The sequence below is a fragment of the Papaver somniferum genome, chromosome 4 (genome assembly GCF_003573695.1).
Source record: "Papaver somniferum cultivar HN1 chromosome 4, ASM357369v1, whole genome shotgun sequence".
NCBI lineage: Eukaryota > Viridiplantae > Streptophyta > Magnoliopsida > Ranunculales > Papaveraceae > Papaver > Papaver somniferum.
The window spans coordinates 132,823,363-132,895,451 of record NC_039361.1 but is presented as its reverse complement, the minus strand read 5'-3'; the positions used below and the strand labels follow the sequence as shown (position 1 = coordinate 132,895,451).

General features: G+C 36.4%; 2 protein-coding genes, 1 long non-coding RNA gene and 1 pseudogene across 3 annotated transcripts; 2 read left to right on the top strand and 2 right to left on the bottom strand.

The window, feature by feature from the left end:
* Nucleotides 1-4,962: 4,962 nt before the first annotated feature.
* LOC113274274 lies at nucleotides 4,963-6,211 on the top strand. Its single transcript, XR_003322919.1, has 2 exons — nucleotides 4,963-5,113; nucleotides 5,938-6,211. It is a non-coding gene; the product is annotated as an uncharacterized LOC113274274 (long non-coding RNA).
* Nucleotides 6,212-9,594: 3,383 nt separating this feature from the next.
* LOC113273150 lies at nucleotides 9,595-19,617 on the bottom strand. Its single transcript, XM_026522913.1, has 4 exons — nucleotides 19,101-19,617; nucleotides 18,095-19,043; nucleotides 10,762-11,183; nucleotides 9,595-10,610 (listed from the first exon to the last, which is right to left on the bottom strand). The coding sequence occupies exons 1-4, from the start codon at nucleotides 19,615-19,617 to the stop codon at nucleotides 9,595-9,597; spliced, it is 2,904 nt and encodes a 967-aa protein (XP_026378698.1).
* A 14,587-nt stretch (nucleotides 19,618-34,204) lies between these two features.
* On the top strand, nucleotides 34,205-36,694 carry LOC113276606. The gene is made up of 6 exons (XM_026526227.1): nucleotides 34,205-34,522; nucleotides 34,798-34,843; nucleotides 35,107-35,236; nucleotides 35,404-35,483; nucleotides 35,905-36,008; nucleotides 36,187-36,694. Exons 1-6 carry the CDS (start codon nucleotides 34,361-34,363, stop codon nucleotides 36,238-36,240), a joined length of 576 nt encoding a protein of 191 aa, XP_026382012.1. The 5' UTR covers nucleotides 34,205-34,360; the 3' UTR covers nucleotides 36,241-36,694.
* Nucleotides 36,695-37,351: 657 nt separating this feature from the next.
* LOC113273149 lies at nucleotides 37,352-70,308 on the bottom strand (annotated as a pseudogene).
* Between the last annotated feature and the right edge of the window lie 1,781 nt (nucleotides 70,309-72,089).

Sequence of the window (72,089 nt, the reverse complement as noted above, 5' to 3'; positions counted from 1 at the left end):
CAAAATTCCAAAAACCAACAGTGAGCTTTACTCACCAGCAGTGGGCCTGTTTTTCAAAAACGTAGCTGGGCTTCGCAAAACCCAACAGTGGGCTTGGTCTCCTTATCCCATTAAAAACCAAATGTTTTTCTCCCATAAAAACCAAAGTTTTCCAAATGTTTCCCTAAAAACCAAAATTTTTCTTTTTCCCATCAAAACCAAATGTCTCCCGACAAAACCAAATTTTTCCCAAAAAGTCCAATCCCATTAAAAACCAAATTTTCTTGTATAAAATCTAGTAGATAGTTTCTTAGTTAAATCTTTTGTTTCTTTTGTATATATAGTGCTAATCCAATATGATCTCGGCTAAAAAAATGTTGGATTTTTGCCTTGAATAACGGAGTTCTAATCTTGCTTTCGCCGAAATCGGGTATTCTCTTTCCTTTTTCTCTACTCAGCATAATCCTCTCCATATGTTGTATTATAATTCTTTACATCTTTTGAAACATTGAGGACAATGTTTAGTTTAGGTTTGGGGGTATAGAGTAGATACCACGATCACATGCCATAATTGAAAACAAGAACTCCTTCCTTTTGAGTTCTTTTTGAAAAAAATGAAAAATTGAAAAAAAAAAAAAAAAAAAAAAAAAAAAAAAAAAAAAAAAAAAAAAAAAGCATAAAAATGGAGCTCATTTACCTTGAAATGTTGACTCTTGTGCATGTATGTAAACATAAGGATTCTTAGTCTAGATATTTAGGCACCCTGATTCTAGCACAATTCACATGTGATAAGAAACTTGCACGCGCACGATCTACCAATACATGTATAGCCTCGATCTTCAAGGTGTTTGATAGGAAGTTAGATTGCCAATCACTTTAGAATACTGAATGAGACTTGACTAGCTTGTTCTTTGGTTGGCTGGGATAGAAGTTGGAGGATACGTTAAGAAAAGCAACCATAGAATTTGACCGGATGCATTCGATAAGGGCCACCTCTTGCTAAGAGTCATGTAATTATGTTTTTCTTTTTGTTCATGTATCAAAAGTGTCACTATGTTGTAAAGATCAAAGTTATTTCTTACAAAAAAAAATAAAGTATATATATATATATATATCAAAAGAAAAATAATAAAAATAAAAAAATAAAAAAATCAAGTATTTATTCCATGTTTTGTCATGTTAAAGACAATAGTTCTCTCTTGTTCCAAAAATAAAAGAGAGTAATCAATGTAAATAAGAGTCATGTAAAGAGTCATCTTTTTCTTGTAAATAGTCTTGTAATAAGCAAGGAGGGTGCAGCCATCGATGTATAACGCGGGTAAACTGAAATATCACCAACTCATTGGGTGAACATTCACAATTCTCGTAAAGCCGTACAACTAGCTTGGCTTAGAATTCGGTTCTTAGCCTAAAAACTATCTCTTGGTGATTAGTAGTCATAACTTCAGGTCATTCTAGAAACATGTGTAGATACACTTTACACTCTTATCACGTGTCTTTAGTTGTTATCAGTGCTAGGATTGTGCCTTTGATAGCTAGATTGACATCTCCATTTTGCTTGAGCTTTCTACTGTCTTGCACATGTCACATTTCATGGAATCTGAGCTTATATTTTGGCCTAGAACTTTGTAGGTACGTTCTAAGCAAACCTTCACGAGACTTCACTCGTCCACTAGGGACACTTAGTGGTTTAAAAGACTTAGTGCATACGCTAAATGCATTCGAGAGACCAGCGACAGTGGTATAGTTAGGATTTCCTTAGTTTTGTTTTACTTGAGGACAAGTAAAATTCAGGTTTGGGGGTATTTGATGAGTGCTAAAAAGTGCATATTTATATATATTTTTCTTGGCATTTAACTCATCTTTTGTGCTCTAATTCTCCATTTTAACCCATATTCTGTATTTTCATTGTTTTCAAGAATAAATATTTTTATTAATTAATTTTGCATTTTTAGGTACCAAATAAAGTTTGGATGAATAGCGGAGCGGAAAAGAGCAGAAAAGTAGTGAAAAGCCGGGAAGAATTACGCAAGGAAGCCGCGAAGAATGTTGTGCACAAGATCAAAAGGCTAGAAATGGGCTTGAAGAGGAAGAATTGTTCTTAAAGAAGATATGAGCTTGGCATACCCAAGGCCCAAAACCCTCACCCAAATTCATTTCCTATATCCATACCCATTTCCCTTTCTAGCCGTCAGATTGGATCATCTCAGCATCCTACGGTCGCAGCATCGTCAGTACATCAAAGTCTGAAGATCCTGTCTAACACTACAACACCTAACTCCATCTTGCGTCGTTAGTTTCGTTGTTTTTTGCATCCAACGGTCGCTCGTAATCTGTCTCCATTTGTCCGTTAGATCCGTCTCAGAAGATCTCATCCCACGGCTCGTCTTTGCGAAACATCAAAAATCCTTATCCTCGCTCAACACCCTAGCACCTAGGTGTATTACACCCAAACAAACCCTAAGCTATCTTCCCATCGACCAACTCCATCTTCTTCCCCCTCTTCTTCACTGCAACAGCCTCTCCATCGCCTGCTCCACCACTGCCCCGCTCAACCACCACCTCAACCACCACCATCTCCTCTCAAATAAACCAAACACCATAACCCATCTCCACTACCATCATTACCACCTATCTAGCCACCTAATTTCCCATTTTTATACACGTTTTTCTTCCAAAACCCTAACGTGTGAAAATTGGTAAATTAGGTTGAGTTAGATGGACAATTGGACGTAGCTAGAGCATCAGGAGAAGAATTGGAGGCATGGGTCGACATCTACCAGTGTCATCAGTGATTAGGTAAATTTTAATAGAAATTTTTATAAGAACCCTAATTCCATAAATTGGGGATTTTTGGGGAAATTGATTGTACGTCTAATTAGAAGCATGGGTCACGTATTAGGGTTGTTATCAGTGTGTTAGGTGAGTGAATTTTGGATTTTTGGGCAAACCCTAATTTCACTGATTTGGGGGATTTTTGGGATTTTGCTTATATGTATAAATAGATGTTGTGGGATGTTTGTATTGCATGCCTGGATTAGTCAGAGCACCACCAAGAGGCCTGGAATAGCAAGGACCTCAATTGTTAATGTTGTTTCAATTTCAGTTCAAGTTCAGTTCAATGTTTTAAACAATTTCAATTCCATTGTCATTTAATTTCATTATGTTCTAACTCCATTTGTTAGGAGTTAGATGATACTCTTGAATTGTAATATAGGATAGTCCTTGTTCATGTCACTGTTCTTGTAGTGCTGAAACTAAGTAGGATTGATAATTGGCTAGTTGAGTGAATGCACCTGTGATCAGCTGTGCTTTAAGAAGACAGCTGATTCTAGGGGTGTAAGAGTGAGAGTAGCTAAGGATTCAGTCCATTTGAAGGATTGTGCTTAATTTAAGTAGGGAAGTTAGTAAACTTAGTGATCAAATGCACCTGTGATTGAGTGTGCTGTAAGAAGACACTCAATGCTAGGGGTGAACTAGAGAACTTAGGGGATTAACCTTCCACTAATGCGGATTGCTAGATAACTGGTTGAGCAAACAAGCCTGTGATCAGCTGTACTGTGAGAAGACAGTTGATGCTAGGGGTAAGTTAGTAAGATTAGTTAAATCATCCATAATATTCCCTGAGATGAAACAAGAACATGATTTGATTAGGATCTGCCTTAGTTTAGGATCAAGATGTGGATTCAAAATCCCTACCATGTTCCTGTTTACTTGCTTTACATGCTATTGTTTTTCAGTTCTCTCACTGCCCTTGGCTAACAGCCTTGGTTTGTTTGATTTTGTTTCACTGTTTCTTATTCACTACCACTGATTTTTCTTGTTAACTGTCACTTGCTTCATCACTTCAATTCACACCCAAGTCTCTGTGGTTCGACCCTGCCTTGCACACTCACTACAACAGACCCTGTGCACTTGCAGGTATCAGTTTGTGACTCTTTTAGAGAGCCACCAAGCATCCACTGGCTGGAATGCAACTTACCTCGTCAAGTCTGGCCATAATCATCTCTTGCGTCGAGCTACCGAGCCAGATGATATGAGGGGCCAGAATGTCGCAATCATCTCACAATTAGATGATATGAGCGACAAAGTGCTGGACCGGCAATGTTGCAACTCATTGCGCCTTACTACGTACCCTTCCCTACTCTAAAGGGATCAAGCACATACCGTAGTTCATCCTCGAAGGGACAAACAACTTATTCCAACTCGTTTGCAAGGATGTTTCCAAATTATAATGGTAATGGCCTGGTCCGTATAGGCCGTTCCGTCAATATGCACAATGATTATGCATCATCGGGTCCTCAGCATGGCATAGTGATGCCTAAGCATCAAATTCCCTCTTCGCAAGGCTACGCAACTACAAATGAACCTTAGGCATCATTTATACTCTTCCGGCTAAGCTATGAAGCTTACTTGGCACATAGTCTGCATATGCACCTTCAACCGACTACCCCTCCCTATATATGTCTTAATGGAATTTCAACAAGTATGTTTTAAGGACCAAAATGACATGCTTGCTTCACTGTTCATTCGCAATGATTGCGTACAATGATTGCACATAATGATTGCGCAACATTCGTTTTGCCAGCCCTCTCTGGCCTGATGCACAATGATTACACACCACTCGTTCTGCCGTATTGCACAATGATTATGCAATATTCTCTAGGCCAGCCCGCTCTAGCCTGATGCACAATGATTGTGTGATATTAGTTCTAAGCCAATAGTCTTCATAATGCGCAATGATTACGCTACAAGCTCAAGGCCACCTACCCAATTGGGCTAATGCATCATGATGATGCAACATTGTCCCTTGGCCAAATGCCAAACATAATGCGCTATTTTGGCGAGGTATTGGCCTTAAACCAATCTACCGCGTACCACGCAACAGAAACTTTAGATGAAGCTTCATCTCAGGCCATGGCGTATTTTTTAGCATGCGCCATGCTAAAAACACATGGTGTTACAAAGGCAACTTTAAGGGATCCTATTTACAGACTTTAGACACAACCAAAAATCGAAAAGAAATTAGGTTTTCCTTTTTTCTTTCTCTTCTCCGTTCTCCCTCAGCTTCTTTCTATTGAAACAAAGATTTAATGGATGAATTCAGCATGTAGTTGTACTGATTCATCAACAGGTTAGTTCTTTCTTTGTACTGATAATTTCATGAATCAATATAATCAAAAATCAAGTTTCTATAGATTAAATCTGAGGATTGAGTTTAAATTTGATTTCAAATTTACTGACCCTAATAGTTCTGTTATACGAAAAATTAATGGAGGTTTCATCATGTATTCGTACTGATACCATCAAGATGGAGGAATTTATCATGTATTCATGCTTTAGGGTTTGAATCTAACGGGTAAAAAAAATTGGGTTTTACAAATACAAAATTTTTGGGTTTAATATTGGATACATTTATGATACCATGGAAGTGTTTGAAGAAATGCTTATTCGACTTTCTTAATTACACTTTCATAATTATCAATTTGAAAGAAGTTGTAAATTTGATGTTCCAAAACATTTTTTTTAATTGTCTTTAAACTTTTAACCTAACAGGGGTATAATTCATTAAAAAGCAAGTTAACTATGTAGTACTTGCAACATTAAGGAATAATACTGTCAATTACCTACCGGTGCTTGGTTGAATGGTCGTGCATTTTGAATGAATAAATTTTTGTCCTTAGAGTTAGATACATGAAGTGGTATTGGTTCCAAGGAAACATGTATTCTTGCATTCGGTACCCATTTCGACTTTTCATGGTTACTGAAGTTAGGGCATAAAATGGTTTGTGTGCACGAGGTGACCGAATAATGAAATGTGGGTCCAGATTGTCCTGTGATTAGTGGCATTTTTAGCCTTTTTTTTACAGTTAAATTTGGTATTGTGTTGAACATGATTTTACACATATTGCGTTATTTATAACTTCAATTCTTAGTTGGTAATAAGATCATTCCCAGGTTCTGAGAATGGTAGAGGAGAAAAAGAGAGATTGTTATTGTTTAGTGCAAGTGCAAGTACAACGATCTTCTTAATTGGAATATCTTGATGCCTAATTGGAGTGTCGTGAACACACCAGTCAACTCCAGTCGAGTTTAAGGTAATGGTGGTTACTAATTTCTAATTCAAAACTTGCAAGATTTATATACTTATTTGTACAGATGAGGCATGTTTTTCTACAGACACATGAACACCATGCTTAATATGAAATGCCAATTCCTCCATTGATGTAAATACTTTCATTAGTAGTCTATAGCTAGAATTGTACAGAACAAAGAAAGAACACCATGCTTGTTGTTAAAGCTTCCATTAATTAGAACAGAACAAAGAAAGAAGACTAACCCTGCCAGTGAAAAAAAAGTTGGTGTTGGTTGAGGATTTTTCCCGAACATTGCATGAGCATTTCATCGGTGAGCCTGTGCATACCAAGTTGTCTTATAAAGCTCTCCAACTCCCTGCAAAATTCAAGTATAATGGAAACTCGTAACTCCTAGTCCTACTAGAACACACGAACACTCATCCATCTCCTCCCACCGTCAACAAAACCAACGGTAAATATTTACTTCTTCCACTGGTTTTAGGATTGAAAGTACTCTACCCAAATTTTGTAAGTAAGCTAACTTTCATCTGCTAACGGTTTAGTTTGGTTGCACAAAGTAGCTGTTACTTTGTCATTATTTATTTTGAGTTCTGTTGAACAGAGACAAATCAGTATATGATGTGAAAAGGGTTCATTGCTACTTGGTATTGGTAATGGTAGTGAAGAGATGTTGAGTATTTGAGACGATTGGGAGATGGGTTTTGTTTGAATTCATATAGCCAAGATAAAAACAGTTTGGCTCTATTTTGGTTTGAAAATGTTCAGCTGAAAATTAGTTATGGTTAGCTTCGTCATTTGTTGCCTCTTCCTCTCAATAATAACAAATTGTAAAAATTTAAGAAACGGCTAATGAATGCCCGTTTTTCATTTAACAAAACAGCCAACCGTTGTCCGTTCCATAATAACGGACAGTCACTACTCCATTTTTTAGTCTAGAACGGTTAATGGCTCTTCGTTTTTCACTTTTTGAGAACGGCTAATTATTGTCCGTCTTCGGAGTCTTCCCGCAGGATTCTCAGAGACCAGGGAAAGCTAGCGGGAAGAGGGGGTTTAGAGTTTAGACGACGTTTTTTTGCTCCAAAAAGAGCTTGGGCATCTCCATAAGACCCAGTCTTATAAGAAAAGACTCGAACCTAGCATCTTGTATGTCTTAGACACTTGTTCAATAGAAGTTGCATATTTACAACTTATATCATAATTGGTTTTTACTATTTTTCAAATGAATTCATTTTTGGATATTCGAGAACGAAGAACGAGAAATATTCAGTACGGAGTACGAACCATACATTCGATCCAACAACTATTGGAATTTCACCTTCTTTTTTTTTTATCAGAGAACAACGGAAATTAAACCCGTAACTTATATCGTGGGAGTTTAACCCCTGGCCGACTGGGCTAATTTCCTGGCCAACTTTCATGTGATGTTATCGTAATTAAATGGCTACATGTTTTAAGTTTTGCTTAGCATATATTCGTTCTTGATAGTAATATGGAAACGGGAAAAATCTCTCATTTTTATTTATTGTTGTTACGAAGTTTTTGAGAAAAAAATATTTAACCTTATAAAAGTGCTTGTAATCAGTTCGCACAGAACCCTTTCAAACTCAGGATCGGCTCTGGGGGTACCGAATTATATGGGCAGTACCAGTCTAACTGTTTTTTTTTATACTAAAAGAGATTCATTCATTAATGGGAAATGAGATTACAAGAATCATTCTTGACCAGAGTGATAACATCATCTGGAAAATTGTCTGAAAAAGAAAAATTTGCTGCTTGCAGTCCAGCTTTTTTGGCTAGTTCATGAGCTGCATTATTACCTAGTCTGTTTATAGACTTACAAAACCAAAGTTTACTACTTCTAAATTTATTTTTAACTTCTAGAATTAAATTTTGATTGAACCAGTGAACTTGTAGTTCATCTTCAGAGATAGATTTTACTACATTTTCACAGTCCATTTCGAAAACAACTTTAGCAAATTCCAAATCCTCAATCCATTCCACAGCTAATTCCAGTGCCTTGCATTCAAAATACTCCGGCCCATATTCCTCATCCACTCCCTCTTCACACCATATACCTTTCGCACCTAAACATGTACCTGCAAAATTTCTCAGAATTAGACCTACACTTCCTTGTTTTATTTGTGAAACATAAGAACCATCAATATTTATTTTCACAAAGTCCTTGTTTGGAGGTCTCCAATTCTTAATCTGCAAATTATAAGTAGAAGAGAATTGATGCTGAACATTTAGATGAGAACATTGGTTAAGTAACCAATTGATTTTAGCCAAAGTAACCTGCAAATGTGGTTTTTTATCTTGAAAATTAGCAGAGCACCTGTCTTTCCAGATGTACCAAAGAATACACATAAATCTGCATATCAAATTTTCATTACTCAAGCAAGGAGCAAAAACATTACTAACTTCAGAGTGAAACCAGCCCATAATCCATTTTTCACAGTTAGCATGAGAATGTCTAATAGCATCTATATTAATATTCATGGAAAACCAGATGGCTTTACTATAATTGCATTCCATAAAAATGTGATTTATGGTTTCCTCACTGTTTCTGCAGAAGCTACATTGAGTTTCTATACCCTGTTTATACCTAGCAATTCTAGTTTTCACAGGAACTATTTGCTTTAGACATTTCCAGATAAAAATTTGAACTCTATGTGGAACTTTGAATTTCCACAAATTTTTCCAGACTTCAGAAGGTATAGAGGTACCTGCAACAATTGTATTAACATTAGTAGTACAGATAGTGTTGTAGGCATTCTTAACAGTGAACTTACCTTTTCTATCTGGTATCCATATCATTTTATCAGTGCCAGAGTTAGGAATTCTCATACTGAGAATAATATTAGCACAGTCTTGAGAAAAAAAGAGTATTAACAGTGTTAATATCCCATGTTCTGGAACCAGGTTGGAATAAATCGCAGACATGAGTAAAGTTATTAAAGATAGTAGATCCAACTACAGGAACATGAGGGCTATTCAAACCACTAACCCAACAATCTATCCAAATATTGATTTTAGTACCACATCTCACTAACCACCTAGTGTGCTGCTGAACTACTTCAAGGCCTGAGTAAATGCTTCTCCAAAGCCAAGAAGTCTCATCTTTAAGTTTATCTACATGAAGAATACTACAATTTCTAGAGTGTTTAGACCTGAGAATTTGGTAACAAAGAGAAGAACCATCATTACAGGCATTCCAAGCAATTTTAGTCAGTAAAGCAGTATTAAGATGTTCTAGATTCCTAAATCCAAGGCCTCCCAGAGCCTTTGGAATCTGTAATCTATCCCAACAAATAAAGTAAATGCCTCTATGACTACCATCTTTACCCCACCAGAACTGTCTTTGAATGGTGTCTAGTTTAGCTATGGTGTTTTTAGGGACTCTAAAAACACTCATTTGATGAGTAGGTAAAGCATTTAGAACATGTTTGACCATAGTAGATATAGCAGCATAATTCATATTTTTGCCTTTCCAAGGAATAAGCCTAGCATTAAAACTCTAAATTAGAGGTTTAAAAGCTTTTGATTTATCTCTGCCTATCAGAAGAGTAACACCTAGATATTTGTCATTTTCCTGCATTTCAATCATACCAAGAGCACTAGTAAGATCATGTTTAGCAGCAGGACTCATATTTTTACTAAAATAGACACTAAACTTATTTAAGTTCAATAACTGACCTGAGATGTTACCAAACTGGTTGAGTGTATTAAGAATACCTGTGGCATTGTGTCTATCAGCTTTAGTAAAAATGAGAATGTCATCTGCAAAAAGAAGATGAGTAATTGCAGGGGCATTTCTAGCAGCTTTGACACCATAAATAACATGATTAGTGGTAGCATTGACAAGGAGTCTAGATAAATAGTCCATGACTATTATAAAGAGATAGGGGGATAAAGGATCCCCCTGTCTTAGACCTCTAGTAGGACTATGATCACTAGTGGGAGAACCATTGAAAATGATAGAGATTTCTGTTGTAGAAATACATTGTTCAATGTACTTACAGAATTTCTCAGGAAAACCAAGTTTTTTGAGCATTCCTAAAATAAAAGGCCATTCTAACCTATCAAAAGCTTTGGGTAAATCCAATTTCATAGCCATACTACCAGTGTGACCTTCTTTATGTTGCATTGTATGAATCATTTCATGAGCAATGATTATATTATCTTGTATAGCTCTACCTGGGACAAAAGCTGATTGAAAAGGTGAGATAATCTTTTTTAGATAAGGTTTTATTCTATTTGCAAGGATTTTATAGATAGTATTGCATAAGCCTATAGGTCTAAAATCAGCAGGATAATTGGCCTTATCAGTTTTAGGAATCAAATAAAGGTAATTCTTATTAAACTCCCTAGGCATGTAACCATAAATAAAGAAACTCTGAACAGCCTGAACTATATCATTACCAACAATGTCCCAATTAACATGGTAGAAACCAGCTTGAAAGCCATCTGGGCCTGGGGAACACCAATAGGCCATATCTTTCACTATTTGAAACATCATCAACAGTTGGAATTCTGGTAAAAAACTCAGATAACTCATTAGTAATGACAGTGGGAATAATATCAAAAACCTCATCATGTATTTGATTTATAACAGAGCAACTAACTGAGCTAAAGTGAGAAATAAGGATGTTAGCAATATCCTCTCTATTATCATACCAAGTACCATGAACATCATATAAGCAATCAATGTTTTTCCTAAACATTCTTCTATTAGATAGAGTGTGAAAATATCTAGAATTATTATCCATATCAACTATGAATTTATCTCCAGATTTTTGCTTATAGAATTCAGTTTTAATATCAAACCACATTTCTAGTTGCTTATTGGTATCACTAAGACAGTTATGCTGAGTAATAGAGACTGGTTCATTCTGAAGTCTAAGGAGTTGATCCTGAAGAGCATTAATATTACTATCAATATCACCAAAGTCAATCTTATTCCAATAAGAAAGCCTTTTTCTAGTAGAGATATGTTTTTCAATCAATATATGACCAGGAGAACCTCTAGTATTAGTATGCCAAGCAATTTTCAGTTGATTTTTAAAGCCAGCATGTTTAAGCCACATAGCAGAGAATTTAAAAGGTCTTCATAGATTTTCAGTGGTTTTATCAGTTTGTAGCATTACAGGACAGTGATCATACCCAGCTTGAATAAGATGATACAATCTAGCATTGGGGAAATCAGAACACCACTGTTGATTACCCAAGGCCATGTAAATTCTAGAAGTTCTAATTCCAGTGCCAATTGATAGACACATTTTTGTGTCTAATTTGATCTCAATACTATATATTGTTGGCACTCGATTTTGTACTAATTTTGTTATTTTATGTATTTGTAGGTATTTTTTGGAAATAAACATTTTTGGAAAATTCTGCTCGAAAAGTTGATTTTGTCACCCGGAGGACAAGTGTTATTCGGACTCTCGCTTTTGGATAAGGGGTAACCTAATTACTAAGGGGCACCCCCAGGTCACCCCAAGGCAGCTGCTATTCGCACCCAAGTTCTGGTTAGGGGGAGGACATCTTCTTCCCAAATTCAAAAAAACAAAATTGGCGGGAAAAAATTGTTATCAACTGGCAGATTTAGGGTTGGAAGTTTGGACGGGATTAAAGGAGATTCAATGGCCCAAATTAAATGGGTTTGTTCCTAGGGCCTAGATAGAGCTGGTATGGGTGTTGGATTCGGTCAAAATTGGTTAGATAACCGGTGGTAATCAAATCAGGGAAAATATTCTAAAATAAGAAAAATATTCTATTCTTGGAATTCTTGGATGGAAGAGACGTGCATGGGTTGATTTTATTGGCTGGAAACAATCCATAAAGCTCAAGGATGACGCGTGAGAAGAGATAAAACATGGAACAATCCGTAACAAATCAGAGAATTAAAGAAAAAAATATCGGGAATATTTTCATTCACTGCCGAGTAATGGGAAGATTTTTTGGATTAATGGAGGAGATTCAATGGTTCAATTACGTATAAATATGTTCCTAATGTGCTACAGAGAGGCTGTCGAGAGTTGGGAGTCGAAAGGAGGGCCAGAGGAGCAGAAATCAGAGTTTTCAGAACTCTGTTGCTGCTGCTGCTGCTGCCCGTGAAGAACAAGGAATCGGCCACGGTTCCTTCATCCATTTGCAACTGTTTCTTCAACTGCTCTGCAACGTTTATCTTCATCGCAACAGTTTCTTCATCATATTTTGCAACAGAGAAGTAAACCACAGCATTTAATTTTCCGTCACCTTTTGTTTCTCTGTAACAGTCCAACATCGTCTTCGCAACAGGAACTGCTGTTGCGATTTCTCTGTTGCATTGTTTACTCAATTGTAATCAACTTTGGAGCAATAATAAAACATTTTGAGATTATGATTAATATGAGGAGCTAAACCCAACATTGGGACGACGGAGGGAGTCTATTTTCGTCATTGTGGTAAATTTAATTTATTCTTTTTATGACTTTTGCACTGATTAAAAATTGAAAAATGATTTTAATTAATTAGTTATCATTTTATTTGATGCGGCATGCTTGCTTCAATGTTTGATGTCCCATGCTTACGATTTATAACTAATATTCTGAGAATCTATTTTGGCAAAATAAGAGTCCATATATTTATGTTTTGAGCAGTAATTGTTAAGAATAAATAAAATATACCACATGCATGAAGAATTGTCCAAGTCCTTAGTCCCAATACCTCTCGAACATCTTGTGACAAATTTGTACATATATTTTCGTTTTAAAATCTATTCAAGTCCGAGCAACGAACTTTTACTACCACTTTCAAAACTATAACAAAATGGCGCCGCCGACGCGGACTTGTATATAGATTGATTTATTTTTTTTAGGTTTATTATTATTTTATTTTTTAGAATTGTTTGTTCCCTTTTACGTTTCTTTTTGTCTTTATTTTGCAGGTTCAAAGTGAAAACTAAGGACTTGGAGAGGAAAAATCTTAAAGCGAAAAGCGAAAAGAGAAGAAAAAAAGGACAATTTTAGGATTTAATTTTTAATTTTTTTTTTTAGAGTGTGTGAGGAAAACTGTAATTTTTTTTCTTTCTTTATTTATTTGGACTTTGGACTGGACTCTTGGACTTTGTTATTATTTTTTTTTAACCCTACGGAAGGGTATTATTATTAAAAAAAAAAATTATATAAACTGTGTGCAGGGAAGGACGACGATTACTATATCGTCTCGGCCCCTCGGGTTCGTACACGGCATAGGAGTCGTGGCCCGAGTCGACGACAACGGTTCATCGCCCGTCTGGTACGGGAGGTAAGTCCAATCGAAACACCCGCGAATCTTCTGCAAGCGGGTTACTGTCTGCCTTAAGGTGATAATTGTTTGAGGACGAACCGGACTGTCTTTATTTTCCTAGTAAAGGGCAAGGCCTGGCCTAAAAAGATAAGGGTTCGGATTTCATCACCGTTCCCTTCTTGCCCGCCTTAGGAAAACGAAACCTAACGCGAACCCAAGCTTAAAATTTGGAATAGAACGAGACCGATAGGGTAACGAGCTTAATAGGAAACTCGTTCGAAAAATATTGGTTGCTCTTTAAGCACACTCCAAAGTTCATGATGGTTTCTGTGGGTTGAATGCGTGACTGCGCCGCCTTGTGATAGCGGTGAGGCCTTGGGTATCAAAGCTCCACTGAGCTTCCCTCGCCTCAATTCAACTTACTTTGACTCGGATTGATTCCAGAGGGGTTTGCTCAAATTGCAACGAATTCCCTTTCGAAAGATAGAAGCTGGTCTAGAAACAATCTAAGTGGAGCCATCATGCTTTTTGTTTGCTAGAAATCTTTAGGTTTGCTTTGGTGGAGTCGAGTCGGCCTTGTTTGTGATTGTATAGAATCCCTCTGTAGTTTATATTTCTTCGGTGATGAATCCTTTTGAGGAGACGCCACCTGCGATGACGTTGCGAGAATATATGTCTAGAAATTCTCGTTATCAAGAGACGTCTTCGGAAATGACTCTTGGTGAATATATGCGTGGGCAGCGATATATGGATACTCCAACTTTTATTGAGGAATCACCTCTAACGATCTATGAGAAATATTATAAACATAGACCATGTAGTTTGGAACAAAGATTGAGAATTCTTGAATTTCAAAAATTGTATCATGATGATGAGGATAGTGATGATGAAGAATCTGAAATATGTGGGAATAGTGATCAGGAATTTGTTACCCCAGTTGAGCCTTATAATGATTATATTATTTCTGGTTCAGATCCTAATAATTTTAAAAATTATTCACCTATTCAAAAGGACGAGGATTTGACTAGAGATACCCCGTTTCAGACGATGTAGTATGTCCTGTTTACGAAACCGATGATGGTTTAGAGGAACCAGTTTATCTTGAGATCGAGTCAAACGATTTAGAAACAATAGTCTTAGATGAACTCGTAGAGATTAGCGAGGATGAACCTGACTTAGAAAAATCAATTGCCGACCTAGAAATTAGGGAGGTTATGACCAGTCTATCTAGAGACGCCAAAAACTCTAAGTTTGGGGGTGAGTATCATTCTCCATGTGCTTTAACTCTTAGTAAGGTCCCTCACTTGGGACTTGACATCAATGCCTCAACCATCTTACAAGATTATCTTCATAATCGTTTTCCAGAACCTAATGATATCCAACAAGAGTCTCAAATGTTAGAAACCCATCCTCTGGTTGATGTGGTTAACCCAGGCAATAATACCAAGATTGATTTTGTTTTCCCACCAAATAGTTTTCTTCCAACTGTGGGAACGTTATATTCAAATGTGTCGAATATTAAGTTGTGAGACTAAACCTGAATGCCTTAGGAAATTAGAATCGATACATTTGCTTAAGAATGACCAATTCTCACTGTGGTCAATTTGTAAGTCATATCTGATTGACTTAGAGGATCCGCAATTATTTAGGTTATTACTTTGTGATTCCAAGTTCTTATTTGAGTTTTTCCAGACTCTAGGACCTAATAATTTGGATCCAACCTATGAAGAAACGCAGCCAATGAAAATATTCTATTTAGACCCTTTCATAGAACCTGAACCTGAACCGCATTAGCGATAGTTTTAGGAAACTAGGTAAGGGCATGCTTCTTGTCATTTCTTGGTTCACTGTAGTTTCCTTGGTCAGCTCTTTTTGGTTTTGAAGACCCACAGTTATTCGGCTACTTTTATACGGTTCGAGTTGACTAAACCTTTCCTACGTCTGGCTGAAGACTTTAAACTTAGCACTTCTTGGGAGGTAACCCAATATTCTTGCGACATGGTAATATCCTTCCTTATCTCTTTTGCTTCAAGTGGTAACAATTTCTCCTTGTTCATGCTTTTAGTTTCATCTTTAGAACATTGAGGACAATGTTAGATTTAAGTTTGGGGGTATGGGAGAAACTTTTTAGTTGCATAAATAAACTCCAGAGCCTAGAAATTTATGCGTATTAAGGATAGCACTAACCAATCTAAGTGGATGGAAACATTTTTGTTTTAGGAGTTGAGGAACCAATCTGACTAGATGGAAACATCTATAGAGTCTATTCATAAAAGCACAGAGCTCAGGTGTTAGAAATAACATGATAGTTTCGCCATATCTTGTCGAGTCCTTTTCACTTTCTATTTTTAGTTTTCTTTTGTTTCAAGTGATTTGGTGGGGCACACGATTCAAGTTGTTACCTTTGCTAGGGTGAAATAGAGTGACTGAGTTACCTTTTCAAAAAAAAAAAAAAAAAAAAAAAAAAAAAAAAGACCGGACCAGTTAGACCAATCGGAATAAGTATTAACACTTGGATAGCAATATGCGTGTGTTCTCCCTGTTTCCGTCGCCTAAGCAAGCGTGGAATGCAGGACCCGTGGGAACTATCGTGTAATCTGCTGACAAGAAGCATGCACTTGGATCCAAAAGATCTATTCATGCCGTTAAGTTAAAAAAAAAAAAAAATGGTTATTGTTATGTGTAGTCAACTGCTGGTTCCCTTGTATTTGCCAGTTTGTTGATCTAGATTTAAGTTATTGACCACTGGTTCCCTTGTATATGCCAGTGTGTTAATATTAGTCAGACCGGTATCTCAGTCATTTAGGTTAGGTTCACCTTGGCAGAGGCCTTCAGACAGATATGGGAAACACCGTTCACTTTTCAACCATCTACATTTTTCTTTTTCCATCTTCTTAATCTTTTCATGTGATTAGTCTGACTCCGAGTATGATGTCCATCGTGAAACTATCTTAGTAGAGCTCTGTCACTTATATGAATTTTAGTATGCTTGAGTGCAAACTCGTGTACAGCAATTGGAATTTCGCATCAGGGTTCTTCCTCTTAAGTCAATAATTGTATGCCAACCAAGGAGGTTCTTTAGTGCTTTCCAAGGTTCTGCGTAGATAGCTGGGGTCTGGAGTATTGGTTTTTGTGGGTACACCTCTGATAAACCCACCCGAGATTAACTCGGTCACTTTTCAAGATAAATTTTGCTCGAGGACTAGCAAATAATAAGTTTGGGGGTATTTGATAGACACATTTTTGTGTCTAATTTGATCTCAATACTATATTTGTTGGCACTCGATTTTGTACTAATTTTGTTATTTTATGTATTGTAGGTATTTTTTGGAAATAAACATTTTTGGAAAATTCTGCTCGAAAAGTTGATTTTGTCACCCGGAGGACAAGTGTTATTCGGACTCTCTCTTTTGGATAAGGGGTAACCTAATTACTAAGGGGCACCCCCAGGTCACCCCAAGGCAGCTGCTATTCGCACCCAAGTTCTGGTTAGGGGGAGGACATCTTCTTCCCAAATTCAAAAAAACAAAATTGGCGGGAAAAAATTGTTATCAACTGGCAGATTTAGGGTTGGAAGTTTGGACGGGATTAAAGGAGATTCAATGGCCCAAATTAAATGGGTTTGTTCCTAGGGCCTAGATAGAGCTGGTATGGGTGTTGGATTCGGTCAAAATTGGTTAGATAACCGGTGGTAATCAAATCAGGGAAGATATTCTAAAATAAGAAAAATATTCTATTCTTGGAATTCTTGGATGGAAGAGACGTGCATGGGTTGATTTTATTGGCTGGAAACAATCCATAAAGCTCAAGGATGACGCGTGAGAAGAGATAAAATGGAACAATCCGTAACAAATCAGAGAATTAAAGAAAAAAATATCGGGAATATTTTCATTCACTGCCGAGTAATGGGAAGATTTTTTGGATTAATGGAGGAGATTCAATGGTTCAATTACGTATAAATATGTTCCTAATGTGCTACAGAGAGGCTGTCGAGAGTTGGGAGTCGAAAGGAGGGCCAGAGGAGCAGAAATCAGAGTTTTCAGAACTCTGTTGCTGCTGCTGCTGCTGCCCGTGAAGAACAAGGAATCGGCCACGGTTCCTTCATCCATTTGCAACTGTTTCTTCAACTGCTCTGCAACGTTTATCTTCATCGCAACAGTTTCTTCATCATATTTTGCAACAGAGAAGTAAACCACAGCATTTAATTTTCCGTCACCTTTTGTTTCTCTGTAACAGTCCAACATCGTCTTCGCAACAGGAACTGCTGTTGCGATTTCTCTGTTGCATTGTTTACTCAATTGTAATCAACTTTGGAGCAATAATAAAACATTTTGAGATTATGATTAATATGAGGAGCTAAACCCAACATTGGGACGACGGAGGGAGTCTATTTTCGTCATTGTGGTAAATTTAATTTATTCTTTTTATGACTTTTGCACTGATTAAAAATTGAAAAATGATTTTAATTAATTAGTTATCATTTTATTTGATGCGGCATGCTTGCTTAAATGTTTGATGTCCCATGCTTACGATTTATAACTAATATTCTGAGAATCTATTTTGGCAAAATAAGAGTCCATATATTTATGTTTTGAGCAGTAATTGTTAAGAATAAATAAAATATACCACATGCATGAAGAATTGTCCAAGTCCTTAGTCCCAATGCCTCTCGAACATCTTGTGACAAATTTGTACATATATTTTCGTTTTAAAATCTATTCAAGTCCGAGCAACGAACTTTTACTTACCTCTTGAAAAATACTATAACACCAATCTTATTACTAGACCAAGTAAAATCTCTACCAATATAACCTAAATCCATTAGACCACAATCATTTATTTTTTGTTGAACAAATTTATCATCTTGAGAGACTGAAGTACTGTAATCCAAAGTATGAAGGTGAACATTAAGGTCTCCAATTACAATCCAAGGTTGCATAATGTTATCACTAATACTAGACATGACATCCCATTGTATTTTCTTAATTTCAGAGTAGGTAGATCCATACATGAAAGAAATTAAGACATTTTTATTTGCAGGATGTAAACTAGCAAGGACATTAATGATATTGTTAGATTTGTCATGGACAGAACATTGAAAACCTTCTTTCCATAACAAGAGGAGACCATCGACAAGTCCTATTATGTCTATGCAATCATAATTAGTAAACTTTAAAGATTTAGCAAAGTCAATCATTCTATTTGTATCCATTTTTGTTTCAGTTAAGAACAAAATATCAGATGATTGCTTTTTGATTAAAACATACAGTTGGTTTTTTGTAAATTTCTTGCCTAAACCTTGAACATTCCAACATAAAATCCTCATTTTGAGAAAGAAATAAATAAAATTGCTAGAAAGATTAAAATAAATAAGGGTTGTTTTGAATACTTGAGAAGAATCTCCGACACAATCATTCATGGGAGAAGAATTTGTTGCGGTTGAATTATCCGATTCCATCATATAGATGTGTTGATGGTCCATATTAATAGTATTATGTCCTTGCATAACTGCATGTGCCTGAACATGAATGTTGTGGGGATTCATAGATGGCTCCACATTAAGAGTAGAATTTCTCATCCTTTTGACATTTCTTGAATCTTCAATATTTCCTTCATCCACTTGTTCTTCTTCCATATAATTAGTTGAAGTACTTCCTTTCTTCTCTTTATTAGCTTCACTATCTTCCTTGAGTAGAGCTTCATACTCAGCAGCAGTAAGTGAGTCCAATTAAAGTAAGTGAGAGGTGTACTCACACTTTTCATCATCATGGTCAATAATAAAACATTTTGGACAGATATTCTTTGGTTGCAGCTCCCAGTGATATCTGATCCATACATCTTCTACATTTACAGTCTTCCACCAACCACCTCTATATAGAGACTTGTTCAAATCCATTTCAATCCTCGCTTTAACAGTGGTTCCTACACGAGGTATGCAGTTCCTTGGCTTAGTAGATATCTTTTTACCAATAAAACTGATTGCTTCATCAATGACAACAACAGTCATATGCTCAAGCTTTAGGTATTTGAACTGCAATGTGAAAATTTGTTTATCAAAAGTATAATCACTCAGAGGAATATGATTGTAATACTTCTGAATATGAAAAAGAACTCCATCAATTAGCCAAGGACCATCTGCGATGACTTCATCTCTCTCAGCATCATTGTTCAACCTGATCAGAAGCAGATTGTGACCCATAACCCTGATTTCCTTGTTAGGGTATTTTCCCCTTAAAGAATTAAGTTCCACTCTTATAACTCTCATCTTCATCTTTGTTTTCTCTTTCAACTTTCCTAAGATACCAAAAGTCCATTGATCAGCAGCAACATCGATAAGTTGAGGTGAACCCACTGTTCTTCTTTGGTTAACAGATAAATCGATGTTTGCATTCCTTAGTTGTCTTGACAGAAGATTGATACGATCACCTTGTTAAGAAGACATTGTTTTCCTTGCAGTATGGATAATCATACTCTTTCTAAAAAGATTTTTAACTTGTAATTCTGCAATATTTTTCTCAGTATAAATATACCAATGGGTTCTGAGATGTGTATTGAAAGAATTATATAAATTTGTAGGGGATCTTTTATATTGGGAAACCCTAAATTCGATTTTATATGGGAATAACAAAGGGTTTATTTTGTAACCATAAGCAGTTCCAAGAAATCGGAGGAGAATTTTTCTAGAAACAGAATAAAAAGGAAACAAATTATAAGATTGATTTCCTCTAAATCTATTGCTAGAATCTCAGGAGATAATTGACTGAAGATTGAGAGCCAATTTTTTTTGAATTTTCTGGTTTAGTTTACTAAAAGGAGATACTAGTTGAAGATGGTAATGTTCGTAATGAAAATCAGATTGAACAACTTGAACTTGATGAAGAACTGTATCCTTACTTGGATTGTAAAGCTTTTTTGATGAATGAACTTGCTTGGATAGATTCAAACATCCTTCTGAACTACTAATTTGGACCATCATCACAAAGAAGATGGTTAGCACCACTGCTGGCCACATCACTGTTGTTTTATCAACTGCAAGAATCATGCTTCTTCCACCACTGGTTTACCAACAGAATGATTGATCAGAGATCTGAAAAATTACAAACTCATTAGAAAGATTAGACTGAGAGAAAAATGAATGTTCAAAAAAACTAAAATCTAAAATTAACAAGACTAATGAAATAGGAATAATAGATAGATTCCACAACCATCTATCAAAACAAAAAGAAGAGAAGATTGATAAACATGAGAAATCAAAAGGAAAAGATTAAAATTCACAGAATCATAAGAATTAAAAAACCGATTTTCGATGTGAATCGACTCGATCGTCGCCCGATCCTCAGTACCATGCTAACTGTACCGTTTGGAGTCATGGGTTTCATTTAATATTGTGTTAACATTCACCAGTTGGGTGGGTGTGTAAGCTATTTGAGGCGCACGTAAGCGTTAGGGACCGTGCATATTATTGCCTATATTCGGTATTATGAGAAATGCTAAAAAAAATGGGGGTGATGTGGTTTTTATCAATAAAAAATAATTAATCATTAATAGTTTGTATTGCATAAGTATGGTCTCCCCTATAAAAGAAAATCCAAATTTAATGACAAAAACACTATCTGTTCCATTAAAACGTAAACTTTTCAACATTAAAATATTTTTGCTTAACTATTCGATCACGTATGTAGAAAATTGGCAATAATGTTAGCATTAACTAGGATTTGAATGTATATACATGACAGCATGACACAATTACTAGTGTTCTACTCCTCGAATTGCTAAGTAGCAAAGAAAGGGAACACATGACATTTTGCATTAGGTGAAGTTGATGGATCTCCCACACTAATTTATTTTTCCGTATCTTGTTTTTATATGCTGCTGGTATGTTTCCGGATATATTGGTGATCAATTTCAACGACTGAAGTTCTGGCGCTTAAGTGTTTTTGCAATTGTTGGAATCATTTTCGTCTCAAATGAACTACTTAATGATCAAGATTGCGACAGGAGTACCAAATTACACGGTCGGAAATGTCCCAATCTAGTAATGGTTTTTTTTTGTTTTTGTTTGCCAAGTTGTCGAACGGCCGAAGTATCACTTCACGAACAAGTAATCCCTACTGCAAACTACATTCCGATGTTAGCAGTTCGGAATTCGGCAAATATACCGCAATTCGGATTATCAACACCGTTTAGCACCATGTTAGTTTATCGGTTTAATGTACTAAGTTTGAATTTCAATTGTTTATGCAAATGGTTCACAATCGGCGCTTGTTAGACGACATATAGTTGGATTCTAGCATTAAATTTTTTCTATTTTTCTGAGACTTATTTCAATCAGGTTACATTGTCATCCACAAGACTGATTCTGAATAAATTTTCAGGTAAGGTTGTTTCAGAATCGACCTATAGAGACATCTGCATAAGCCAGTTTCTCTTTTGCATTCAAAATCTGTTTATTTTTGATGCCATATAAGCCGATTCTAAATATTTTCCAGGAATATTAGATTTAGAATTCAGACTTTAATAATACAAATGCAAGCCGATTGTGGTGAATTTTGGTCGTAATTTTATTTTAACGTAACCAAAAAGGAAATTAACTTTCATTTATTAAGCTTGGTTCAAATTGCAACGTACAACATACGAAAGCAATAAAATATAAACATCTGATAGTTCATGTTCAGAACCAATTGCAATAATTGAAGACCCTTGATCCGTCTCGACTAACTCTATTTGGCTCGTATTTTTTCAGCCATTCCTTGGTGAGGTATGAGTCATCATGAAACCTACACACCAGAGTTAATGGACAATGTTGACGTAGCCTAAGACCGATAAAATGTATGTTGTTTTGGTTGACTATAGCAATTTTACGATCCTTAAGTGATTCATCACAAATGGTTCTCTTTAGTGTGAATATAAGATATGCTCCATGACCAAAATAATGAACAACTAAACTCCACGTATCCGCCAAGACATGGCCACATAGAGGCATTCTCATCGAGTATTTGTTGGTAATTGGTTCATTCCCCTTTGGCCCTTGTACTTGAGCCACACTTGCATCAAATTTGACTTCTTTGTCTTCTCTTGTTCCTTCCATCATCATCAAAATGTAAAATTCCTTGTCGTCTTGTAGGCATAAGGCCGCCATCTTTCATTCTTTCTGAAATACTAGCATTGGATTAGGTACTCATCATCCTCCAAACTTATATGTCAATGTGTTCCGATGCGACGTGAAAACTACAATTTCCATCTGCATCCACGTCATCGGTGGATAATACGTAGGGCATAATGATTCCAGGATGTTCAGAATAATACTCCTCGAATATGGTATAACACGTTCGATGGGGTCTACCTCGTTCATCCATAAGTTTTTCTTAAACGCCGAGAGCTACCCTTAAAGTCACCGTAGAACCCTTTTGTCTTGATTGTCGACGTTTCAATGATAGTTTCATTTCGTCTTGTACTCGCTTGACTTTCTTGAGAAACAACGATGGGATCATTTGGATCCTCGTGTCTTGTAGTTGATTGAATTTCTTGAGAATAAGAGATGGGATCCACATGTTGAGAAGGAATGATTGGATCATTTGACTTGACTTGTGTACTACTTGTCCCACTTTCTCCCCTTTTTTGGTCGACCCCTTTTCTTTTGAGCCGGTACCTCTTCATATTTTGCATATTCATACTCATATTGTGAAAGGTTTCTCTTTCTTTTCTTACTTCATATCCATATTGGTAGGTGGTCTACCCATCGGAAATTGCTTACTTGGTTCTTTAACAAGTACCATATGAGGGTTAGCGGCGAGTATCATACCATTAAATCCCAATGATGTTGAAAATCCTTCCACTTTAACTCATTTTATTCATATTCCTCGGCTTGTTTCTTATTTCCATTCTCTCGTTCCTCCGGAGTTAACTTCTTAAGATGCTTATATTTAGCCTTCTCACGAGTGTTACCTTTATGTGGCTTTGGATTTTGGATATGACCCCTACAATTGCTTCTTATATGCCATGTGCAAAGAAAGTGCTTGGTGTCCGGGAAAAATACCCCTATGGCATTCATTAGTGTTTGGTCCTAATATGTTACTATGATACTCGGAGTTTGATCACTATGGTATATCTCTTTCAAGGACTCTAACATCCAAGTAAAACTCACATCATTCTTCTGATCCATAAATCCTCATTCTACCGTGAAAGTTTGCTTATCGGAAGTGCGGCAAGCAATGTTTAACAACGACATGTTGTACTTGTTTGTCTTATACGTACAATATATTAACAAAACTTGACAGAAGAATTGGGCCAATTTGATAATCTCCAGATGCGCCAAAAAACATGAATCGCTTTGCCTTCCACTACATGTTTCCTCATCATGTAGTTGTGTTGATCGGATAACCACTGAGATTTTTCCATAACCGCTCTACCATCTCATGCCCTCCTCCTGAGAGATGCTCTTGCCGTGCAAATTTTCCTCAAAACGGACAAGTTATTCTTAACATCCTCATTAATCTTCCAAAAGGTGTCACTTGGTTTACATGCTTTCATCGACTTAAATATTGCCAATTGATGTGGTTCGACCCACAAATGGCAGAGTGTCTAATAAAAGATTATGGATCATCATGATTATGACAATCATCGATCACTTTAAAGAGCTAGTATATTCCACCATTGGGTCTATCAACAATAATCTTAAAATGAGAAGTCATACTTCTTTGATTTATTCATGTAGATCTTAGTCGTCTTCTTCTCATACGGTTTGTCTTTTTCCCTGTGACTTTCTTGCTTTCCACCTCTCTAGCAAATAATTTTGAAACGATCACGGATTGAATGACGACCTAAAACTAATGCGTATTTGATATCGATGCGCTTGTCCACAAACCATTGTTTTGCATCGTCCATCTTTCCCTAAACCAAATTAGTGTAATAATGGGCAGAGGTATCAGGACCCAGCTGAGATACGGGTCCGGGTTGATCTTAGTCGAATGCTTCCACAACCTACAATGTATATAAACAAGTTAAGAAACTAGAATTGGTATATGAGTAACAAACCGATTATAAACAATCAGTTTATGGATATAAGTACATCAACCGATTAACGACTTGACGATTTTTGGAGAAAAATTCCCCAGAACAGCAATCGGTTCACGTTGCGTAACATGTAATCTGATTCTTGTATGGGTTGAAAATGCATTTTTTATGCGCACTTTTGTCTTTATAATTAGATTACATATTTACGTACAAAGGCCGATAGTAAAGTTTGTGTTTTTTTCGAAAATATCCAAGTAAAAGAATCGACATATGTACATCACCAACAAAAACCGATTTTTTCACCTACCAATCCCTCCAAAAGTGTATGATGATCGGTCTATATGGTGATGAGCAACGACCGATTATCGTTCCCAATTCGGGGAGATAACTGACAGTAAAAAACTTAAACTTTTGAAACCTTTTCCATTTTGGGTGATTATAAGAAGAAAATGCATGTTTGGAGATCCTTAGAACGTATACCTACCCAATGGAAGCATTATAACCTTCATTTCCCCGATAATATTCTCCTTGTGATACAATAAGATCCTCAATTAGTCTTTGGTGGACATTATCTTGTTTATTTAACAAATAACCCGTAGGATCGAAATCATGATTATCTGATGCACCCACTTCTTCATCACTGCAAGAGTTCTCATCGTCGCTATAAAGCTTCATTTTTGCAAACAAAATCATAAACCTAGTTTTTCTTTTTTTGTTTTCCTCTACTTCTTATTATTTTCCAAACCTTATAAGAGGAAATGAACTTCTACTCTAATTCAAAAACTATAATCAAACTCAAACACTAATTAGTGGGAAAAACTAGCAAATAACGAAGAGGAGCAGATAACTCACCAGGCAAAGCAATTAGATTGAACATAAGAGTTGTAAGCAAACCAACTAGCTAACCCATTCACTCCATTGTTGAAAAATCTATATTTTTATTGCAAAGCAAGTCAACTATTGCAACAAAAGCAAAGCTACTAACTGCTAACTCAATAAAGCTAGCAACTAACTCATAACTCAACAACTTTAGGAATTATAAGACTAGATGGATATTAGAAAGATTTCCTTTATACTATCTAAGAAAGGGGATTGGAGCAACCCCGGAGTATAATAAGATGGGATGGGAATGCTACATCTAAAACAATTCAATAAAGAAAGGTATTTAGACAACGTTCCCGCATTTTTCCAATCAAAGACAAGATGACACTGTATTGGATATGAGTCCCTATGCTGTCTCTGAGACTATTGATGGAAGATGAAGCACTAGTTTGAGTTATTCCTGTTCTTTTTATCAAGAAAGGATATTGATGAGACGTTCTTTGTCAAGAAATGATATTGATGAGACTCAGCGAGGTCCTTCAATTACTCCTCAATTTTCATCATCTTTTATCATATATAAGTACGAATTTAAGGCAAGGCTCTTTAAAGACTCGACTGAAAGGAGAGGGGATTTAGAAACTCGGCTAAAGAAGGAAACTACTAACTTAATTAATCATCACCAATAAATAAGAGAATATAAACCATTAGCATAAATAGGTAGATAAGAGATTTTAGAAATTATTTTCTAATGACCCATTTTCATCTTTTAGCGATAGGCTTAAATACTTTCTATATGCCCCAAACTAGACAGACTAAGTTTCCTGAAACGGATCATTATGTTCCTCCTCATTCAACGACTCATTTCTTCTTCTTCTCCAAAAAAATTTTCCAATCAAAATGTCTTCTGAGTAATTGAATCGCATGTGTTTTAATCCCTAGCTTGATGGGGAACAAAGATAAGGTATGATATGATTTGGTTCGGTGTAGATGGGTCCTATTAATAAAAGAGGATATGGAAATCAGTTTGAATTGAAAGTTTTCCTTCTTCATTTCTACTAATCGTTTTCAAGTATACAAACATTTCTTTATATGTTTTTGAAAACTCCATAAAATCAAACAGTTTTTATTTCTTTCAACTGCATCATATAACATTTCAATCTTTATTTTTGCATCTCATCCCATATTCACAACCATCTGCATCTATGTATGATTTATCATTCCACACCCATCTATGTTTGATTTAAGGATCTCTCTGGTAACTTTAAACAAAAAAGTTCTGCATTAATAGACTTAATATTAGATTCTTAACCATTAAACCAATAATAATCTAGACTCTATAGAAAGCAATATTAAGAATCAAAAGGAATTTAACGATAGTAATTTAAATCTCCTAACCGGTTCTCTTCTTATATCCTGTTTTGTAAGTGCTACTACAACAATAAGTCCCTAAAATGAGGAAATATCTTTCCGCAAAGTTTAATTGTATCTCCTCCTCTTACCCTGATTCTTTTAATTTGAATTTCATAAAAACTAGTCCTAAGGAAACATTAGTTAGTCTTAATAGGTTGGTTAGGATTGGTTAGGTCTTTCGCCTTCCAAATAACAATGTAATTTATGTTCAGAAAACTGAGTAGAAGCATATTTCCATTAAAATATATTACACTACAAACCAAAACGAAAAGTTTAGCAGCGCCTACAAACACTTTCATATTTTGCTAAAAAGATGAAAGACCAACATATGAAACTAGGAGTTCTTAAAAGAAATTTAAACATGCATCATATATTACATAAGTTTCATAGAAGCAGATCATAGAAAAGTCTCAAATTCGATATCCTTTCGAATCCCCTTCAATTCTCCTCCCCTTCTTCTTCGTCGTAATGTCCTTTGCCCCTTTTGCGTAAATACCTGGCTTCCCTAATCCTTGCATAAGTATAATCCACACCTGGAGGAAATTCATTATAGAAAATGGATGTATCAATAGGCATGACAGTCTCCAACTTTACTCTAACCTTTCCAATAGCTTTTTTTCCTAACTTTCTTTTTCTCTTCATCACTCAAGTTACATAGAGCCAACATCTGTGCCAGCTCGGGATGCATAAAACTTTCGTTATAAAAATTAGAACACATTAAATATTGTATACGATGTAATTGACCTTCTCGACACCTTACAACTTTAGTACAAGACACAAGGGCATCTACTAGAACTTTAGTATGATCACAAGCCATTCCTTCACTCCTTTTATTTCTAGGATTTTCTCTAATATAATCTCTTTTTTTCCCTTCTAAATCCTTCAAGTTATTATAACAAATCTCTTGCCTTTCCACTTGTCTGATGCATTTAATGCATAATTAAATCTTTACCTTTGCTTGAGCAAACTTTATACGCCAAACCCCTCGTCTACTGATAATCATAAAATTTTGGATTAGTAGCACCTAATCATAGTGAAGACCTATTCGCATCTCCTTCACGTTTACTCATTCAGACTCATCATTACGGCTACTTAAGTACTTTAGTTACTAGTCTAGTCGAAGTTGAATTTGGTCAAGGTCAAGTCAAATCTATAAATATTTTGTAAATGTTAAATATTTTTCTATATTTGTTTTGATGCAGTACAATGTCACATTCATATTTAGGAAATTTTAACTGGCAAGAATAGACCTGATAAGTTGTCACTCCCGAAACCTAGTATAGTCAATCTTTTATCCTAAACCTGACTTGTACAACAATTCCAGTTTCTCAATTCCCAGGATTACTGTTGTTGGAATTAGATTGGCTAGCTCTTTTTTAAGATTATTTTAAATCACCTTTTAGCTCACAGGATACTCGTACCTTAACCCATCAATAAAATAAATTTTAAACCCTTCTTTCTTCTCTCTTACTCATAATACTTCTCCTTCGGTTAATATCTCTTTCCAATTTTCTTCTTCTGATCCTTCTATCCTTAACTATGGGAGATAGTTTTAAACTGTATAGACATTTAAGTATATTATACTTAGCACAGAGGTTTGCAAACCATAGCAATGTAGGGCTTCTACCAACTCCATCAGAATTTATACGAGATTTTGGTATTAAGGAAAACAGTATATTAACAAGGGTATTCTCAACCGATCTTTACAAACCCTACGTTATTCGAGATGTGCTAAGTCATTTATGGGGTCCAATATAGGGTTTCAACTTAGAGAAGTAGACCTAAACCTGTTCATCATCACCTATCGTTCTTCAGAAGACCTGAGATGAATATCTCACAATGGTTCTTGGTATCCTTTTGGTAATGTACTTTATGCAACATCGGCGTATCCTGGTATGAACATATTTACAGAAGTTGTTAAATAAATACCCATTTGGGCCAGCATCTCTAATGCAAAAAATGAACACAGAACTATAGACAGATTAGGACTTATTGCTAGCAAACTAGGTAAAGTTAGCAGAGTTTGCTTGATAAGTGAGGTATGAGCTCCCAATTGTCTACCACTAGTATTAGTCTGGGTTAACAAAGAAAAACAACTCAAGAGAAGTTTCCAGTCAAAGTGGATAAATACCCTATTACTGAGATCTTTTTCAACTACCTCAATCTCCTCTCTAAATTCTGTTCTCACTGCCTAAAGTTTGGACATAAAGTGAGTAACTGCGCTATCATTCAAGGAGATATTTAGATAATATTTATGATATCTCTGTAGACTCCTTGTACCCTGGTGATGATCTCTTTTGGTCGAATGGCATCCCAATCCAAATTTGGAACCCAAAAGACAATGTAGATTGTCATGGTAACTCAAAGGATGTTGAAGCCTACATGGAATTACCAGGAGTTAGAGACACTTTTAACGAACTTTTCAAAGAGAATAACCAAGTGGAAATGATTCCATATCCTTCAGCTGAAGAACATTCTTATGAGGTTTTGGGTCCGGTAATCATCTATGAAGATATGCCTTTGGCTACAGACTCGGTGCTAGAAAAAAATATTCCCTTTAAATTGCCGTAAAACTTCATTCCTTTACCTTCTTTCGATTATGAATCGTTTAGATTAGCCAACTCGGAAACTTGGCGACTCGTTGACTCAGGTAGATCGGCTAAACTTGAATCGGAGCCGACTACTGAACTCCCTCCAGCATATCACTAATCCGTTTCATATTAGAACCACTTTAGAATCACCAATCTTAAATAAAAATCTTTCATTTTCTTCCCTTTTCTCTTTCGAAAATGCTAAGGATTCGTTTGAATCCCAATTTCTCCAGCATCCGCATCATCTATCATTCAGACCCCTATCCCATCTTTGATTTCATTTAACCTTAATTGTATGACTTCATCATTTGCATCTCCATTGACTCAACCAAAATCATCATTCAAAATTTCAATTCCTGATTTCCCATCCTCATCATCCTCTGAAGGTGTATGCACCATTCCAACTGTAAATGGTAAGTTCCTCCATATAAACTAATACGGATCAAATATCAAAGAACAAAAAAAAAAAACTGAATCATATCTTCCATTGCCTTTTTCGCTAGACTCTCCATCATAGAAACAGGATGAGACACAGAAGTATTCCTCCATTAGTATGATTTTCTTTCAATTTTAATTCATTAGTATAATTTAGTGCTAGAATTAATCCTGCTCAGTACTTCTTATGCATACTCGTTAATCTAGTTATTACCCTAGAGTTACCGCTCCTCAGTTTCCTCAGTGCTGGCGAAAACATATAACCTATTAGTTTGTTTCTTCCTCTGCAACTACGATTTAGTGGAGCAAATTCCCCTTTTTGCTACTTTGGTTTTCTAAACTTTCCTTAGGCATGAAAATTCTGGCATAAAATGTTCAGGGATGTGGAAATCCCTTTACACAAAATCATCTAAATTTTTTAATCCTACAAGAAAGACCTGAAATCCTCTTCCTGCCAGAAACAGAATCCCTGAAATCTTTAGTTCAATCTCTAGATTCGTACTTCCAAACTACCATATAGTAGACTATAGGCCAAGTAGGAGGATTAGTGGTAGCTTGGTTGGATGTCTTTTTTCCGATGTGATTCAATGGAATATAAACATGATAAACATCATAGTTAAAGCAAATTTTGACTCTAAAAAATGGGTCTTAACCTGCTTTTATGGAAGTCCTTATCCAGCTAATAGAAACATAGCTTGGGACTTCCTAGAGGAAATAGGTACACAAGTAAATGCTAGGGATATGCCATGGATGGTTATAGGAGACTTTAATATGATCTTCGAACAAGCTGAAAAACAAGGAGGACTACCTTTTAAGAAACCAAATAGTGAATACTACATTAAAATTTTAGAGAGAGTTGGCCTATATTACCTAGGATATACAAGATATGACTTAACATGGAATAATCATAGGAAAGGATTTAAGAACATTCAAGAGAGCTAGCTGTTCAAAATGCTTAATGAAACATACAATACCCAAATGGAACTCTAACTCATCTAGGAGCAATAGAATCAGACCACTGCCCTATCCTCCCATCTCTAGACCTACCATATAAAAGAAAAGATTGGATCTTTAAATTCTACGACACTTGGCTTAAGGAGGATTCTTGCATTCAAGTAATACGAAGATCCTGGAAAATATAGATGGAAATAACCCATCTAGAACCTTAGTATCAAACTTAGAAACTTTAAGAACTAATTTATTAGATTGGAAGAGAAACATTTTTGGCCAACTAAACATGAAAATAACAAAATTAATCAAGGAAATCGAGAGACTAAAATCAACAGGTGAGACTAGTGAATATTCAGAAAGACTTCTAACACAAAAATTAACACAACTTGAATCCATATATGACACTCAAGAAACAATAACTAAACATGAATCTAGAGATAATACCATTGAATTAGGAAAAATACTAAACTCTTCCATATTGTCACCCTAAGATGAAGAAAATGGAATAATATTGAGTGCATAAGCAACAATCAAATCTCAGTCACTCATAATAAAACTGAAATAGGTAAAATCCTTACAGATTATTTCAAAAATATCTTCATAGAAGAGGCAGTTGACCATCCCTTACATGATGATATTTTAGACAACATCCCTTCTTGTATTCCTGATCTACAAAACCTAGCCATCTACTCTATCCTTTCAAAATAAGAAATCATCCTAGTCCTAAAAACATGAAACCTAACAAATCTCATGGACCAGATGGTTTTCCAGCAAGCTTCTTTTTCAACAACTAGGATACAGTTGAGAATTAAGTTATTCTCACTGTCCAAGAATTCTTTGAAACTAGAAAAATGAACCCAGAACTGAACAAAACCCATCTTTCCCTAGCTAATCCCTAATGTTAAACACCCAAAAGACCCCGAAAAATGTAGACCAATTGGTCTATGTAACACAATCTACAAGGTCATTACTAAGATTATAGCAAATAGACTAAAACCTTTACTTGATCAAATTATGTCACTGTTCCAATCTGCCTTTCTTTCATCAATACAAATTTCAGACAATATCATAGAAGCACATGAAATTATTCATTCCATTAAGAAAAGAAAAGCGAAATCTGGAGGCATAGGAATTAAGATAGATATATCAAAAGTGTTTGATAGAGTTAACTGACATTTTTTTTAAAAAAAACCTTGAAAATTTTGGCTTTAATCAGGATGTGTGTTCTCTAATAGAACAAAGTATCTCCACCTCATCAATTGCAGTGTTACTTAATGGATCTCCGAGAGATTTCTTTTATCCCACTAGGGGTATACATCAAGGAGATCCATTATCTCCTTATCTCTTTTATTATTTGCATGAAAGTTTTTCTAGGTTACTTCTATCTCAAGAAGAAAACAAACTTTTGCATGGATTGAAAATAACCCCCAAAACTCCCCAATTTCCCATCTTTTATTTGCGGATGACTTCCTTCTCTTCATTAAAGTTGATCTCATTGAGTGCAAAAACCTTTTACAAACTATAAACCTCTTTAGTCAAGCATCGGGCCAACTGATTAACTTTGATAAATCATGAGTCTTCTTTAGCAAGAAAGTCCATCCCAAACACCAAATAATGATGTCCAAATTACTAAAGATAAAACACATCAATCTTGAAGATTCCTATCTAGAGGCCCCGTTATTCATTGATAAGTCAAAAAATTAAAACATTTGAATTTATTCTTGAAAAGATGGAGCATAAATCACAGAGCTAGAAGAGCCAAGTCCTACCCCCTAAACCAGTGAAATGGTCCTAAACAAGTCCGTTCTAGCTAGTATGGCATCATATCAGATGAGATGCTTTATTCTGCGTAAAAAATGGCAAATAAGATTAATGCAATTTAAAGAGACTTCTGGTGGGGAATTGAACCAAACACTAATGTATATTATCCCAAAGCCTGTCCAAGTATGTGTAAACCTATGAATAAGGGAGGTTTAGGATTCAGAGAAGCTCATAAATTCAAACTAGCCTTGATAGCAAAGGTAGTTTGGAAATTATTAACAGAGCCAAACTCTCTTAAGGCCAAAACTTCGAAACCTAGATATTTTAGAAATAAATCTCCCCTTAGAGAAAAACCCCCAGATAGATGTTCTTTGACTTGGAGATGCATCTGCATAAGATTGAACTTAGTGGCACAAAATAGCATTTGGGAAGTGGGAAAAGGTACAACTATCAATATTTGGGAAGATCATCAGATACAGGGATAAATGTAAATCTGATGAACTACAAATCGAGTTGTAATTCTAACCTTTCTACAATAGCAGGATTCATCTACTACAAAATGGAACACAACTTTGGTATACTCTAGTTTCCCAAACTCTATTGCTAAAAAAATATGTAAAATCAACCTTTTCTTAGATAGAGATCACAACCTTAAAAAGGATAATCTGAGATGGAAACTTGCTAAATATGGAACTTTCTCTGTTAAGTCAATGTACAACAAGCTGAATGAGCACAGTCTAAATGCTTCTAACCTAGGACTAGATGATGATTTCTGGATATCTTTGTGGAAATTAGGAGTCTCACCTATAATCAAACTATTCATGTGGAAATGTATACATAATGTGCTATCAACAAATACAAAACTAAAAGACATAATTAAAAACATCAACCCGAAGTGCACTTTCTGTAATTATCAAGCAGAAACTATAAAATACCTTCTATTACACTGTCCCTATGCTAAGGAAGTTTGGGGGCTAGACTAAACCCAGTACATATCAACTTCAATAATTCCACAAAAATAGCTGATATATGTAAAGATTAGTTTCAAAGTCCCAATTCTTTGATATCTTTAGAGCTAGGACTACAAAAATGTGGTTTATCTGGAAGGCAAGATGTAACAAAGCTTTCCAAGGTATTATTCAAACTCCACAGAGCCTAGCAAAGGAAATACAAAGACATATAGAATTCTTGACAAGAAAGAATAGCAACTAGAATAGGAAAATGAATAAAAAAAAAAAGAAGCTACTTTGGATTCCACCAAATAGAAACACCAAAAAGATTAATGTTGATGTTGCTTGAGTATCAGAAACTACTCCTTCAAGTTTTGCTATGATACTAAGAAATGAAGCAGGTACCTTTGCAGGAGGAAGAGAAGGACGAACAACATGTTCAGACCCACAAGAGGCAGAAGCAGTAGGACTCTTGCAAGCAGCAACTTGGACAGAGGAAAAGCATCTAGCACAGATTTCAGCATTGAAGGAGACTGTGAAATTTTAATCACTTATCTAAATGGCTGGACAATAGACATCTCTTGGACCAGTAAGGCGATTTTGGATGAAGCTAATCGTGAGACCTCAATTTATAACCATTTTTTAGGTTTTTATTTTGATTCCATGTCTGAAAATGAAGTGTCAACACCCTTGCCAAGAAAGCAAAACAAAAACAAAACATTTACTTCTGTAATTGACTGGGATGACATTCCCTCGTTTTGTATTGAAAACAAATTTTTAATAGATAAATCAAATATCATGTATTGAAAACAAACTTTTAATAGATAAATCAAATATCAAGGGATGAATGTCCGGATATTGGATGGCTCTACTTCGAATATAACGGAGACCTTTGTCTCCTGTGGTCTTGAAATGAAATTTATAGAAAAAAGTTTCCTGAAATGAATTGGAGAGACCATGTGCCCTAGCGGCCTAGCCTCAGTGGCTGGAACTCAAAAGAGAAAAATTGACTAAATCCCTCCTCTCCTCTCATTTTTGGGAACTGCACACATAACTGCACTTGTAACCTTCCGAGAGAGCGATGGAAGAATCAACTAACCCTTCAGAATCAAACCCTTCTTCATCTTCTTTTTCTACAACTAGCTATACCAATTCTAGGGTTGGAAAAGGTGGTTCTGAATTCCTCTCTAACCTTCCTTCTCGTGGTCTTTTCTCCTCTTCCACTGTCCTCTCCACTAATCCCGTATGTACTCCTCTCTCAATAATCTCTAACACAGTTGTTAATTATCAGAAATTTGTCTTATTTTCTATGATTATGCACTGAATTTATTATTTGGTCCTATTTTTTATTGCTGTTTTCCCTGAGTGTCTCTATGTAGCATATCTTGGGTTGTTTTTAAGTGCCCCGCATTCAATTGATGAGGAAAATTTGAGAATTAGAGTTATCAAAACAGCGGGTGATTGCCAAAATTAAATTTTTTGATACCCATTGCTAAAATCATGTATATTACTCTGCAGGGTGGGATTCGAGTATATGTCTGTGATCATGATACGTCACCACCAGGTCATTTTCTTGCTCACAACTTGTTTTTTCTTTGTTTTACGCATGTCAACTTCCATTGGGACTATTATGGTTGGGGGTTGCTTGAAATTGCCACAGCAAGCTTAGGCTGAGATACCGAATGAATTACTGTACAGATAATTTCGTTTACATAGAGAAGTAGTGCCTATATTTTTCTTAACTTAGTGTAGCAACTAGCAAGGTTTTGAAGTTGTAGTTGTTTGCATCAACCAGAAATGTCTAGTCTAACTTTTTCCTTAATGCAGTGGACCAAGTTATAAGTACAAACCAAACAAACATATTGATTAGATCTCTCATGCTTAAGAAGCAGAGGAATGATGCCGTCTTAAAGGATGTAAAGGGTAAATCTACAACTGAGATCACCAAAGGAAAGAGGTAGTGAGTCTAAATTTTGATTTTTTCTTACTCCACAAATCTTCGTTTGAAGTACTTTTATATGTGGACATATGTGTGCATGTGCATTCAGTGGGTTCAAGTACCATTACCTGGACTCAAAGTCACATAATCTTATTTTGTTATGCTAACATCTGTTTTCTTCTCAGAGCTGCTGAAAGAACGGCAGATGGCAGAGCTTCCGCTAAGAGAGCTAGTTTGAGCTTAAACCCTCGCAGTTCTCAGCAAGGTATTATACCCATAGATGATGAAGTTGTAGTTGTGTAGCTTTATTAAGCAATGTTGTCTCTGGGATAACAGTCTATCCTCAGGGAAATGCAAGGCTGTTGTTATCCAGTAATCAATTGTTACGCATAATTCCGACAAACTTCCGGAGAAAAGGAGGCATTTGCCTATTATAGAGATGGTGTGTGTTCTACGTCCTGAATCAAAGAAAAACGGTGATTTAAATCAAGATTTCTCCAGTACCTTGTGTTATGTTAAGTCACAAAAAGAAAAGAAAATAGAGTCAGGGAAGGGATATAACTCAGCTGTAGAGTCTCATTAGTAATTAGGTTTAGAGTTTACACTTTACACCTACATTTTGTTTATCTATAAAATCCATCTCTATCTGGAGTCGAGGATTCTAAACACTTGTGTTGATTTTGTAGAGAAATCAAGTGGGTGTGCCTTTGATAAAGAAATACAGAGTTTGACTGTGGATAAGCTGCGTATTCTACTGAGGGGAAGAGGTCTGTCAGTCAAAGGAAAGAAGGTAACTGATCTGTTAAGCTTACTTAGAATTCGTTGAGTCCGCCGTTTGAGTGAAAGATGGCTCTTTTACGGTATATCTAGAAAATGAAGTTGATTTATTTATCTTTAGAATCATCTGATTGTGTAGCTATTGTTGATCGTGTATGCTCAATGGCAACTGCTGTCAAATCTATGTGCAGGAGGAACTGATTGCACGCCTCCGAAATGACAACGTAGATGGTAAGCATATTTAAGAATGGGGGATAGATACTCCAAGGGACAAGTTAACTATCCCCAAGCCTATGTATACGTACAAGGGCTTTCAGCTTCTTGAAGGAAAGGGTTCGGAGCGTTAGTTGGCGTGTGATTATTGTAAACTGGTTATTTAAGTTTCGGGAAACATAAAAGTAATATTTTTGTTGTACAAGCCTTGGGTTCTTATGCTTTTGAAGCTGTAATATGGTCTTGCCTTGCTGTTTGTTGTATACTAACAACAACATCCCCATCATCCTAGTTCCAGTGGAAAACATACCAACTGCATGGGTATATGATGAAGTTGCTTAATAGCATTTTCTTCTTTTTCTTTGACCTTGAGCTTTCAAGGATATAAAGCTGTCCGTGTGGGGAATTGCTTCTCTTACCGAACTGTTAACATTGCTTGTATCTTGTATTATAAAAAGTTTTGGATCATAACAAGACACCTTCCTTTTATCCTCCAAGAATAAAAAGTTCACCTCTCTTTGTATACTACGGACAGTGGAACGATGGTACATGACCGGGATACTACTGAACAACATGCTTTAACTCCAGCTATGGTCTTCTTCATGCTCGTTCACATCTTTACTCTTTCTTAGTAAACCGTGTTGGATTCGCCATCTCATACACTCGTGAAAATATTTTTGCGGAAGCTAATGGTATTAGCACCTATGTAGAGTCTGACGGCCCAAACAGTATGGCCTTTTATGTCAAGAGAAACTTCACTCTTCTTTACTTACTTTTTGTACAGAATATCACATGAAAAGACGACGAAAGAGTAAAGCATTTTGGTAATAGTTATTGCTTTCACAAACAATCCTGGTATTGACTTCAATTGGTGGAACTTCTTTTTTTGATCAATTTGATGGGAGATTTCTTGCTTGTATCGAATTATTATTAACATATAAAAAGATCTTACAAATATCACAAGCCTGAGTCAAATCAAATGTATATTTCACGAAGAACAAATAAGACCACGCATCCAAACAGGATTCTGAACAAGGTTAAAAATGGACTCTCGCTTTGGGATTTTTTCAAAATTACCAACAAAATTCAAACAATTGAAGATAGTATTCCAATAGTCTATCATTGATAATACAGAGACGCAAGTCAAGTAAAAGGATAAAAGTTAGAAAAGAGTAAACTCCCGAGAAGGATGTATGCTGCTGAGTATGCCCAAATGAAGTACGCGCATCTGCTGCGGTAGGCCATCAAATACGAGGAAAACCAATACAGAGGAGGGCTGGAAGACAAGAAACGAGTCGCTACCTGTCAAAATGTGTGTTAGAAACTCAACACAGTTCGCAAACAACAAATTGTGGTTCGTTTATGTAGCATCTATGATGTTCTCTCCAACAATATGCAGTTTGATTTCATGTGGAGATTTTCTCTGGGTTTAAGCTACTCACTGCTGCGTCACTGTTTTTGAGTTTTAACCCCGACAGTGGGGTAGGCCGACTCGGTAAACTTACATCGTCATACATGAGCTTGGACTGGGTTTCAAGCAGAAACTGAACCCGGCGAGAAGTCTAAAACATTTAATATATGAAGCTAAACGTGTACTTTGTGCATGCAGATATTTAGGGGAATCCATATTGGAGTTTAAAAGAAGAGAGTCCTAATGGGATGACCCCTGATCCCTTCTCAGCTCACTTTTAGCTCTTGTTTGAACTTAGTTAATTGAACCCCCAGCAATCCATCAAGTTACATCTTTAAGCCAAAATGATACACCTCATCATTATGGTTAGACCGGCATAATTGGGTATAATAGACGTAATTACAAGAATAAGAGTTACAAGCTACTCTATTGAACTACCGGGATATGATCCTCTTAAGGACTCAGATGTTAATGACATACTCTAGCCAATGAGAGAAGCAAAAAGATACTTACTTAAACATGCATCACAAAAAATGCTGTGGCTGACATAAACACCAGGTGTAGAACGAACGGAAGAACTGATATGGAAGCATAGTCTGACTTTGCTGGAACTACTTTACCGTGCTCTGATGGTACAGGGTCTAGACAAGAACTAAGAGTTTTTTCCTGTGTCTAAGATTAGGATTTTCTGTTACCAATTGAGCGAAACCACGTTGGATGTTGTATACTTATATTTACAAATACATAAATTTTAAGAATTGACAAGGTAAAGAAATATGTTCCATGCAGATCTTTCTTGGATTAGATTTTCACTACATAAGAGGTAATTTGTCTGTTTTTATTCTTGAAAGAGTATAACTGATCAAAGCATGTAGATATGATATATGACGTCCCCGATCAAGAGATACACAAGAAATAGTAACTCACTTGTGCAATTCTGTTTAAAAACAAACCTTCGAGGACTTCAGAAGAGATCTTCCCTGAGACCTGAGCATTGTTTAATCTTCCATTTACCCCATAAAGAATAGCAGCTAAGTTCTTTTCCTTACTAGAAGCTCGGAAGCCCAATGAAAAAACAATTTCGGGCCGCAATTTCACATAGTATGCAATTGAACAGAGTGCCAAAGAGAGAATAGGCGAGGCAAGAAGAAAGTTGGGCAACTGTTTCAGCTGGAAATACTTCAAGAAACCAACCCCCTGTGATAAGAATCGCAGAAGCCACCAGAGAAAAGTTATAATCTTAGTGCTAGTAATTTAGAGTCATAATTAGAATTGACCAGACATGCATTTAAAATTCCCATGTTCATGCTTGGCATTCGCTGTTCGTTAATAGTTGACAATTACTCCATGATTAGTTGGAAATGCAATGATAGCATCAACAAGTTTTTTCATATGATAATGCCATAATGGTGATAACTAGTTTCCGTGAACCATCTAATTCTGCAGCTATTATGTACTCTCTCGGTTCTTTTTTAATAGGCCAGTTTTTATAAATAAAAATTTCAAAAAAATAGGCCATTTTCTAATTGGAAAGGTCAAATGTTACTTTAATTTTTTGGGACCACTTTTCTCTTAACTTCTTTTGATGACAAGTTTCATGTGTACCACTTCACTTTAGTTCTTTTATTGACAAGTGTCATGATGACCACTTTCAATGATTAGTTAACTTAATTTCCTTAAATTTCGCTAAAAACAAAACCAGCCTATTAAAAAAAACGGAGGGAGTATAACTTAAGTAACTTAACTGACCTACCAAGTTACTGACCCAAAAGGCAAATAAGCATACCAGTAATGACCTTGAAGAAAGTCATACAAAAAAGGCACTCTTGCTTTGCACCAAGGCCTCGTTTCATCTGATATGATCCCCCGACAAAGATTATGGTATCCATAAGCTTGAAAAGCAATGAATGGGATAAATATGCATACAGATCGCAAAGCTCCGTCTATAAGAGTCATCGCTGCCAACTTTAACAAAAATAGTTAAAATAACTAAAACCAGCATCTACTTTAGTCCATCACAGGATTGAGTGAGTAATAGCCAAAATGACAGCAATTGCATTCATCCAAGATAAGCATATATTCTAAATTTTCTCGCAACAGATAAAGTAAGTAACAAAATAAATAACAACTTACCCCAATACGTTTTTAGTGGAAGATAGCATCATGAGCCTGAATGATGCACATCCTGAAAACAGATATTGCCAGCATTAAGCACACCATTTGATCTTGTGAAACCAGACAGAGCAAACAGAAGCACGGCGATAGTGTTTCCACCGGATAGTAAGTGGTATATGCCACCGAGAGAAAACAAGAAATACAAACTCTCCGTATATCTGTTAAACCAGGACCACAATTCAGTCTCACCATCGACAATAGAAAAATGTATATTTCTTAATAAAGCTTCAAATTTGAAAAGGCTAAGAGATTACATTGATGAATAGAATATGGAAGCTGGATTGAAGCAAAATAACATGGATGCACGAAATGCAGTTTTTCTGTCCAGAGTGTTAGTCATGTATAACTGATATATACGTAAGGGAAAAATATTCGATGGGGGCATGAGGGACAAATCATGTCTTGACACGTGTATTTGCTATAAATTGATTCCATCAAATTTTGTTTCCAAATATATAAAAAAATGTATTTTTGGTGAAAATACTGATTATCTTAATTGGTGATATTTTATCCTTTATATTTTTGGTAACATAATTTGTTAAAACATAAAACGCCCCCATCAAAAATTTACTCTATATGTAAGTTGAACAAATCAAATGCCGAAGCGGGTTTTTAATTCATACATTGTCATCGCTCCAAATGCAGATGAATTAGAACCGGTGGATCACTTGAGTTTCACGTTCTTGAACCTTCAAACTCGGAGGTGAGTAGGTGCCACAAAAATGAGCACAAACTATATTTCCACAAACTAAATACCTTGTAGAAACTCAATTTTCTCTCCAAAGTACACTAAGGGATTTGGGTAATTCTTCACAACTAATGTTTGAATACTAGAAGACTTTTTCACTAACTTGAATGCTCACTTAGAACTCTCTAGCTTAATCTCCATACTTGGTTTATCTCTTGCTAAACTCACTACTATTGAGTTGTAGTGTTTTCTTCTACTTCTTATGTTTCTACAAATGAAACTAGAAGTCTATTTATACTTAAACTTCAAGTATCCTCTCTTGGCAAGTGTCAAGGAAGAATCAAACACTTGGAGCAAGTTCTAACACTTTTTTTAGCATAGATTAAACACATGGAGTAAGTGATTAAACACTTGTTAGCATCATGCAAACACATGATGGCAAGAAACAAGACACATGTTTCCCCATTGCTTGGTTAGTTGGAGAAGGATTCTTCTTATGACAAAGTCAAGCACATGACTTTATATAACCACCCAAGATGGACTTTGGGCATGCACAAACACAATGGGTGCCCAATTTCTAACATCTCCCACGCACACATAGTGTGTATAGCGCCAACATGCTTCCCAATCACAGTCCTAAGAGAAAAACGTTCATATTGGTAAATAGTTTGTGCGACCATCGAGATACCTTCATTTTGGGAGCTCCATACTAGAATCTCATTACGAGTCAGCATGGAGACATCAAGCCATCACAAAGAATTTCGTATCTCATTACCTCAGATAATTTGACTACACCTGACATAATATTCTTAATCCCCCTAGCAAGCAGTATTGCACCCATGTACATTTTTATCAATTGTATTCATGATTTTAGACAAACGAAAAACGCTGGCCAGCTATGAGTCACAATTCATGGTGTATCATCAAATTTTCTTCCAAGAAATTCATATCGGTCCAATCCAAGTTAACAGCTTTCCTAGACATGTATCATCATACGAGAAGTTGCATCGTATTAGAAAACATGCTAAAGTAGCATCATTAAGTATCCTCTTCATGACATAAACTCAAGTCAAAGGGGTAAATGAATTGGATATTAATCCAGTGGCTCACACAACAATGAAGCAGGGAATCATTCATCGCTCGCACAATCGGTCGACTTAGCACATACATCACAAAGTGTATTCTATGGAGTTTCTTCCACTCAAATGGGCATGTCCAGCATAAAAAACATACGCCATACAGATCTTAGTCTAGTCGTCATTTAAGCGCCTAACTTGAATTTCTGATCCAACAGTCATTCACATAGTAACTGTTCAGAAAATCACATCTGGCTTTATAACAGGGTTCATTAAATGGTGGTCACATTTAATGATCGATCTCTCTGTCAGATCTCATCTTAAACATATTAAGGCGACTTATAAAAGTATAGAAAAGTCTGCCACAAAAGCACGTGGTTTTTCGAAAAACATATCTTCCGAAAAACGTCTCTTCTCTTGTCTCATCTTGCTCGCGATACTAAGCGCCAAGGCGAATCACCTGTGTGAGTAGGTCGATTCTTTCCTGCCGACAACTTAATCATCCATGTACACATGAAGAGTTTTCACATAGACTATTAAAATCTTATTTGACACTCAATACTCATTCACCTGATAATAATGTCATCAAATGCTCTTCATATCGAATCCTGCATAATCTCATGTTCTCTGCATAAGATTAGAAAGAAAATCTCGTGGAGATATATCCAAGAACAACCTTTATTCATGCAACCATATCACGTATAACATGGGATCACATACTTATGTGTTTGGCTTTCCATGGTATTCAAGGTCTATCTTTCCCATATACAACATCTCGTGTGCTATCACTGTGAAGCAACACCACGTCCTTTGCATGTTCTGAGACACCAAGTCTCATAGTAAGTCTCCTTAAACAGAAAGCTTCTAAAAGTGCAACATATTCTGCTTCCAGTATAAACAGAGAAATGCACTTCCGCTTATGACTACACCAACTGACTGTATGCATGTCCTCCAAGAGAATATCCTGAAGTATTCGTATACTGATCTTCCTAAAAGTTCTTTCAAGATAACGTATATCCCGTTGATCGTATCCACTGAGTTGTATCTAATTCCCTTAAGGTAACGATTTACCAAATCCACTGCCAAACTTATGTCAGGCCTAGTACACAACATAGCGCACATTAGTCTCCTGACTGCAGAGGCATACGGTACTTTGGACATATAATTTTTTTCTTTTCTATCCTTAAGAAAATGATCCTCCCATAGGAGTGTGGATGGGTTCAAGAATATTCTTTTATGTAAGTCTCTTGAGACAAACTAAGAATCTTTCTTGAGAGATCTCGTGTGATCTCAAACACACAACACATAATTAGTCATACCCATGTCCGTCATTCCAAAAATTAGAGGACAACCATTCCTTAGTGGCGACAACACCTTCAAGATCATTAACTGCTAGTAGAATCTACATACAATGTTATGACAAGAATATTTCCTTGGATCGTTTAACGTACACACAATGGTCTTCATCAATCATTTCGTAACCAACATAGGTGATAGAGTGATGGAAACACATATGTCATTGTCTAGACGATTATTTAATGATAACAAAAAGATATTTGAGACGGAAAACTTTGCGTTCTTATTCCTTGACCCCAAATCTCGTAGGTAAAGACACAAAATCTCGTCATCTGGTCCTCCGTTGAGGAATGTAGTTTTAACATCCCTTTGGAACAATTCTAAATCCAAATATGCAACTGTAGCATGAGGCGAATTGAGGAAAACACCTTACTACAGAAGAAAAGGTTTTCTCATAGTCTATACCCTATTGATGAGTATATCCTTTTTCCACTAAACGAGCTTTGTACTTTTCAATTGAACCATCTGCCTTGCGTTTAATTTTAAAGACCCATTTGTTTCCAATGGCCTTTCGCCCAGGCGGAAGATCAACCAACTCCAAAATGTCATTCTTATCCATTGATTTAATTTCCTTTTGCATTGCAAAAAGCCATTTATTGCAATCAACTGAGGAGATGGCTTCTCTAAAAGAAGTAGGCTCATCTTCAATACTCGCAGCATGTATTAATATTCCCCCTTCAATCTCAAAATGACGACGGGGTACTTTTCCACGCTCACTTCTGCGTGGTTCAAAAACTTGTGTCCCTAGCAGTTCACTCCCACTAGGATGTAGATCACTCCCACTATCTTCAGCAATTATAGGTTGAGAAACTAATTCTCTACCTTCGCTCGAAGATGGTAAGATATATTCACTCTCTTCTATTTCAAAGAGTTCCAAGTTTTTGTTAATGTCATTGATTCGAGGAAAATCATTTTCAATGAAAACAATATCTCTGGACTCTATCTCAGTCATCCCTCCACTTGGATGTTCACCATACATCATATATCCTTTTGAGCAATCAAAATATCTTATAAAGACAAGCTTTCTTGCTCTAGGACCTAGCTTTCCATACACATGAGAACCGTTGTGAACATAACCAGCTGAACCCCATGGGCGCAAATTTCCTAAATTAGGTTTTTCGCCTTTCCAAAGTTCATATGGATTAGAAGGAACCGATTGAGTTGGGACACGATTCAAAATGTAGGCCGCAGTCATAATAGCATCCCCCCAAAAAGATATTGGGAGGTTGGCTTGCGCCATCATTGATCTAACCATATCTAATAATGTTCTATTCTGTCTCTCTGCAACACCATTTTGTTGCGGAGTATTTGGAATAGTAAGCTGCCTAGTTATTCCCTTACTATCACAAAATTCCCTGAACATATCAGATAAATATTCGCGTCCACAGTCAGTATGGAGAGTCTTTAAACTCTTCCCAATTTGATTCTCAACTTCTGCAACAAAGCGCTTGAAACAATCCAAGGCTTCATAGCGATGAGAAATCAAATATACATAATAAAATCGCGTATAATCGTCAATAAATGTGAGAAAATAAGATTAACCATGTCTAGCTCTAACATTCATTGGTCCACAAATATCAGAATGTACCAGCTCAAGAGGTTGAGCAGCACGTTTGACCTTACCAAAAGGTTTTCTACAAGCTTTTCCTTCTAGACAAGGTTCACATAAGGGTAAGGAAACTTTAGCGAGTGAACCTATATGGCCTTCTCGAGCTAATCGAGTCATCCTATCTTGCCCGATATGTCCAAGTCTAGCATGCCAAGTCACAAAGTCAATAACACTACTACTACTAGCATCAAACACTAAAATCTCAGAAGAAACAGAATTAAACAAGTCTAATTTAAAGAAATTATTACATAAATAACCATGTCCAAACAAAGTACCATAAAAGAAGATATCCAACCTATCGTCTTCTTATTTTAAAAGAGTACCCAAAACTAAGAATTGCAAGAACTGTGAGTAGATTATAATAAACTCCAGGTACGTAGAGCACACTGTGAAGTGTTAAATGCGACCAGAGCGCATATGAAGTTGACAAAACTTCCTCAGTTGTGCCATTGCCCATATAAACTCTTTGTCTATATGAAAGACGTCACATAGACTCTTTATGTACCACATGGAAGACGTTGATAATCTACAAACCCCGCTCGATGGCAATCTACATGTTTGGTTGCCTCCTTATCAATCCACTTATGGAGAGAGTGAGAAACCATTAAATGTATATACACACAAGTGTGGATGGAGTTGGGTGACAAGGTACCTTTTTCGTCTTCGTGCATTCACGTCCAAAATGTTCCTTGTCTTCAGTTGGAGCATTTCAATTTAGATGTGTCTCTTTTGCCAGCTTGCTTGCCACGATGGTGCAAAGGTGTGTTCTTTTTCTTTAATATCTATTGGGATATTTTTATTGTGCTTACCCTGAGGTTTGCGCACACCTTTACCATAAAAGGAAGCCACACGTGTCGCCTCTTAACGCTAAGCTTCAAGCTCAACGTGTTTAGAGATATTAGAAGAAAAAAAACTTTTGATGCTTTCAATATGAGGCAACAAATTGCCTCATACACACCAAAAAAAAATTAGACGGTGACCTTATCACAACCAAAACTTCTTGTTCATCCTTAAGAACATTCCGAGCAGATCACGAATCACTGACGACATCACCCTTAGATGTTCAGTCACTGAGTGCTCGAGATCCTTTTGGTAAACTTAAAGTTTCAACACTAAGTTGCGAAATTTTGAAGTGCACGTATTACCAAAGACAAATTTTAGTTGACCCTACGTTTTCTTGGCAGTAGAAAAAACCCTTTTTTTCTAAGATCGCCTTGCTTGCTGCTCAACAATGAGCGCGCAGTTCGATATTTTTCTAATCCAAGTACGTAGGTTTCAAGGTTGCAACGGTGTTGGCCACATATCATAACTTTTCCTATCAAGTTCGTCACCCTAGTTAGATCAGCAGTCACATTGTTGGTAGTCATTTCCTATATGTTTTATGCACAAATATTGACATTATTATTATATGTACATTCACAATACAAATTGATCATCAATTTCAATCAAATATAACCAGAAACAAATCACCAGTTCATATTAAAATTTTAATTTTGGACTAATAGAGGAAATCATACAAAGCTATTGGTTGGAAACCTAGCAACAAGCTGGGCACCAACTCCCCTCTGGATAGCAATGCCTAATCTATGAAAAATAAAACTAGCAAAACCGCTACTAGCGTCATTATTAGCAAGACAGTTCTTCAGACGCTTAAAAAAACATAAAGTATCTTCACCAAGCTCACCCAAAGTCTAATTAATAAAATCATATCTACATACAATTCGGGGTCAAAAATTTCCCTAGGCTCGTAATCATCACCCAAATGTGTAGTTCAATATGACGTATATCAATTAATTTGGACTAGTGAATATTGGTAAAGTACATAGCTTAAGCCAATAAAACCACTTAAAATCAGCCAACATGTGATGATTAGTTATCTATAAACAGAGATAAATAAGCTACATAAAAACAAAGTACATCACGTAGAAAACGGACACGAAATCAAGAGTTTCTTGCTACTACTTTTCAAAGTACCTCGCTCACGAATTATTTTCAACTAACGAAAATAAAGCAAAAATATGCACTGTTTCGGAAACATATATAATTGAAATTATTTTCAACTAATGAAAATAAAGCAAGTAAATTATTTTTCAACTAATGAAAAATAAAATAAAAATATGCTCCGTTTCAGAAGTAATGAAAAATCCACTTTTAGATTTTTCTAAAATTCTGAAAATACACAAAGTAATATTATTTTCACAAACACATACACTAAGTATTTTTTGTTGAGCAAGACACTTATGATTAAACTAATGATATTAAATTAAACAACATGATTCAATAAATTAATCATTAAAAAAATATTAATATCATGCATGTTATATTTATATGAAATTAATTAAATCAACCACAAAGATGATGATTCCACATAATTAATTTTAGGTCGTAGTCCTTTCGGGCAGATGTCGTTTAGTCCATGGTCCATTCGATAGTCGATGCAAGGCCAGAAATTGGAACACATTAAACCACAAAGGTGATTGCTCCACATAATTAATTTTAGGTCATAGTCCTTTTAGGGAGTGGTCTTTTAGTCCATGGTTCATTCAAAAAATAAATAAAACGCATAAAAGGCTCTGATGTCAATGTTAGTCATATATAACTGATATATATGTAAGTTGAAAACATCAAATGCGGAAATGGGTTTTTAATTCATACCTTGTCATCACTCCCAATGCGGATGAATTAGAACCGGTGGATCACTTGCGTATCATGTTCTTGAACCTTCAAACTCGACGGTGAGTAGGTGCCACAAAAATGAGCACAAACTATATTTCCACAAACTAAATACCTTGTAGAAACTCAATTTTCTCTCCAAAGTACACTAAGGTATTTGGGTAATTCTTCACAACTAATGTTTGGATACTAGAAGACTTTTTCACTAACTTGAATGCTCACTTAAAACTCTCTAGCTTAATCTCCACACTTGGTTTATCTCTTGCTAAACTCACTACTATTGAGTTGTAGTGTTTTCTTCTACTTCTTATGTTTCTACAAATGAAACTAGAAGTCTATTTATACTTAAAATCCAAGTATCCTCTCTTGGCAAGTGTCAAGGAAGAATCAAACACTTGGAGCAAGTTCTAACACTTGTTTAGCATGGATTAAACATATGGAGTAAGTGATTAAACACTTGTTAGCATCATGCAAACACATGGTGGCAAGAAACAAGACACATGTTTCACCATGACTTGGTTAGTTGGAGAAGGATTCTTCTTATGACAAAGTCAAGCATATGACTTTATATAACCACCCAAGATGGACTTTGGGCATGCACAAACACAATGGGTTCCCAATTTCTAACAAAGAGAATAATTGAAATCCTGGAATTGCAACACGGCAACATGACACTCAGCACTTGTATCATATAAAACAGAAACGAACCCGCTTCACGAAAATGCAGGCTACTCAGTAGATGAAATCAATAATGATCTTTGAATACTGTTATTTACAACAAAATCACAATTAAATAAGGACAATAAGAAGTGATTTTACCTGTAAAAGTAAACAACTGAAAGCAAAAATGCTACATTATTGATAATATATCCTGATAAACCTAGCAGTGCTTTGTATCCAATAATAGGTACCAGTGGAGCAAAAACTGAAAACCAAACAAATCAAAAACCAGTAAAACAATTTATAAATACTCAAACCACACTAATTAAACTTAAATACCAAGGAATTTTCATTTACCAGTTCGAGATAGTATATAGATGAAAATGGGTAGAAGAGGGAAAAATGCATAGGTATGTTCATATTCATAACCACATTGAGCGATCCTGGTGTGTTAGGGTTCTAGACCTTTTAACACTGGAGAAAGCTTAAACACAAGGAAAAGAACCGGATAAACCCTTTGAGTTGGGGGTTACCCATCAGCTTTGAGAAGAAAACTAAATAAACTTAACTTTGTTATATTGATTTTTTTCTAAGCAAGCTGTGGCTAGGCTATTTATAGCTTTCAAAGCCTTGAATAACAAGAAAACAACTGAAGTTTAAAGACTTCCTAAACTAGGAAAGAGTTTGACTAATTATGGAAAGATAGGAAACTAAATACAACAAATAACTAACTGTGTGGTGTTGGCATCACAACATCCCATCCCTCTTGAAAATAAACTTGTCCTAAAGTCTTATATTCTGGAAATCGTGCAATGAAATCATCAGCGTCCTCCCAAGTTACTTCATTTTCAGGATGGTTCTTCCATTGCACGAGCCATTGAGTACCAGTATGATTTACCTTCTTGTACATCCGTCTCTGTAAAATTGTAGATGGTTCCCATTTGTCATAGTCAATTATATCTGGTAAAGCAGCAACAATATTAACAGTTGCGCCGAGTTTCTTTTTTAATTGAGAAACATGGAAAACGAGATGAATACGACTGGTGGTAGGAAGCTCCAATTTATAAGCCACTGTTTCAATTTTCTCCAAGACTCGAAAGGGCCCGTAAAACGAGGAGAGAGCTTCGAAAAAGATTGACTAGCAACAGTTTTTTGTCGATATGGTTGAAGACGCAAATAGACCCAATCATTAGTCTCAAAATTACGTTCTGTTCTATGAGAGTCAGTATATTTCTTCATTCTAGCTTGAGCTTCATGCAAGTGAGACTTCAACAGTTTAAGAGTGTGATCTCTGGATTGAAGATTTATATCAACATCATGTACTGAGGTAGAGCCTGGTAAGTATGATAAAATGGTTGGAGGAGGTCTGCTATACAAAGCTTCATATGGAGTCATTTGGATGGCAGTATGAAAGCTTGTGTTATACCACCATTCATCCCAAGGAATCCATTTAAACCAATCTTTTGGCTTCATACCAGCAAAGCAGCGCAAATAACACTCTAGAGTACGATTAGTAACTTTAGTCTGACCATCTGATTGTGGATGGTATGCTGTACTGTGACATAGTTGGGTGCATTGTAAAGAAAAACAAGCAGTCCAAAAAGTGCTCATGAATATCGCATCTCTATCACTGACAATACTCTTTGGCATCCCATGAAGACGAACCACCTCTCGTACAAATACTTGTGCAACTATGCTTGCAGAATAGGGATGAGACAAAGCAATAAAATGCGCATACTTGGAAAGTCGATCAACAACAACCAAAATGGAGCTTTTTCTCTCAGATAGAAGAAACCCATCGATGAAATCCATTGAAATATCAATCCATACATCAGCAGGAATGGGTAAGGGATTCAAGAGGCCAAGAGGAGATATCGATTCAGTTTTATTACATTAGCAAATGTCACAACGATCAATGAAATCTTTAATTGAATGTTTCATTCCTTCCAATAAATTTTTTGTTGCAATCTCTTGAAGGTTCTTAAGTAACCTGAATGACCTCCAATTGGAGTTGTGTGAAATTCTTCCAATAATTTGGAGCACCAAGAAGAAGAAGAAACAACCACAATCCTTTGCTTATATCATAAGATTCCATCTATGTAAGTATAGTTGTGCTTGAAGACAGGATTAGTACGTAGACTAGCAATTAATAACCCATAGGCATCATCCTGATGACATTCTTTGACAATTTCTTGTACACCAGAGAAAATAGGTGTTGAGAGTGAATTAAGTTGAGGGCTGGAGAGACGAGATAAAGCATCAACAGCTACGTTCTCTTTGCCATGACGAAAAACAATCTCATAGTCATATCCCAACAATTTAGATAGCCATTTTTGTTGTTCCATAGATGATAATTTTTGATCCAAAAAATACTTCGAGCTTCTATGATCGGTATAGATCTTAAAATGTCTTTCCAATAAATAAGGACGCCATTTTTGAACAGCAGAGACAACTGCTAACATCTCTTTGTCATAAATGGAAAGATTTTAAATTCTTACCAGATAGCGGCTTGCTGTAGTAAGCAAGAGGTCTGCCAGACTGCATTAATACAACACCCAAACCACCACCCGAAGCATCACATTCAAGATAAAACTCCTTGCTAAAATCGGGTAATGCTAATACAGGAGTTGTAATAAGAGCATGATGCAATAATTTGAATGAAGAGGTAGCATCATCATTCCAAACAAAAGCATCCTTTTTTAATAGTTGAGTTAAAGGTTTACTGATAGTGCCAAAATCCTTGACAAACCTGCGATAATAACCAGCAAGACCAAGAAATGCGCGAAGCTCTTTAACTGTGCTAGGAATAGGCCAAGAAAGAATACTCTTGATTTTATCATCTTCAACTGAGAACCTATTAGATGAGATAACATGGCCGAGATAACCCATAGAAGATTAAGAAAATGTGCATTTAGACTCTTTCACGAACAATTGGTTGGAACGTAAAATATCAAACACAATAGACAGATTCTCAAGATGCTCAGAAAAACTCTTACTATATACCAATATGTCATAAAAAAAAACGAGCACAAACCTACGTAAATGAGGTCTGAATATATCGTTCATCAAAATTTGAAATGTAGCTGGAGCATTCGAAAGTCCAAAAGGAATGACTAAGAACTCATAATGGCAATCGTGCGTCCGAAAAGCTGTCTTAGTAATATCTGGCTCAAAGAGACGAATTTGATAATAACCAGAGCGTAAATCGAGCTTTGTAAAGAAGCACGCACCGTGTAACTCATCCAAGAGTTCATCAACTAAAGGAATACGAAACCTATATTTGATAGTAAGTTTATTTAATGCCCGATAGTCCACACATCCTCCAAGTACCATCCTTTTTACGAACCATTAAAATTGGAGACGAAAAGGGACTGGAACTGGTACGGATCAATCCAGCTTCCTTTAACACATCAACTATTTTTTCAATCTCATTCTTCTGAAAATGAGGGTACATATATGGTCGAATATTAACCGGAGAATAATCAGCTAGTAAAGGAATGTGATGATCATGTTGTCGTGAAGGTGGTAATGAATCAGGAGACTGAAAGATGTCCGAATATGTGGATAATAAATGTTGAAGTTCAGGTGGTAGTTCGGCATTTAAATCCCTTGTAGACGCATTAAATTCAAATAATTGAAACAGAATTCCAAAGTGCTCTTTGTTCAATAAATGCTGCATGGAGAACTGTCCATCATCATTACAGTTGAGGCGTTGTTACCCACCAAAAGAATGTCAACATCTTGAATGTTGAACTTCATAGTTAAAGCTTTAAAATCCCAAGAGATTTCTCCTAACGTACGTAACCATTAGACGCCCAACACGGCATCACAGCCACTGATAGGTAATAGATGAAAATCAGAAGTAAAATTATAGCCTTGTAGCTGAATTGGAATATTAAAACAAGATCCTTGAGTACTTATCTGACCACCATCACCAGCTGTTACATGTAAATCAGCATATGTGGAGCAAATAGAATAACCACACTATTTGGCTACCTTAGGATGAAGAAAATTGTGTGTAGAACCCGAGTCGACAAGAACTGTTAAAGCTTGTCCCTTAGTAAAGCCAGAAATACGCATTGTCCTAGGAAAAGGAGTACCCAAAAGAGAATGGAAAGTGATCTTGGCCTCAGATTCAATTGGTTCAATATTAGTATTAGCATTTTGTTAGTGTCCACAAGTTTCTCAATAACATCCTCAACGTCAACAGCTATTTCAGGAACATCTAAAATAGTCAATCTGGGATTGGCACAAACGTGAGTTGGTGTAAAGATTTCATCACAATTAAAGCAGAGGCCTTGGGCACGTCTTTGTTTCTGTTCATCCAATGAAAGTCGTCTAGCTCCAGGTGGTATAGAGGACTTATTGTATGGAGTTGGTTGTACCGTAGCAGCAGGCCTAAATGGAGGAGGACAATAAGGTTGTCTTGTGACAGCCTTAGTAACATCTGAATAGGCTTCTTCTTGATGAATTTATTTAGTAAAAGCCTCAAGTAAAGTTTGTGGTGCCAATAACTTAACAGTATAACCAATATAAGGTTTTAAAGAAAGAATGAAGCAACTTATTAAATAATCCTCAGGGAAATCAACAAAGATTAAGTGATGTTCAAATTCAGAGATATATTCACGGATTGTACCTTTCTGATTAATTGTGCTAATAGCTAATCGAGCATCAACAAATTTCTCCGGAGTAAATATTTCACGAATCAAAGTACAAAACTGTTCCCACGAATTGATCGCAGTTTTGGTTCGTCTCCATCGAAATCATTGGTTGGCCTCGACTTTAAGATGATCATAGGCGACAATAATTTTAAGAGCATCTGATGTATTTGATAGACACATTTATGTGTCTATTTTGATCTCGATTTTATATTTTGTTAGTACCCATTTTTGTACTTATTTTGGTATTTTATGTTTTTGTAGGTGTTTTTGGAGAAATAAGCTTTTGCAGGAAAATTGGCTCGAAAAGTGGTATTTGCGCTCGTGGGAGAAAATTACTACTCGGACTCTCAGTTTGGATACGGGGCACTTCAATTAATAAGGGGCACCCAATTGATAAGGGCTATCCTCTTTACTACTAACCACCACTTGTTATTCGCACCCCAACAGTGGATTAGGGGGACACCCTTCTTCTTCACGATTTGAATTCTCAAATTTGGCGGGAAAAATGGATTTTCACGAGAAGAAATTAGGGTTTGATTTTTGGAGAGGTTATAGAGAGATTCAATCGCAAAAACTTCTTGTATGGGCCTGTTTTGGCTTAACAAGAAAGGTATAGTTAATGGATTCGGTGAAGCTGGGATAGATAATCGATTGAAGCAAGACAATGTCGGAAATATACTCGGAGCTTCGCTGGAAGATTTGGGAAGAGTTTTGGACGAGAATTTAGTGGACTTTCTATTTGGATATGGACTGGGAATGATCCAGTACATCGAAACAGGAAAGGTAGTTGTTTGAAAACGTAAAGAATGGAAGGTTTGATGTCTTGCACGATTAAACAGGGAGGTGAAGGTTTTCGGGTATTTTTCTCTTTCAATAATTGGAAGTTACGTGTAGAAAAGGAAAGAAGATCCTCTCTGAATATTTCATTACATCCTGCTAAGAATTGCAACAACTCAGAGGCCGCGTAGGAGGAAAAGAAGCAAGTTTTCAATTTCGACAAAACAGGGAATTTATCACATTTTCGGGAATTCCTGATGATTAAAAGGAAGGTATGTGTGAAGTTAAGTGAGGATATCTTCTCGAGAGATTTTACTCTATCTTTGGGAAGGTTTGAGTAATCCAAAGACGCGTGGAAGGAAAGGAAAGAAGAAAAATAGACCGAGACTTGAGGAGAAGAAAAAAAAAAGTTATTCTCAGATTTTAGGATTATGTGGTGTATAAAAAGAAGCTACTGGACTCAGAGAAGGGTTGTCGAGAGTTTGGGGAAGTTTAGAACAGAACAGAGCACAAAAACACCAAGTTGCAGAGATACATGCGAGAGGAAGAAGAAGAACTCAGAACAACAGTAAGAGACAGTCGCAGAATCCGTGGCCTTTTCTTTCAAATTCAATCAGTTTGTCACAATTTCTGTAACAATTATTCAGAGTTTGCAACAGTTTTATGTTAGGGTACTTTGTAACAGTGGTTCGTAACAATTATATTCGTTACAAACACGCTGTTTTATACCTTCTCTTCTTTTTAATCAACTTTTGAGCAACAAACATGTATTTTGAGCAAGTGATTAATATGAGGAGCTAAACCCCATTTCTGAGGCGATAGAGGAAGCTATCTTTCCAACAAAAAGTGGTATATTCTTATTTATTTATTTATCGCAATTATTTTTATGATTTTTTTGCCTTGAGTGAAAATTGTTTGAATGATTCTTGTTAAGCAATTGTTATTTCTTTTGATAGAGCATGCTTGGACCTAGGTTTTTGATGTTCTATGCTTCGGATTTACACTTGTTATTTTGAGAATCTACTTGTTGCAATAGTTTAGAATCAAATTGAACGAAAAAATTGCATGAATATAAATATTGGATTAAATCACTTTGAACTTGGAAAATAGTGGAATCTTAGCCTCAGTGTTCTTTTGATATTGATACCAACTTTTTCGGTGTTTGTTATAATTATTAGCGAGTTTTCTATTTAGTTTTGAATTTAAGTCTAAAGTTATCCTTCACAAGTTCGAGAATCGAATCACTTTTTACCACTATCTACAAAACACATCAATTTTTTGCGCCGCCGACGCGGACTTGTTTTTAAGGTTTTAGATTTATTTATTTTATTTTATTTTTTTGTTATTATTTTTGTTCTTTTTTATGTTTTTGGGTATTTATCTTGTGTCTACAGGTTCTGGATCATAAAGAAAATTGAGCCAAAGAGTTTGGTGATTTCATAAATACTTGGAGCTAAAGATTAAAGAAAAAAGAACATAAAAGAAGACAATTTTAGTTTAGGGTTTGTTTATTTTCTTTTAGGAAAAAAAAAACTGTATTAGGGTTTATTATTTTTGTAATTTTTCTTTTCTTTTTGGACTTTTGGACTTTTGGACTTTGGGACATTATTTTTTTTTAATTACCCTATGGAAAGGTACTTTAAATATAAAATTTTTCAGAGAAGGAGGAAAATTACGATATTGTCTCTGCACCTTGGGTCCGTACACTTGACATCGGAGTCAGTGGCCCGAGTCGACTACAACCGATTCATCCCCTGTCTGGAACGGGAGGTAAGATTCTAAACACTCGCGAATCCCCTGTCAGCGAGTTACTGGACTCCTTCGTATGCATATATGTTGAGGACTGAATACGGAAATTTATTTTTCTAGTAAAAGGCAAGGTCTGGCCATACAAGATAAGGGTTCGGATTTCATCACCGTTCTCTTCTTGCCCGCTTTAGGAACACGTAACCTACGCGAACCTAAGCCTAAAATTTTGACTAGAACGAGACCGATAGGGTAACGAGCTTAACAGGAAAGTCATTCGAAAAATATTGGTTACTCTTTTAAGCATACTTCGAAGTTCTTGACGGTTCATGTAAGTTGAATGCGTGACTGCGCCGCCTTGTAATACCGGTGAGGCCTTGGGTATCAAAGCTCCACCGAGCTTCCCTTGCCTCTATTCAACTTACGTTAACTCGGATTGATTCCAGAGGGGTTTGCTTAAATTGTAACAAATTCCCATTCGAAGGATTAGAAGCTGGTCTAGAAACAATATAAGTGGAGCCATCATGCTTTTTGTTTGCTAGAAATCAATAGATTTGATTTGGTTGAGTCGGCCTTGATTTGTGTTTGCTTACTCTTCCAATTTAGAAAATTCTATTGTATGCCTGAACGTAAAAGAGACGCACTAGGTAGATTTGTTAAAGAGAAACCTAGTGGTTCGAAGCGTCTCGATTACCTTAATCTAGAGAGTCCGACTTTTGAAGAGTCTGTTTTTGAACGTCCTTTGACTGAGGAGAGAATCCCTGTTGCTCCGATAGCGCTAGAAATGGCAACTTTGAAAGCTTTGTTGAATCCAACTAGGAATACTCGTCCCTCATGTATCAGGTTAGCTGAGACGGAAGCAACTTATGAACTTAAACCTGGGACCTTACAGCTGCTCCCAATCTTTTTAGGGAAAGAAAATGAAAACCCATATTTCCATGTTAGGGACTTTGAGGAAATTTTTAGTACCCTCAGGATTAGAAACCTAGATGATGATGCTTTGAAACTTAGGTTATGCCCCTTTTCCCTGAAAGAATCGTGGCTATATAGTTTGTCTTCCGGGTCAATCGAAACGTATGAACAACTTACATCTGCCTTTTTGAACAAGATTTTCGCTAGGAACAAAACATCGTCTATTAGGACGCAAATCTGCACGTTTTCTCAACAGGAGGGAGAATAGGTATTTGGAAAGGTTCAATTATTTATTAGCCCAATGTCCTCATCATGGTTTAGAGAAGGTTAGGTTAGTTCAGATCCTTTATGAGGATTTAGATTATCCCACCACAACTACAGTAGAATCTATGTGTATTGGTGGATTTGAGATCCAAACAGTTGATGACGCGATGACATATTTGCATGAAGTCGCCGAAAAGACCCAACAATGGGAAAGTAGTAGGGGACCCCAGAAAACAATTCTTCTCAGCAGAGGAAACGTTAATAGGGTAGAAGGAGGCTATGAATCAGATGCCAAAATTGTTGCTATAGCGAAAAGGTTAGAAGCTTTAGAAGTGGGTAACACTAGTGGTAGATTGGAGCCTTTTTGGGAAGGCCAGAATAATGAAGAGCAAGCCAATGCTCTATATAATAACACTAGGTTTGATAATCGTCATAAGTTTGACCCATATTCAGAAACCTATAATCCTGGTTGGAGGAACCATCCGAACTTTTCATAGTCTAAGGGCCAGAGTCAGGGTCAGTCTAATAATTCTAATGCTCCCCCAAGTTTTAGATACACTAGGAATACATCAGGCCCAGAAAATAAAACGACTAGCTTAGAGGAATATATTAAGATGTTAGCAAAAACTCAGGAAATGTTAGCACAGAGCCATGTTAGTTTTCAACAGGAAACCAAGCAGAATTTTCAAACTAATGCTTAGATCCTTGCTAAGTTAGAACTTCAAGTCGGCCAAATAGCTAAGACCTTAAGTGAGAGAGATAATGGTAGGTTCCCTAGTCAGACTAATCCCAATCCTAGAGGAGTTCATGAAGTAGGTACAAAACCATCGAATCAATTGAATGCTATTAAAACCCTTAGGAGTGGTAGAATAGTAGACAATCAGGTAACCATGCCCGATAGTGAACATACTGTAGTTCACCCCTCAGGAAAACTAGCTAAGGAAATTGATAAAATTTTTGATGATGCCAACTCAGTTCCTGAGAGGTCTGATCTGTGCCTAGAGCCCCATTTCCTCAGCTATTAGTACCAACAAAGAAGGAATCGAACTTTAATGACATATTGGAGGTTTTAAAGCAAGTTACCATAAACCTTCCTTTATTAGATGCAATTAGGAAAATTCCTGCTTATGCCAAGTTCCTTAAGGATATGTGTACGCGAAAGCGAAAACTTAGCGTCCATAAGAAAGCCTTTTTAGTTAGTCACGTAAGTTCAATTATTCAAAACACTACAACTCCAAAGTACAAAGACCCAGGTTCCCCTACCATTGCTTGTACAATAGGTAAACACCGGGTAGAAAAAGCTTTACTTGACTTAGGAGCCAGTGTGAACCTACTTCCTTACCATGTGTACTTACAGCTAGGACTTGATGAAATGAAACCTACTCTGATAACACTGCAGTTAGCTGATAGGTATGTTAAAATTCCTCGAGGTGTTATTGAGGATGTCCTTATTGAGGTCGACAAGTTTATTTATCCAGTAGATTTTGTGGTCCTAGATACTCAACCTGTCCCTGACCCAGAGAACCAGATACCTGTGATTTTAGGTCGCCCGTTTTTAGCTACGTCGAATGCGATCATTAACTGTCGAAATGGTGTGATGAATTTATCTTTTGGTAATATGACTATAGAGATGAACATTTGTAATGTCAGTAAGCTACCTTATGAGCTAGATGACACATGTGTTGAAGAGGTGAACATGATAGAAGTCTTAGTTCAGAAGTCATTACCAAACATTTTATTTGAAGACCCATTAGAAAGTTGTCTATCCCATTTTGGTTTAGATTTTGATGACGATAGCACTATTGAACAAGTGAATGCTCTATTAGATTCTACCCATGTGTTAGACACTGATAGATGGAAAGCTAGGTTCGAACCGTTACCAGTTTCTGAGACTACCCTAATTCCTTCTTTAGAAGAGCCCCCAAAGTTGGACCTTAAACCACTACCCGATACTCTACAGTATGTGTTTTTAGGCCCATCTGAGACTTTACCTGTGATTGTAGCTTTCGATTTGGATAGTGATCAGGAAAGTAGGATAGTAAAAGTACTTCAATACAATAAGGAAGCTTTAGGGTGGACTATAACATACATTAAGGGTATAAGTCCTACTGTGTGTATGCATCAGATTCATTTAGAGGAAGACTCCAAACCTTCTAGGGAGATGCAACGTCGACTGAACCATAACATGAAAGAGGTAGTTCGAAAAGAGGTGCTTAAGTTGTTAGATGCGGGTATTATTTACCCAATTTCAGACAGTAAGTGGGTCAGCCCTGTTCAGGTTGTCCCCAAGAAATCAAGTATCACTGTAGTCCAGAATGATAATAATGAATTAATCCCAACCCGAGTGACCACGGGATGGCGTGTGTGTATTGACTAAATAAAATTGAACAAGGTCACAAGGAAGGATCACTTTCCTCTTCCTTTTATCGACCAAATGCTAGAGAGATTAGCTGGACATAGTCACTATTGCTTCTTAGATGGCTACTTCGGTTATAATCAGATCGTTATTGCCCCAGAAGACCAGGAGAAAACCACTTTTACCTGTCCCTTTGGTACCTTTGTGTATAGACGCATGCCTTTCGGGCTTTGTAGTGCCCCTGCGAATTTTCAGTGTTGCATGATGAGCATATTCTCTGACATGGTATAACGGTTTTTAGAGGTCTTTATGGATGATTTTTCAGTATTTGGTTCATCTTTTGATGAGTGCTTGCATCATTTGACATTAGTGTTGACTAGGTGTAAGGAAAAGAATTTAGTGCTTAATTGGGAAAAATTCCATTTCATGGTTGAATCAGGAATTGTCTTAGGGCACATCGTTTTTTCAAAGGGTATAGAGGTAGACAAAGCCAAAATTGACCTTATTAAGACTCTACAGGTCCCAAAAACCGTAAAAGATATTAGGTCATTCTTAGGGCATGCAGGTTTTTATCGTCGATTCATTAAGGATTTTAGCTTGATTTCTAGACCTCTTTGCAATTTGCTTGCAAAATATGTTAAGTTTGTCTTTGATAATGCTTGCTTAAAGGCTTTTGATAAGCTTAAAACTTTACTCACTACTGCCCCGATAGTCCAGGCACCCAACTGGAACCTACCCTTTGAGATCATGTGTGATGCTTCAGATTATGCTATAGGCGTTGTGCTAGGTCAGCGAGAAAACAAATTACTCCGTGTGATTTACTATGCTAGAAAAACTCTTAATGATGCCCAAATGAACTATACAACTACCGAGAAGGAATTGCTAGCCATCGTGTTTGCCTTGGATAAGTTTAGATCCTATTTATTAGGTTCTAAGATCGTAATCTATACTGATCATGCTGCTTTGAAATACCTTTTGTCTAAGAAGGATACCAAACCTAGATTGATTATATGGATCCTTTTGTTACAAGAATTTTATCCAGACATTAGAGACAAAAAGGGTGCAGAGAATGTAGTAGCAGACCACTTGTCTAGGCTAGTTCCCCTAATAATTCCCTTCCTATAAGGGATAGTTTTCTTGATGAACAATTGTTCTATGTTTCCCAATCACCTTGGTATGCAAATATAGTGAATTATCTTGTTACTGGTCGAATGCCTCAACATTGGGGTAAGCAAGATCGTTCTAGGTTTTTAGCCGAGGTTAAGCATTTCTTTTGGGACGATCCTTATCTATTTAAGTATTGTCCGGACCAGATTATTAGGAGATGTGTATCTGAGAGTGACCAGTCTAGTATTATCTCCTTTTGTCATGAACATGCATGTGGGGGTCATTTTAGTGCTAAGAAGACTGCTGCTAAGATTTTGCAGTGTGGATTTTACTGGACTTCGTTGTTTAAAGATTCCCATAGTCATTGTGTTTCTTGTGAGCGTTGCCAGAAGTTAGGAACCATTTCCCGTAGAAATATGATGCCTTTGAACCCTATTTTAGTGATTGAGGTCTTTGATGTGTGGGGCATTGATTTTATGGGTCCATTTCCTATTTCGTTTGGTTATATTTACATTCTTGTCGCTGTAGACTATGTGTCTAAGCGGGTTGAGGCGGTTCCGTGTAAAACGAATGACCACAGGGTCGTAGTCCAGTTTTTGAAAGAGAATATACTTACACGTTTTGGTACGCCGCGAGCTATAATTAGTGATGGAGGTTCACACTTTTGTAATAGACCGTTTGCTCTTTAATGAAACAATACGGTATTACCCATAAAGTAGCAACCCCATATCACCCTCAGACTAGTGGTCAGGTAGAGGTTTCCAATAAGGAAATTAAACGTATTCTAGAGAAAACAGTTAATCCAAATAGGAAAGACTGGTCGTCGAGGCTTACTGATGCCTTATGGGCTTACTGTACTGCGTTTAAGACACCCATTGTAATGTCACCTTATCGTTTAGTGTTTGGCAAGGCATGTCACCTGCCTGTTGAGTTAGAGTATCGAGCCTATTGGGCTATTAAGAACTTAAAATTTTCACTTGACAAGGCAGGAGCTCAAAGATAGCTCCAGCTCAATGAATTGGACGAGATTCGTAGAGATGCATACGATAGTGCTAAGGAGTATAAGAAAAAAATGAAACTTGTGCATGATAGGAATATTTTATGAAAGTCATTTTCTCCAGGTCAAAAAGTTCTTCTATATGACACTCGGTTGCATCTATTCCCCGTGAAGTTGCGCTCTCGATGGACCTGTCCTTTTGTGGTCCGTACTGTTTTTTCTCATGGCGCTGTTGAGATTGAGACACCAGATGGTAGTAGTTCTTCGAAGGTTAACGGTCAGCGATTGAAGCCCTTTTTAGAGCCTTTTCCTACAGGTGATGTTGAGGAGGTCCCTCTGGAGGACCCTGTTTACCTTGATTGACCATCGAGGCGATTTTGTATGTTGTATATTATTTTTGTAGGTTTTTGGTTACACTTCACCCAGGTACTATCTTTCAGACTTCTCTCTTTACTATTTCCTCATGTTACTTATATTTTTGGTATTGTTCTTTAATTAGAAACATTGAGGATAATGTTAGATTTAAGTTTGGGGGTGGGGTAAAACTTTTTGTTACCTTTTCGTTGCAATAAATAAACTCCAGAGCCTAGAAATTTATCCTTATTAAGGATGTCACTACCCAATCTAAGTGGATGTAAGCATTTTGGTTGTAGAAGTTGAGGGACCAATCTGATTAGATGGAAACATCTAAAGAATCTATTCATAAAAGCACAGAGCTCAGGTGTTAGAAATAACATGGTAGTTTCGCCATGTCTCATTGAGTCCTTTTCACTTCTATTTTTATTTTTATTTTTTTTCTTTTTAAAATATGTTTCTCGAAGTGATTAGGTGGGGCTCACGATTCAAGTTGTTACTATTTCTAGGGTGAAATAGAGTGATTGAGATAGCCATTAAAAAAAAAAGTTGGAAAAAAATAAAATTGAGACCAGACCATCAGACCAACTGGAATAAATTCAATAAAGTCGACCACTGGAACCCTTGTATATGCCAGTTGTGTTGACCTAGAGTTAGGATTATCGACCATTGGTACCCTTGTATACGCCAATGTGTTGATATTAGTCAGACCGGTATCTCAGTCCATTAAGATAGGTTCATTATGGCAGTGGCCTTCAGACAGATATGAGAAACACCATTCACCTTAGTCAACATCAAAACCATCTATGTTTTTCTATATCCATCTTCTTAATCTATCCATGTGATTTGTTTGATTCTGAGTTTGGATGCGACTATCTGAGTAGAGCTCTGTCACTTTATATGAATTTTAGTATGCTTGAGTGCGAACTCATGTACAACAATTGGAATTTCGCATCAGGGTACTTCCTCCTGTAGTCAATAAGTATGCCAACCAAAGAGATTCTTTAGTGCCTTCCAAGGTTCTGTGTAGATAGCTAGGGTATGGAGTATAAAGGTTTTGTGGGTATACCTCTGGTAAGCCCTCCACCTAGGGGTTTAAAGGCTTATTGCATACGCTAAATGCAATCGGCGATGCCTGCGACAGTGAGTTAGGATTTTATTTCTATTTTATTTTTTGCTCGAGGACTAGCAAATAATAGGTTTGGGGGTATTTGATAGACGCATTTACATGTCTATTTTGATCTCGATTTTCTATTTTGTTAGTACCTATTTTTGTACTTATTTTGGTATTTTATGTTTTTGTAGGTGTTTTTGGAGAAATAAGCTTTTGCGGGAAAATTGGCTCGAAAAGTGGTATTTGCGCTCGTGGGAGAAAATTACTATTCGGACTTTCAGTTTGGATAAGGGGCACTTTAATTACTAAGAGGCACCCAATTGATAAGGGATATCCTCTTTACTACTCACCACCACTTGCTATTCGTACCCCATCAGTGGATTAGAGGGACACCCTTCTTCTTCACGGTTTGAATTCTCAAATTTGGCGGGAAAATGGATTTTCACGGGAAGAAATTATGGTTTGATTTTTGGAGAGGTTATAGAGAGATCCAATCGCAAAAACTTCTTGTATGGGCCTATAACAAGAAAGGTATAGTTAATGGATTCGGTGAAGCTGGGATAGATAATCGATTTGAAGCAAGACAGTGTCGGAAATATACTCGGAGCTTCGTTGGAAAATTTGGGAAGAGGTTTGGACGAGAATTTAGTGGACTTTCTATTTGGATATGGACTGGGAATGATCCAGTACATCGAAACAGGAAAGGTAGTTGTTTGAAAACGTAAAGAATGGAAGGTTTGATGTCTTGCACGATCAAACAAGGAGGTGAAGGTTTCCGGGTATTTTTCTCTTTCAATAATTGGCAGTTACATGTAGAAAAGGAAAGAAGATCCTCTCTGAATATTTCATTACATCCTGCTAAGAATTACAACAACTCAGAGGCCGCGTAGGAGGAAAAGAAGCAAGTTTTCAACCAGGTTTCGATAAAACAGGGAAGTTATCACATTTTCGGGAATTCCTGTTGATTAAAAGGAAGGTATGTGTGAAGTTAAGTGAGGATATCTTCTCGAGAGATTTTACTCTATCTTTGGGAAGGTTTGAGTAATCCAAAGACGCGTGGAAGGAAAGGAAAGAAGAAAAATAGACCGAGACTTGAGGAGAAGAAAAAAAAAGAGCTATTCTCGGATTTTAGGATTATGTGGTGTATAAAAAGAAGCTACGGGACTCAGAGAAGGGTTGTCGAGAGTTTGGGGAAGTTTAGAACAGAACAGAGCACAAAAACACCAAGTTGCAGAGATACACGCGAGAGGAAGAAGAAGAACTCAGAACAGCAGTAAGAGACAGTCGCAGAATCCGTGGCCTTTTCTTTCAAATTCAATTAGTTTGTCACAATTTCTGTAACAATAATTCAGAGTTCGCAACAGTTTTGTGTTAGGGTACTTTGTAACAGTGGTTCGTAACAATTATATCCGTTACAAACACGTTGTTTTATACCTTCTCTTCTTTTTAATCAACTTTTGAGCAACAAACATGTATTTTGAGCAAGTGATTAATATGAGGAGCTAAACCCCATTTCCGAGGTGATAGAGGAAGCTATTTTTCCAACAAAAAGTGGTATATTCTTATTTATTTATTTATCGCAATTATTTTTATGATTGTTTTGCCTTGAGTGAAAATTGTTTGAATGATTCTTGTTAAGCAATTGTTATTTCTTTGGATAGAGCATGCTTGGACCTAGGTTTTTGATGTTCTATGCTTCGGATTTACACTTGTTATTTTGAGAATCTACTTGTTGCAATAGTTTAGAATCAAATTGAACGAAAAAATTGCATGAATATAAATATTGGATTAAATCACTTTGAACTTGGAAAATAGTGGGATCTTAGCCTCAGTGTTCTTTTGATATTGATACCAACTTTGTCGGTGTTTGTTATAATTATTAGCGAGTTTTCTATTTAGTTTTGAATTTAAGTCTAAAGTTATCCTTCACAAGTTCGAGAATCGAATCACTTTTTACCACTATCTACAAAACACATCAGTATTATAAACACTAAAATATTGGTCTGCATTGATAATCCAGCCATCAAGGTCTTCACCAGCCAAGGTTAGAAATTTCATATTAGGGCGTAGCTGTTGTTGTTTACCATGATTTTGTGGTGGAGGTGGTGGAGGAGGTTGTGCAGCATCAGCATGTCGTTGCCTCTGAGGTAAAAACTTTCTAAGTACATTACGTAAAGAGTTTTCCATAGTGTTATTTAGTGCTGTAAAAAGCTCTGTGACAAGGGTCGTACGTTCTTGTGCATGTACCAACTATTTTTCTTCCTTCTTCTTGGTCTGAACTTCCTCATCATGAACATGAAGGTTAGTAATAGTGTCAGACAGATCATTGAGATTTTCTGCAACCACTGCGATCGCTTCATGAACGTTCTTCAAATTATCAGTGTAAGACATTGTAATCAAAAAGAAAGAACCCTAAAAAAAAAAAATTTGGTCAATTTTGAGATTGAGCTAAACCTGGCTCTGATACCATGTGTTAGGGTTCTAGACCTTTTAACATTGGAGAAAACTTAAACACAAGGAAAAGAACCGGATAAACCCTTTGAGTTGGGGGTTAGCCACCAACTTTGAGAAGAAAACTAAATAAACTTAACTTTGTTATATTGATTGTTTTTCTAAGCAAGCTGCGGCTAGGATATTTATAGCTTTCAAAGCCTTGAATAACAAGAAAAGATCTGAAGTTTAAAGACTGCCTAAACTAGGAAAGAGTTTGACTAATTATGGAAAGCTATGAAACTAAATACAACAAATAACTAATTGTGTGGTGTTGGCATCACAACATGGTGAAATATACTCCGTACCATACAATACTTCCTTCAATGGCGGATCCAATTTTAGGCCAAATAAGTAATTCAGAAGAAGTGTCAGAATCTGAAGAGAGACATTTAGGGTTTAGTATTGCTGAAGGGTCATAAGGACTGAGCAGAGATCTCCGTAAGATGATTAGAAATAAAAGAAGAACTCTTGAAATTAGGGCATCTCGTAAGATTCCGTGGGATACTTTGATTTTATTGAAAGAAATTTGGGTTCCTGAAGTGTCAGTCGGTATGGAAAATCATGTACGAAGGAGTACGTAGACTAAGAGCAACTCCAATGCGCACCATCTATTATATTGGTGTCCCTATCCAGGGTTTATCGAAGCAAACTAATCCGGTCGTCTTTAATTGCTCCAGCATTGATCGTATTTCCAATGACTATTTTTCCTACTATAAATATTCAACTCATTCGAGCATGATTTATAAGGGGATACCAGTTCTACTAAGTGCTGATACCATTTCATATAGGACAAAAATATCCCACGAATCCTGACCGTTGGATCGATGAAATAGTATCAGCACTTAGTAGAACTGGTATCCCCTTTATAAATCGTGCATTCGAGCATTCAATTGACACCAAAATTCAATTATTTCTTTATTTTTTCCACTAGTCAGTTTTTTTCTTCTTTAAATAATACTAGTACAACCGTTGTCACGGTGAGAGGGCCGACCGAAGAAGAATCTGAAGATGGGGTTTGTCTGCGACTATGTTCGCGTTGTTCCAGAAAAATGATACTTTCGCCTTGTTTCAAAAAATATGATACTTTCGCTCTGTTTCATAAAAAAGTGATATTTTCGCTCCATTTCATAGAAAAGTGATACTTTCGCTCCGTTTCAGAAAAAGTGAACCTGAAACGGAGTGATAGTATCACTTTTACTGAAACGGAATGTGAAAGTATCACTTTTCCAGAAGCGGAAGATTAGTCGATCCATAAACCAAAATATGGTTGCATGATGTGTTATGCATCCTTTGTGGTGGTTTGCATAATGGTTACATTCAATTTCCGAGAATCGTGCCTAAAGTGAAAGTATCACTTTTCTTGAAACGGAGGGAGCACATCGTTTTATTAGTTGCAACGAAAAATTAGTTGATGCATAAACCAAAATATGGCTACATAAAGTACCTGGCATTTTTAGGGGCGACCCCAAAAGAATTAGGGGCGACACAAAAGGACAAAAAAAGGTCACCCAAGCGTAAATCTAAGCTACTTCTTATCTCCGATATTTCGGTAGAAAACATAACAATTGGTAGTAAATATAGACCATGTTGGTTACCGATTAATGTGTGTATATTTCGGCTAATACGCCCTATTACAATCCGTAGTAAATATAGATTAAGTAGTTACAAAACCTTCCGATTATAGGTTGCCCCAAAATGAGTTTTTTCTAAAATCCTTTATATAACGAATTTTGAAATCTACCATAATCGGGAGGAATTATTACTCATAACCTAACGATTATAGGAAGACCCAAATCGAACATTTGCCAAATTCCATAGATTTTGAGGGTACAGTGCCAACCATAACCATTTAGTTCGTGTTTTGGATGTAGCCGTAATCGGAAGATAAATAGCTTACAAAACCTCCGATTATAGGTTGCCCCAAAATGAGTTTTTCCTAAAATCCTTTATGTAATGAATTTTGAAATCTGTCATAATCGGTAGATAATATAACTTGTAAACCTACCGATTATAAGTAGCCCCAGATTCAACCTTTGCCAAATTTCATAAGTTTTGAGGGTACAGAGCCAACCATAACCATTTGGTTCATGTTTTGGATGTAGCCATATTCGGAAGTCAAATTGGTTACAAAACCTTCCGATTATAGGTTGCCCCAAAATGAGTTTTTTTCTAAAATCCTTCATGTAATGATTTTAAAATCTACCATAATCGGAAGGACTTATTACTCGTACCCTACCGATTATAAGAAGCCCCAAATTGAACCTTTGACAAATTCCATAGGTTTTGAGGGTACAGAGCCAACCATAACCATTTAGTATGTGTTTTGGATGTAGCCATAATCGGAAGCTGAATAGGTTACAAAACCTCCCGATTATGTGTTTTGAATCTACCACAATCGGTAGATAATCTAACTTGTGTACCTACCGATTATATGTAACCCCAAATTCAACCTCCGTCAAAATAGTCGTTGCAGTTTAAACCTAATTGATGAAATAGCCGTTGGAGTTTTTTGGAAAAAGAAAAAGAGTCGTAGGTCCATAAACCTATAGAAAGAAACTCATATTTATCAACACATTTGCACCAAACTCTTTCCTCTCTTCAGTTCTAATTTTGAAAACAAAAACATGTATATTGATTTTTCCGAAGAAGAAGATTGTGCTATTTATAGAGCGTACGTTGTGGTAACTACTCATGATCGTGTTCACAAGCTCCACAAATAAGAATCCGGAGAGAAGTTATGGAACCGTATCTTAATGGTATTTGAGGCGTTAGATGGTAATCGAATTCGAAGATCATCCAATGATATTAAGATGAGAAAGAATACGCTCGATAAGGAGATTGACAAACTTGAAGATGAGGAACGATTTGTTAGGAACGCTTTTCGTTGGTGGACATATGAAAAACGAGTAAGTATCTTTGTAACTCCGGCTCACATAAACATTAGTTAGTACTAACTTGTTACTCATTCGTAATTTCAGAGAAATCTTGCTGATCGCCGGTATGTGGACCTCTACGGGAAACGATTTGAACATGAAGGATGTTACAAAATCAAGAGGGATAATTTCTATGGTCACTGGAAGTTATGATCTTTCTTAATACTTTTAAGTGATTGTAAGAGTATGGATTTAGGTGCTTTTAACATTATTGTAACGTTAAGGTCTGTTAAACTTTATGTAATGGAAGTACATTGATTTAAAAGCTTTACCGATTATGGGTAATCGGTCATTTATTTGGTTACACAAGCTTCCGTTTATCATAATCAGAAATTTTATGAGTAAACTTACTTTCCGATTATGGTGTTGTTTGGATACACAAAACAAAGTTTTCTTCACATACAACAATCATAAGCACAATATAAAATAAACCTAACGATTATAGTAATCGGAATCTAATGGAGTGAACTTACTTTCCGATTATGGTGTTGTTTGGATACATAAAACAGAGTTTTCTTCACATACAATAATCGGAAGCACAATATAAAATAAACCTAACGATTATAGTAATCGAAAGCTAATGGAGTGAACTTACTACCTGATTATGGTGTTGTTTCGATACAGGAAATAAAGTTTTCTTCACATAGAATAATCGGTAGACAACTATAATACAAAACTTTCGATTATTATAATCGGAAGTTAAAGGAGTGAACTTACTCTCCGAATATGGTGTTGTTTGGATACAGGAAACAAAGTTTTCTTCACATAGAATAATCGGTAGACAACTATAATACAAAACTTTCGATTATTATAATCGAAAGTTCAAGGAGTGAACTCACTTTCCGAATCTGAATTTATTTTGCAAAATCGCCAGAATCGGGAGGTACGTATATAAATTAATCTTACGATTGTGCATCAAAATTCAACAGTTTCATATCTCTGCATGTGATTTGCTTGCGAATCATCGTTAAATGCATAAAGGTAGCAATAAAACCATTCATAATCCATAAAACAACCATTCACAAACCATAAACATAATGTACTAACTTATAATCCGAATCAAACCTTAAAAACGACATAATCCGTCAAAAACATTGAAAATGACAAAATCCGACATAAACTTTGAAATCCATAAAGTTCACAAAATAGCGAGAGTTTAGTGGTTCCTATTTGCTTTGAATTTGCGACCTTTACTACCTCGACGACTTGGAACACCATTATCATTGGCTTCATCATTTGGGATGTCACCTTGAGTGCTCGGTGAGGACCGAGATCTTTTGTTCACCTTCTTTGCGGGTTTCTTGCCCTTTTCCCCGAACTGAGATGCATACTCTTCATTGTAAATGTTATCAATCAATTTTTGGTGCTTTTTTATCTTCTCAATTGGCACAGGCTCTCCGAACTTTATGCAACTAGTGCACTATTTGGACAAAGTCTTCAACCTCTCCCGTTGTTTTTATACATAGCATAACATCAAACAGTTATTACTCAAATTTTGAGCCATAATATTAAACTAAAATAAGAAAAAAATACGTACGAATCTATCAAAACCCGTAGGTTTCTCTTTGAAGATAATCTTGTACGGGGATGTGGGCTTTGCTTTGAGATCACGGTTTACACGAGGATGAGAAACATTCCGGTACCAATCCATATAGTTGGGAGCATTTTCAAAACCTTGGTTGACTGGACTTCCATCACTGATCAAGTAATGCATCCTTCTATCCCAATGGGTTTTAACGGTTGGTTTACCCGAGTAGACCACCGCGATAGAATCTTTAGCAGACTCGCACTTTTCCAGATCCAAAGAGAAATTTCCATGGATTTCCTCATTTGGTATACCTTGTATGTAACCATGTTGTCGCGTCACCCTTGAGGCATTGTACATCACATATCCTGTGGGTTTCCACAACGGTCCAAAACAAAGGGCCAAATGGACCGAGCCGCTATATGTCCACTAGCTCGGTCTTCCTTGTATGGATCAAAGCATACCTCTTGGGCTTTCAGTGAGTCCAAAATCTCCCTCAGACGAATCAGCTGCTGCTTCTTTTTCCTAGACTGGTTGTCATCGAAGACGTACTTTTTTCCTCTAGGGTCACCTTTTGCCCACATAGGGTTTTCAATGGCCAATTGCAAGATAGGGAAGTGGTCGTAGATCCATGTTTATATTTTCATTTTTGCAAGTATTAGGAAATTGATTCTTTAATGGTAGGAAAAAAAACAAGTATGTAGAGTTAATAAAAAAACTGTAGTAGACTCACGTTCCCGGCCACTTGGCTACTTCCAAGCCTCGGCGCCTTTCTCAACTCTTCCAACAACCACGCATGGCATGCCGTGCCCCAAGAGTACTCATGCACTTTATTGAGAGGATCCAGAAGTTGTAAAAGGTTGGCGTCGACCTGATTGCCACTGGTATTGGGGAAAATGACACATCCCAACACACATAAGAGATATGCGATGGACGCGTGGTTCACTTGTTCATCAGTTAAAGTTCCTTTCTCTTATTTTTCCTTGGTGCCCTTGAACATATCCATCAGAGTACCCATGTTAAACTGTCTAGTTCTATACTTCATGCATCTATTGAACTCAGTTTTTGATGTTTCTTCATCCCAACCAAAACACTTATTCGTTAGAGTATTAAGTTTGTCCCATTCCAACTGCTTTGCGTACTCAGTGCTGACACCTTTTCCATGGTCAAGGAGTCTAAGAATCTGCATAACATCATCTGGGGTAATCGTCATCTCCCCAAATGGCATATGGAAGGTGTCGGTCTCAGATTAAAGTCTCTCCACAAATGCTGATATAGCCACCCGGTCATGTTCCAACATAGAGTTCTCGGCAGCATTAGCCAACCCCGAATTAGCAGTAATTGTCTTGAACCTTTCACATTCATCGGATAAAGGCCAATCTAGCATTTTACTTGGTACGGCGGTGGGTTTGAGTATACGAACCGCATCAGAATGATACTATTAAACACACGACAAGTTAAAAGAAATTAGGAATAACCTAAACCTATAACCCTCAAAACTATTACAAACAAAAAGATAATACGTAAATAAAATGGATAGGATTATTACCTCGGTTTCATATATTTCTTTGGCCCAGAAGTCTTTTTTATCCAAATAACAATGGTCCTCCATCCTCCGGCAGCCCAAGGATACACCTTCTGAAATATCCTTCACCTTCAGTTCTTGTGGGACAAGGTGTTTCGCTTTCTTTCAAGGAGGATTTTTCTTTTCTCCTTCACCTTCTTCTTGTGCACCGCTAGGTTGTCCTACTTCTGGTACTCTATCTTCCGGTGCTTCTAGTTGAACACTGGGTAGAATTTCAGCTTGTGATTATGGAGCACTTGGTTGAACACCTTCTTGAACTGGTTCTGATTGTGGGGAAGTTGGTTGAACACCTTGTTGAGTTCCATCTTGAGCACTTGAAGTGGATTTAGCAGTCCTAGCTCTCCTTGCACTAGCTGTCAAGTTCTTATGCCTTCTCATCCTTGCACTGTCTGAGACAATTGCATCTTCGGCTTTTTTACCTCACCTATCCCTAAACGACAAAATAAAGTATGATAGGTTTGTAAACATATGTTACCAAACTACACAATCGGAAGTTAATCTAAATCCAAATTCCAGAATATACATATTCGGTTGTTTGAGTTAACCATTAGCCTTCGATTATTCATAATCGAAAGTATCACTTCAACATAAGCGGCCAAATATAAATAATCGAAAACAAAATAAAAGTTTTTGGTGTCCGAATATGTTTATCCAAAAAGAAAACCCTAAAATATACATTATAATCGGAATCTATATTCCAACATAATCTTCTGAATAAACATAACCGAAAGTCAAAAGAGAGTCCAACTTACCGAATACACAACAATCGGTTGTCATACAAAACTAATTCCTACCGAATATGAATCATTTTGTGTCCAGAAAATACTAAAGTGGTTGAGCCTAAAACCTCGGAAGCAAATTTCAAAACATATCATCTGATTATTGCGTCCCTATAACTTGTAGTTCTCTAGTATGTTCGGAAGGAAAAAAAACATTCAACTTCCGATTATGGCCGATTTAGGGTTTAGTAATGAAAAAAGTTCTTTAATCGGTAGGAAAATTAAATCTTTAGCACCCGAATATGACCAATGTTCTTGTGAAATGAAGAATTCGACCATAATCGGAAGTTTAAAACAATAACTAAACTTCTGAATCTGGGTAATAACCGAAAACCCTAAAAAAATCATGGATTCGTCGAATTGAAGCAATAGAAACCAAAAAAATGGCAGAATCTTACCTAATCGGGGCCATTTGAAGTTGCTAGAGAGTTTGGCTATCAGAATGACCTACATCAAGGGCTGCATCTTCTTCGTGTTCCTCGTGTTCTTCGGGTTCGTGAGTTAAAACCTCTTTATTACGGGCATGCAATCCAATGTTTGGATCCTCACCGCGATAAATATTTTTGGTTTTATCTTTCTGACGTTCCTTTTATTTCATCTTTATAGAGAATAATCGACGATGATTCGATT

Bases quoted from the DNA above. Each gene is read 5' to 3' on its own strand.
- LOC113273150 (XM_026522913.1), bottom strand. From the start codon at position 19,617: ATGAAGATGAGAGTTATAAGAGTGGAACTTAATTCTTTAAGGGGAAAA. The intron at 19,044-19,100 runs GTGAGTACACCT...CTGAGTATGAAG, and splicing joins TGACCATGATGATGAAAAGT to CTCTACTCAAGGAAGATAGT. The intron at 11,184-18,094 runs GTAAGTAAAAGT...AAATCTATGAAG, and splicing joins GTTATAGTATTTTTCAAGAG to ACCTTTTAAATTCTCTGCTA.
- LOC113276606 (XM_026526227.1), top strand. From the start codon at position 34,361: ATGGAAGAATCAACTAACCCTTCAGAATCAAACCCTTCTTCATCTTCT. The intron at 35,237-35,403 runs GTAGTGAGTCTA...TTTTCTTCTCAG, and splicing joins GAGATCACCAAAGGAAAGAG to AGCTGCTGAAAGAACGGCAG. The intron at 35,484-35,904 runs GTATTATACCCA...TTGATTTTGTAG, and splicing joins CCCTCGCAGTTCTCAGCAAG to AGAAATCAAGTGGGTGTGCC.